Raw genomic sequence first — 60948 nt, forward strand, 5'->3', positions numbered from 1 at the left:
GTCTGCAGCTGAAGCGCCCACCTCGGTCTGGAGGGACAAGGTACACAGAGGGGAGAGGCTGGCGGGTTGGGAGCGAAGCAGAGGGAAGGCTGGACGGAAGGTGCCGCCCGAGGGGCCGGAGGAGGTGGCGGGCAGGCTGGGCAGCGCGGGGCCCGGACTCCAGCCACGGCCCCGCGGGAAAGCAGCGCGGGGCCCAGCTGTGCTGCCACTAGCGCTGGTCCCCTTCCCAAAGCCCCCAGGTCACTGGTCAGGGGGTGGGCACCGGGCTCCCAAAGTTCCAGAGGATTCTCGTGGGCGCCAGGCTGAGGCCGCTGCTCTGGATGCCACCCGGGGTTGGTCCCAGGGTCCTCACGTTTCGTTCTCACGTGACCTGGGCAGCTTCAGGCCACCGCGCTGGTTTATGTGCAGTGGAAGGGAGCGGGCCAGGCCCGGGGTGCAGCCCGGAGCGCATGGGAGGCGACTCTAACGCCAGCAGAGCACCGCCACCCACCGCCCACAGGCACGGAGCAGACACAAGGTTCTCAGGGAACAGCGGCGATGCTTACTGCACGCAGCACGCTGATGGCTTCTGCTGGACACCGTCCCATGTCCCGACCCCGGGCTGTCGCACAGGCACCGCGCATCGCCAGGGCCCGAGTGAGAGGCCGGGCAGCGGAACCCGGGTGTGCAGCTCCACACCTGCCGGAGGCCCGTGCCGCCCCCGCCACCCAGAGGCCACAAGGCGCTTGTTGGCCCTTAAGGCCACTTCTCAGACGCGGGGCCAAGAACACAGGGGCCAGTTTGAGAAACGTCTTTTCTTTGTCAAGATGGGGAAAGGCTGAGAAGCGGCAGCTTCATGGGGCAGTGAGGCTGGGTCCCATGGACTCATTAACACCCTAAGGAGAGTGAGTGTGTGTGTGTGTGTGTGTGTGTGTGTATGTGTGTGTGAGAGAGACAGACAGACAGGCACTGGGGGAAGGTAGGACTGGGACAGTGGCCAAGAACAGGAAAGAAAGGGGGAAGGAGACGGGTCAATAATAAATAAAAGCACCCACCTCTGCGTTATGTGACCGACCATGAACAGGTGCCCTCCGACAGGTGCGTCGGTCTGAGGCCAGTCTGTCTCCGGCCAGGCCGGGCCTGGGGAGGCCCAGTGACCGGGGAAGGCGGGTGGCGCAGGTCCGCGAGCAGGTGGCAGGGAGTGCGCCCAGCTGACACCTTGTGTTGCCCTGTTGGGCGATGTTGGCTGCCAGGCACAGAGCTCAGACGTCCCCGCACTTACCTTCTGTGATGTCGGTGGCCAAGGCCAGGCAGGTTCACACCGGACTCCGGCAGACGGCAGAGAAACTGCGGAGCCGGAAAAGGCTGGGCCATTCCGTTTAATACAGTCTCACAGGGCAAGCACACAGGCAGGGGAAACCGCCCCCCAGGCAAACAAACAGCAAAACGCCTCTCACAGTGCCGGGCAGGCAATCCGCAATTACCACTCTCTCGTCTCTCTTGAGTACAACCACCCACAGCCTTATGGAGGCCACATACACACACACACACACACACACACACACACACACACACGGCGCTGCCACGTGCTCACGCACTAATCGGTCAGTGCTTGCAGCTGGTAATCCCGTGAGCAAGCCTCACACGGCTGCCCCACACCTTCCTTGCGGCAGTGACATGAGCCCCATGTCGTTTCCTGGCCATGGTACCTGGCCCCTGGGAGCCTGGGCTGGGTGGGATGACCCGTCTGCACCCCATCTCGGGTCACAGCTGAAGGGGAGGCTGCAGGGCACACAGCCTCCCCGCCGGGCCCAGAGCTTTCTGCTCCTGAGCATGGGGCATGGGGGTCTGCAGCTGGAATATCCTGGTCACAGATGCTCAGGGCTTCCGGTTGCCTCCCCGTGCCCTTAAGCTGCCATTTTAATACTGAAAAAGCAACTGGGGGAGACGGTCACTAATGTGTTCTGCCCTAAAGTTCATCTAAACCCCCTGCAAAAAGCTGGCTCCCCAGGCCTCGTAATCTTTAAAGTAGCTGCTTCTACCGTTTGAAAGACAGGTGGTTGTGCTTGACTATTCGCTGGCTGTAATTAGCCCAACAACTCGGGCCACCTGCTCTCCTGAGAACAGTGCAGAAAAAGTGGAACAAAATCGCTGGAAGCCCCACAAGGGAAAGAGCTGGATGGGACCACATGGAGGGTGCTATGCAGCCTGACTGACAGGCGCTGCTTGCTGGGAGCTCTCCTCCCCCTCCCAAGTGGCCGCCAGAATGACCTTTCCAGGGTGCAGGTCGGGCTCTGTGGAACCCCACCCTCCCCTTTACAACTCTTTCATGGCTTCCCACAGCCTCTGGGACCCGCCCAAAGCCCAGCCCAGGGCTGCCTGCTCCGGGCCTGCTCAGCTCTCCAAGTTCATAATGAGTGCCCAGCCCCTGCCCCTGTTTCAGTCCTTCTCAGCACTTTGGTTTCCCAGATGACTCCAGAGTACAGACCTGGCAGAGACCGGCACTGCAGGGACTGTGCCGTCTTTATATGTGGCCCCGAGTGCTCCACCGGTCAGCTGAGCATGACGTAGGGCAAGGAGGGAAGATCTGAACCTGAGCCCAGGTGGCCTCGAGGGAATGCTCACAGGCAGCGCCGAGATAACTCTTAGACACTGGGGGTGAGCTCCAGCCCCCAGAGAAATGGAGGGCCATCCCAGACCCGCATTCTCAGGCCAAGGAGCTGAGACCTTAGGCGGGCAGCACATAGGTCAAATGAGGCCTGCGAGCACGCCGTGTGTGGCTTATGCTTCCATATACTGAAGCCTACATTTTAAAATTGGGAGATTATACGTTAAAGTCCGCATTTATACTTACTTCCGACAAATTGGAAGAGCAGTAACATAAGACTCAAAATCACATGGGGCAGCAAATACAAGGATTACAACCATCCTTAGGGGAAATAGGTGGGCTCCAGCCAGACATAGCTTCCTCCAGTCACCTATGCACACCTGTGCACTACACACAGCCAGCTTCTTACAGCTTAGTCACCCACATGGCCCAGCCCCAAAGACTGTCTGCAACCATTTCCCTTGAAAATAATGTTGAAAGCCTTGTGGTCAAAACAATGGTATGTGTTCACCAAATCTTCCATTTCCTCCTCCTCTTCCTGGGAAAACCACTCTACCTAACTCTTCTGCACTTAAGCAGGGCCACACGACTAGTTCTACCAGTGGGCTCTGAGTGGAAGTGCCACAGGTCACCTCTGGGCTGAGGCAACAAAAAGAGTGTTGGAGGCCATGTGTTACATGTACAGGAACACACAAAAGCAGCAGCAGCTATGGAGAATCAGATCTTGCCTGGGAGAAAAGCAAAGCCCTTGACATTTCAGGGTGTGTTTGTTATGCAGCATAGCACAGTTTACCCTGACCAATACAAGCACAGTGACCGAAGCCACATCCTAGTCGGGCAGCTTACTTATTATTACAGAATAATATAGCTTAAAATCCTTTCAATAACTATCATGAAAATACACATTTAGCAGGTAATACAAACATTTGACAATGTCTGGAGTGGAACTCAGAACTGACTGCTACCATCCCCCGTGCCAATCAGAGCTTCTCTACAGTGCCCTGATGGAGGGAGGCTCGTGTGTCACCTACTAACTGAGACATTTCAGGAAGGGACTCTGTCAGGGCACTGTTTTCTGACCACAGTCATTTCTTGTGTACCTACAATTTTTCTAACAGAAGCATTGCTATTGGTTTTGCTAACATCCATGCTAACTTTTGGAAAACGATACCTAAATTAATAAGCAAGATGTAATGTTAGAAACCAGTAACCCACACTCAGTGAACATTTCTAAATGGGGTCACTCATATGCTGGTTATACATTACAGATATATTTCCATATAGATACCAAAGTTACACTCATGTTTAAGAAATCCAAACAACAAAGTATTTTTTAGATAATAAAAAAGAAGAAAAAATCAATCTCCATGTACATACAGAACTTCTCCATAAAGATTATGCAGGAACTCCTATTCTTCCTGGGAGCTGACCTCATTCAGTCATACACAAGCATTGAAAAAGGTGAAAACAAGACCCAGGCACTCCATCAGAGGGAAGATCTAAAAATAACCAGCAGAGCCTGACCTGTGGTGGCACAGTGGAGAAAGCTTTCAAACCCCTGGAGCTGGTTGGTCAAGGCACATGTGGGAGTTGATGTTTCCTGCTCCTCTCATTCCCCCTTCTCTCTCTCTCTCCTCTCTAAAATGAATAAAGAAATTCTTTTAAAAAATAACCAGCAGAGCAGGTTGCACATATCAAATATTTCACGCACCAAGAAGAAACTTTGCGTATTTTCCTTTTCACAGAACAGTCTTCACTCCTTCAAAATCTCACTGGGACTTTGGGCAAGATTTTCACAGGTCAGGTTGGAGATGTCAGGACTTTAAACAGAAGACAGATAACGAGCATTTCCCATGGTAACTAACAGACAGTTTTTCACCATATTCTGTGATTGTTGTCAGTGGAGGGAGGAGATTAGGACGAGAACAGCTTGGCAGTGAGATTGGGAAATTAAATAATAACCAAGCAGAAACTATTGCCTTTAACGAAAAGCAGAGCAGAAACCATTGTTTTAGTTACAAATTGCTGTCTATCCACAAGCATTTGTTATCCCACATTGCTGTGGGTCAGGAACTGGGGGTGACTTGGCCGGTTGACTCATTCTCAAGGTCTCTCATGAGGTTGCAGTCAGGCTGTCAGGTGGGGCTGTGATCTAAACTGAAGGCTCGATGGGTGGGGGAGCGGGAACTCACGTCCTGGGTCACTCACAAAGTTGTTGGCAGCCCTCGGTCCTCCCAGGTGAGACCTTCCAAGGGCTGCCATATGACGTGGCAGCTGGCTTCCTGAGAGGGTGCCCAACACAGAAGCCTCCGTTTGTTCACCTGAGCTCAGAAGGGACAGCTCACCACTGCTCTGTTTGCTATTCATTCGAAGGCAGTTAGTAAGGGCAGCCCACACTCAATGGAAGGGGATGACACGGGGTGTGGGAACCAGGGAAAAGAGATCATGGGGACGCCTCCACTAGTGAGGAGAAAAGAGCTGCTAATGAGGATTATGACTTTAATGAGGCGAGAGGAAGGCCTGAGTATAGAAAATGGAAGCAGTGTAAGGATGACTTGGCTGGTATGAGGGGTGTGGGCCAGGACATAGCAGGACATGAGGTTAGCCAGGTAGGGGAGAATTGTACGGGTGTTCTGAGGGCCACACTTTTGAATATGAATTCCATTGACATAAAAATTTATTTTAGATTCATGGCGCATAATATCCTGGAGAAGATAGGAATTATTGACAATGAGCAAAGGTAATTAATGTCTATAAAATGATGTAGCAAGGGATGATCCCAAGAGGGATTGGTAAAATCAGCTGTGTGATGAAGGAAGCAACAGAACCTGAAAACTATGTCGCCCTGGCCAGATAACTCGGTTGGTTAGAGCATTGTCCTGAAGTGCAGAGGTTGCTGGTTCGATCCCCAGTCAGGGCACAGACAGGAACAGATCAATGTACCTGTCTCTCTCTCTCTCCCCTTCCTCTCTCTAAAGTCAATAAATTACCATTAAGAAAAAAATTTAAATGTGTGTATTTGTGTGTGTGCATAGAAAGAGAAAAGGGGCAGAGAGGATCTGATACCTACTTTCTGCTGCGTGATAAGATGTTCAAAGGGACTCTAGTAAATAGCACCCCTCTTTCCCGCTCCCAGGTTCTGAAATGTTGAGAAATAAGAGAATACAGAGGGAGGTTAGAATAGCGTCTTTCTCAACTAGAGCCAAGTTGGAAGACACAGCTCAGTGTGACAGACCAAGGAGCCTGCAGGTGGTTCCAGCATTCGCGGGACTCATCCCCCCAGACATCCCACCCTGCCAACAGTCTTCCTCCCAAGAGGAAAAAGAGCTGAGAGAATGTAGCCAGGTATTCTTCCCACAATTACTGATTAGAAAAGTCCCCCACTTCCCCAGGTGGAGTGGACAATACGGGGACAGAGGCCCATAATGAAGATGCCTTCAGTGTAAGGAAGAAGTGTGACGTCCCCGAGGACCACGTGCGAGGCTGCCAGAGGGATGGCTGCCATCCTTCACAGACAGGGCAGCAGGGAACAAGACCACACAGCTCGGGACTGGCCAGTGACTCCAGGCCCCACGGCTGCCATCCTTCACAGACAGGGCAGCAGGGAACAAGACCACACAGCTCGGGACTGGCCAGTGACTCCAGGCCCCCCGGCTGCCATCCTCCACAGACAGGGCAGCAGGGAACAAGACCACACAGCTCAGGACTGGCCAGTGACTCCAGGCCCCACAGCTGCCATCCTCGACAGACAGGGCAGCAGGGAACAAGACCACACAGCTCGGGACTGGCCAGTGACTCCAGGCCCCACAGCTGCCATCCTCCACAGACAGGGCAGCAGGGAACAAGGCCACACAGCTCGGGACTGGCCAGTGACTCCAGACCCCACGGCTGCCATCCTCCACAGACAGGGCAACAGGGAACAAGGCCACACAGCTCGGGACTGGCCAGTGACTCCAGGCCCCACGGCTGCCATCCTTCACAGACAGGGCAGCAGGGAACAAGACCACACAGCTCGGGACTGGCCAGTGACTCCAGGCCCCACAGCTGCCATCCTCCACAGACAGGGCAGCAGGGAACAAGGCCACACAGCTCGGGACTGGCCAGTGACTCCAGGCCCCACGGCTGCAATCCTCCACAGACAGGGCAGCAGGGAACAAGGCCACACAGCTCGGGACTGGCCAGTGACTCCAGGCCCCACGGCTGCAATCCTCCACAGACAGGGCAGCAGGGAACAAGGCCACACAGCTCGGGACTGGCCAGTGACTCCAGGCCCCACCCTGAAATTTTTTTTGAACAACAAACTGAAAGTCCTCTGTTCGGAAAACAGCTGTTAGGCTTGCTTGCTTGTACCCTGCATGATTAGTGCGTGAGCACATGGCGGAGAGCCACGGGTGTATATCCCGTGTAAAGCTACAGGTGCGTTCCCTCAGGGCGGGTTTTGTGGGTGGCCGGCCTGCCCACCACTGAGAGGGCCCGCTTTGCGGTTCGTCCCATGAGGAGTGGTTTCCCTGCTGTGTGCTCACGAGGCCACGAGAGAATCTAATACACCGGAAAGGCCCACCCCTTTCCGGCTCTGCAGTTCTCCTACCATCTACCTGAAGCCAACGCGGACCTGCCTGGCCTCGGCCACCACCATTACACCCTCTTTAGTACCAAGCCACAAGGCTGTTTTCCAGGGCTCCCGGACAGCAGAGCGAGCGGGGAACAAGCCAGCCATGCGGAGGGAGCGGCGGGGACTGAGGGGACGGGCAGGAATGAAGGCGAGCAGGCTGTCTGCCCCTGCCGGGCAGGCCACTTCCTCAGCTGCGTCTCCCTGAAGTCTCGCACCGCAGGGAAGCGGGGGAGCCTCGGCTCTGAGAGCTCGAGCAGTGGGACCAAAGTCACAGAGAGGGAGGCTGCCCATGGGGTATGTGTGTCCAAGCCCAGGTGCCTTGGGCACAACTTCCTATCTCAGACCTCTTCGGAACATACCTGGGAAGACTCCAGCGCTCTTGCGCTCAAGAGATGGTCCAAAAAGAGGACAGTGGCCAGGGTGGCTCCAGAGGCACCTGGCCTGGGAACACGGGCCCCAGCACAGCCAGTGTCCCTGCCATGGAGCTCAGGGAAACCCTGTACAAGTTCCCCTTCTATTGAATGTCCCCTCTCCCATTAAATCCGGGTTTTGTAGCGGTTTTAAGACCGTGTACTGACCTTCCATCCGGAGCTCCTCCTCCTGGGCTTCCCAGGGCTGAGCCCACTGGCTGTGGCCCGGTCCAGCCCGTATCCAGGATGCCTCCAGAAGCCACGGAACCATCCCACCCGGCTCCAGGACCCATCCCGTCGCGGAGAGAGGCTGCCAACCACTGGGCCCTCGCCTTGACTGGCCCAAGAGCTCCCCCCAGAGCAGAGCAAGCCTCCTCCTCCCCCTGAGCCTGAGCCGGCACAAGGGAAGTCCAGGGCAGCCAGTCCTGCTCTGGTGTCCCTCAGGGCGATCTGTCCTCCAAACGCCTCCACCCCAGCCGGCACCTCTTCACTCCTGTCGGTGTGGAGCAGCGATTTGCAACCAGTGTCAGGGCAGGCGCACTCGGGGACCGCAACAGCTTTTAAAACAGGGGGTACCTGACTATTGAGACAGGGGTGACCTCTTTGCCCTTAGACTGTCCAACAAATAAAATAATAAAATGACCACTGCCAACAATACAATAACTGTCCAGTGGGAAGGAATCAAAATTACAGCCAGTTTTTGGTGCTGCAGAATTTTAGTAATTAGCTTATGCGCGCCAGATGTGAAAAAGGTGGAAAGTCACTGCTGACAAGAAACTGGCTCCCTGAGCCTGAGGTTCCGCCCTCTGTCTGGGCACCGGGAGCCCCCCGGCCACCCGGACCGGACTGAACTGGAACGGAACTCGGGAGAGGGCGCAGCCACCCCACAGTGGAAGGGACCCCCTGGCCAGGCTCACTGCGCTCCTTTGGGTCCCGCTGCTCCTGGGCCACCCAGAAACTCCCATTGCGGGAGCACAGCTGGGACAGTGCCTCTCCTGCGCCTCGCAGCCCTCCCCCCACTCCCACCTCGCCTAGGGACTCTGCTGGAATATCCAACCCCGGCCAGATTTTCTGTCCCTGTGCATTCGCATTCCAATGCGAAACACAGTTATGTCCCATCTCCCCTGAAGAGGCTTTCAAAGAAACCAGTCATGGGCCATGACTTTCAGTCCCTGCAGCGCGCCTGCTCTGGGGAGAGGGGCTGGGCGGGGTGTCGCGGGGGCAGCAGGGGGGCCAAAGCAGGTGGGGGCTGGGGGCAGCCCAGTGGGGATGGGGGAGCGGGTGTGGGGGGGGCTGGGGGGCAGCCCAGTGGGGAGGGGGGAGCGGGTGTGGGGGGGGCTGGGGGGCAGCTCAGTGGGGAGGGGGGGGGCGGGTGTGGGGGGGGCTGGGGGGCAGCCCAGTGGGGAGGGGGGAGCGGGTGTGGGGGGGGCTGGGGGGCAGCCCAGTGGGGAGGGGGGGCGGGTGTGGTGGGGGCTGGGGGCAGCCCAGTGGGGAGGGGGGGCGGGTGTGGTGGGGGCTGGGGGGCAGCCCAGTGGGGAGGGGGGAGCGGGTGTGGTGGGGGCTGGGGGGCAGCCCAGTGGGGAGGGGGGAGCGGGTGTGGGGGGGGCTGGGGGCAGCCCAGTGGGGAGGGGGGGGCGGGTGTGGTGGGGGCTGGGGGGCAGCCCAGTGGGGAGGGGGGAGCGGGTGTGGTGGGGGCTGGGGGGCAGCCCAGTGGGGAGGGGGGAGCGGGTGTGGGGGGGGCTGGGGGGCAGCCCAGTGGGGAGGGGGGGGCGGGTGTGGGGGGGGCTGGGAGGCAGCCCAGTGGGGAGGGGGGAGCGGGTGTGGTGAGGGCTGGGAGGCAGCCCAGTGGGGAGGGGGGAGCGGGTGTGGTGGGGGCTGGGAGCACGTCTGTGAATGTGGGCGCAATGGAGGGTGTCTCAGCAACTGTACTGGCCTAGAGATGGAAGCCACTTGCCGAGAAAGGACCAGAGGGAGGAGCTGGATCCCTGATATATGCGGAACACGTTCCACTGTCAACACAACCAGAGAGAAACCAGTTTCTATCTTTGTGAGGCTCCTGAGATTGGGGGTCTGTTTCTTACAGTTCCCAAACCCATATCCTGACTGCTACAAACACCAGTGGAGGACAGAGGAGGAAGGCATTCTACCGCTCTGGGCTTTCCTTCCTTGCTACCCCCGTCCATCTGGGTTTTTCTTTTTTCATCATCCTAGGCCAGCAATGTTCAGCCCCTGTGCCCCAAGAATGTGTTAATGTGCAATAACTAGTCAGGGGCACTGACCTCTTTTCCCTTAGATTGTCAAATTAAAAAATAACCACAGCCAACAAAACAATAGTAGTTCAGGGTGAATGAATCAAAACTATACCTATTTTTTTGTCAGATCGGCACAAAGTAGATTTTCTGGTGTGCCTCGGAATTTCAGTAATTACTCTATGTGCGCCATGAGATGGAAAAGGTTGAAAGTCGCTGTCGGCCACTGAAAAGGTGGGAGGGTAACACAGCAGCCTGGGCTCAAGCAGGCGTCCTGATGATTTGCAGCAGTGGATGGAAAATCCGCAGTCCTCACGAGACTGGGAAGATGGAGACACCTTGGCTTCCATGCTGCCTGTTCTGCAGGCTGCGGGCTCCTCCCCAGCCCCTCCTCAGGCCCCTCCAGCCCCTCTCCCCTCCCCTCCGCTCCCCCACGCTGCAGACACTCTCTAGGCTCCCGCTAACGGGACCAAGACATCATGTTAAAAACCACATGACCAGTTGGGAATTTTACAATTTTTAATTATCTTCAGAACCACACCGTTCTCCAACGTTCCCTCTTTCTTCCTATAGCGCCAAAGCTTGGCAGTGTATGTGTAAAAGCAACCAGAAGATTAGCTAAAGGCCTACTGGATATTTATGGCATTAACTTTCATACTTGAGGAGAGGCTCGAGATGAATTGGGTACAAAAAATCAAGCTAAACTGACTTCCCAGGACTCAGTCAACAAATACTTGGGCCTTGCCTTGTGCTAGGTGTCTATGTGAGACACAGGGCAGCAGGAAGCAAGCTACTGAGACCCACTGCCCTTACGAAGAGTTCAGTCTAGTGTGGAAGACATCCAGTGTACAAATAAACACAATGTCAGGGAGTGCATCAGCTGGATTTCACCATATTTTTGAGCTGTGGGACTAAGTCCCCAAAACCCATTAAGTTACAACCAAAAACCTGGACATCTGTGTGTTGAGCAGCTCACGAGTTCCGTAAGAAGCAATGGGACCACTTGGCCCAGCCCCATGTGCCTTCTTTCTCCGGAATCCAGTGTGAAGGAGCAGCCCGTATTTGGCACACGCTGTGCTCAGGGCAGAGGGGAATGGGTGAGAGGGGTGATCAGGGAGCCACTGTGAAGCTCCTGCTGGTCCTTTCTGCTTCAGGTCCACTTACGTTCCATGGGCCAGAGCAGGGTTCCGCGCCAACAAAGGGGTGGACCCTAGATTTTGTCTTCAGGGAGGAACTGCAAGTCCCATGGCAATGGAGGGCACGTAAGGTCCTTTGACAAGCAAGGGAAGAGTCAAGGACTGGGAACAATAACATAACCAACCCCAAGCTTAAGTGCAGGGAGAGTGGACTAGAGGAACCACGTGCAGGAGCATAATGGGGAGTCAGGAGAATAACAAGGAAATTGACAAATTTCAAAGAGCTATCAATGTGTTATGTTTTATTAGGATCACCACGTATAACCAAGACTGCTACCTATTAACTGAATACCCACTTTCCCATCTTCCTGGGCACACAGATTTTTCTGGCCATCAAAATAGTCTTCTATGGTCACATGATGGCACCCATCAAAGGAACAGGAAGAGAAGTGTACCAAGGCCCCTACCACCTGGAATCAAGGATCCAAAGACCCCAGTGCAAGGTAGAGCCACAGGATGGAAGGGCCTGGGTCCCCAAATCATCACAGACAAGTGGGACATCTGCTTGGGGTTGTGAGGAAGAATACACTTCTGTTGTATTGGAGACATAATACATTTCAGGTCTGTTAGTGCCAACAGCCTCAAGTATCCTAAGACATGGTGTCGCTGCCCCAAACACCTTTATATGCCACAGACTTTATTTGCAGCACTTCTACAAGAAGAAAACTTGGAAGAGGGTGTTGCACAAAACATCCAATTCCAAATCCAGTCTAGCTCCTCATGCAACAGTGATGTCAACAGCTGAAGCAGTGTCAGGGACTATTTAGGATGGCTAAGTACACGCCATGCCCTTAGAAAGTGCGCAGACAAACAAGGTTATAACAGGAAATTATAGAAAGCCACCTCATAGTGCCATCATTCCCAGAAATGTTCATTTAAGTGAACCCTCCGGGGAGGGAGACGCTTTTGAACATGGGAAACAAGGTGTGTTGGCAAAAATGAACCATGGGGGTCTTTTTCAGGTACATGTAAGAGACATGCTTGTATCTGTAGGTCCTCTGGGGCTGACCAGGGAACCAGGGGGCTTTAGGGGTGGGAAGCTGGCCAACTAGGGCCCTCTGTCGGGACGCATGGTGGACAGAGTTCCCTCCACTCCCTCCGACGTTTTCCTCTGGTCCAGCAGCTTGATGGAGTTGAGCCTTGAATGGTCCTCTCGCCAGTTCGCACTGACTCACTCGAGATTGCCCACCCCGCTACACTACAGACAACTCTGCGGTTATGGGACCACTTTCCCTGGATCTAGGGGCACTACCATCCCCAGGGGAGATCCTTAAGACATGGGGGAAGAAGGGAGAAGCAATCCCTTTGTCTGAAAAGCAAACCAAATCAGAAATAATAACTGGAATAACAAAATCAAGGGAGAGTGCTAAGAACTTTGAAACAGCCAGGCCTGGCCCTGGAGGAATTCACCAGAAGGCTCAAGAGGAAAGGGGCAGCTTGGAAGCAGGCCTGCAATGATGCAGCCAGACTCTTCCCTTTCTGGCGATTGATTCTTCCAGAAAAGCACCCTGAGATTATGCCACAGACCAAGGAGATTTAGAAACATCGGTATTTTATTCAACAGAATGGCAGTCCGTCCATACTGTGCAGCTTTTTCTAGTATCTGTTTATTCAGTTATTTTTAAATATACAACATATTTCTATTATTGGAGTAGAAACATTTGATGTTCTCCGTGTCTGTAACACTGTGTAACCACATAGAGGACTTGTTCAATCAAGTCCATGTCAACTTCCAAAACCAGAAAATATTTTGTTAGCTTCATTCTTTGATGTTTCATCAAAATTTTCTACAAAAGCTGGAACATGATCACCTCCTCATCCATGCCATCTGGTTTTGGTGCTTCGCTATCCCACACTTGCTGAGGGAGCTGTTCAGCTAACTTCCTAAGACTCGTTCGCTGTCAGCACCAAGCTGACAATATCCCAGGAGGCATTTCTGGGATTGGTTTGGCTTCTGCAGGCCTGGTCACTGCAAAGCTGTTCGCAGAAAGGGAAGCTTGGACCATGGGATTATTGAAATGAATGACTGTCCCATCATCTTTAATCATGTTTACCTCTTCAAACCCAGCTATATTATTCACAGCCAGTTTGTCGTTGTTGTTTAGAGAACTGTGCGGTATTTTGTCGTCAGCTGTAGCTGTTCTATGGGCCACCTTCTTCTTTCTGCAGGCTGTGCCCTTACCCTGTGTCCAGACCTGAGCCTGAAGTTTGTCTAAGTTCCCTTGATTCATGCTGCAGGTGAACCTGAAGCAGGGAGAGTCCGCCAACTGCAGCACACGGCAAGAGCAAGATGGCTGCCTCCTGTTTCTTCAGTTCATCATACTGTTTTCTACGGGCCTTCCAATAGCATGTGCTAACCAAGGAATGCATTTTATCTTGAAACCATCTTAATTTATATATATATATATTACTTCAACCTTTTCTTTTTTAACTACATCAGGTAGAACAGGTGTTTCTCAGGGATAAGCAGCTTAACTGTTTTCAGCTAATATTGAGAAATCTCAAGGAAGGTGGCCAAATATTTATCATTAACTTAAACTCTGTATAGACAGAATTTGCTTGAATTAAGACATCTCTAAAAGAAACAAAATAGGAAGCTTTGTCTTCAAATTCTCGATGCTACTTTTCTTAAACATTTTATTATGGGAATTTTCAAACATATGTAAGAATGCAGAGATCTGTATAAAACCTCTGACGTATTCACCATCTGGTCTATACAAATAACAACACAGAGCTCATCCCACTCCGTCTACACCCTGTTCCCTGCTGGGTTCTCTCTAAACAGTCCCAGGTATCATCCCATCTGTAGAACTTCAGAATGCATTTCTAAGATATAAGGGGACCCCCCTTTCAAAACAATTATAATACCATGAGCATCATTGTCATAAAGGAGTGACTTTCTAATATTTCCTAATATCCACTGGGTAAATGATCTTTCCTGGATTTCTCACACATGCATTCTTACTATTGGCTTCTATTAGTCAGGATCTAAACAAGGTCCACGCGTGGCACTTGGAAGACATGTCTTTGAGACTGTTCATCTATCAATATAATCACTCTGGCTTGCTCTCTTTTCCCTTACTGCACGCAGGGAATTGTTCATGTCTTGCTCATTGTGATGCCTTCATCCTAGCTAGCATTAGCTAATATAAGAAGGTAAAATGTACATTTGTGGCAAGGCCGTTAGTTTATGGTAGGACATAGACTCCCATTTCAAAGTCTTGCTACTTTTGACTTTGGGGGCAGACCGATTAGATAGCTTTTGTTTTCATTTTACGTTGGTCCTTAAAAAGCTCAGACCAGCTTAGCCTCTCTCTTGCTGTACACTTGGGCTTACCTTGTTAGCCTTTAGTTCTCAGTTCCGTTGTGTTCACCTTTATAAATGACCCGAGTTCAGCTTTTCAGAGTTAACCTTTTACGCATCTTAATCCACCCAGTTTTTCACATCGTACCATCTGTGAAATTGGTTTAATGGGAGGCATTCTTCTTTCCCTTTGGTTCATACAGCAATGGCACATTGCGCAAAGTTTTGCATTTGGTTCAATGTACTAGTTTGTTGAAACGAGGGAAAGTGAAGGCCCCTCCCTGCGGAACTTCCACTCTTCTCTGAGAACAGGAGTCAGGACAACATTCTGAGGGAGGGCTCCAGTCAGGGTTTGAGGGACACATGGTCATTCTAGTCTTCAGAACAGATGTGGTTTAATACAGAACCAGGAGCTTACCCAGCTGCTGGAAGGCTGGGGCCAAGGCAGGGAAGAAGTTTCCAGAGATCCAGGAGGACAAGGGTCGCAGGACATCCCCCTCCCTGGATTTAGCTTCCTGCATGACTCAAGTGGCCGGATCTCAAGATGACATCCAGCCCAGCAAACCCACATCTGCCTTCTGCCGATGCCCAGAGGCCTGTCCTGAGAAGCCAGAGGTGAAAAATTGCTGCTCCTTCCCTTCTTCCTTCCCACTCGGGGTAGAATCGAACCCATCCACTGGGAAGGGAGTGTGGGGAATGTTGCTTCCAGGCTTTGTGCCTTTAAGCACAGGGGACAACTTAGAAGGGCTGGGAGGGTCACAACTGTTACCACCAGCCAGCACTTCAGAACACTTTAGTCAGTCCATACACTAAGTGTCAGAGCTTAACTTCTCTCATCTTACAAAACTCTAACGTGCGGCATGTGCAGCCTGCTCCCATTGGATTGACTGCTGTGCCTCGTGGACTAGGAAGCCCCTCCCCGGACATCAGGGGACTTGAGCAGCCCAGGCAGGCAGAGTGGGGAGGCCAACGGTGGAGCGGGGCCTGCCGAGGCCATAAGCCTGCCCTGGCCGCCCCTTTGCCTCTGAGCGGTTACTGCCCCAAACGAATGAGCTTAACTAAGTGCTCTCGTTCTCCAGCTGAAGACAAGGCACAGAACGCTGACGCACATGCCTGATCACAAGCCCCACGGGCTCTGCTTCCCGGGAGTGTTGTTGAGTCCCATCCATGATGTTCGCAGCTTGAGGGGAGGAGCAGGGCCCTTCCGTAGCGGGTGGGCAAGCTCCAGTGAGTCAGCGCGCACCGGGGAGAGGAGCCTTCAAGGCTCAACTCCATCAAGCTGCTGGACCAGAGGGGACGTCGGGAGGGAGTGGAGGGAGCACTGTCCGCCATGCGTTCCAATGGAGGGCCCTGGTCGGCCGGCTTCCCACCCCTAGAGCCCCCTCGTTCCCTGGTCAGCCCCAGAGGACCTACAGACACAAGCAAGTCCCAGCCTCACACTGTAGAAACCGCCCCTGAAATGTCACTGAAATGCACATTTCCTCAGCCGCTGGGAGTGCAGTCCCGTCTGCAGCTTGAGAAAGCAGGACCTTTCCCCTCTTTCCACTGTTCCCAGTTGTGACGCTGCACAATCAGTTAAATTAGTTTAATTTCTAATAACGCTACAAAAGGGCACGGTTCTTTCATGCTCACAGAGGGCGCTGGCTTTAAACGTTTGGGAAATCCTCCTCTGAAACACGTCCTCTAAGACAGTGGTCTCCAACCTTTTTTGGGCCACGGACCGGTTTAATGTCAGAAAATATTTTCATGGACCGGCGTTTAGGGTGGGACGGATAAATGTACCACGTGACCGAGACAAGCATCAAGAGTGAGTCTTAGACGTATGTAACAGAGGGAATCTGGTCATTTTTTTTTTCCATTTTTCCGAAGCTGGAAACGGGGAAGCAGTCAGACAGACTCCCGCATGCGCCGGACCGGGATCCACCTGGCACGCCCACCAGGGGGCGACGCTCTGCCCACCAGGGGGCGATGCTCTGCCCATCAGGGGTGTCGCTCTGTTGCATCCAGAGCCATTCCAGCACCTGAGGCAGAGGCCACAGAGCCATCCCCAACGCCCGGGCCATCGTTGCTCCAATGGAGCCTCGGCTGCGGGAGGGGAAGAGAGAGACAGAGAGGAAGGAGAGGGGGAGGGGTGGAGAAGCAAATGGGCGCTTCTCCTGTGTGCCCTGGCCGGGAATCGAACTCGGGACTCCTACACGCCAGGCCGACACTCTACCACTGAGCCAACCGGCCAGGGCCGGAATCTGGTCATTTTTTAAAAATAAAACATCATTCACTTAAATATAACGGAAATAATGTAAGTTACTTATTCTCTCTCTGCGGACTGGTACCAAATGGCCCATGGACAGGTACCTGTCCGCAGCCCGGGGGTTGGGGACCACTGCTCTAAGACACACCAGCCATCAGAAATCACACCGCCAAAAGCAAAAGCTTGCTGTGCACACAGGGCCTCAGCGCTCCAGTTGCAGATCTGCTGGCGACAGTGATCGAGGTTGGACTGAGGCAGAACTAGGGGAAAGATGATTTTTAGAGCCTGGCAAGTTCACAGGATAAAATAACATATTCTCTACACTGATAATTCTCAAACCAGACAGTGAAGAGCAAGTCGTTCTGAATCACCCATCTCAGACGGCAAACGGACACCCCAATTCAGTCACCTGAGCATGACCCCTGACCTGTTACAGCCCTGTCCCCTTCAGTCACCTACAAGACAGGCTGCTGAGAAGCAACAGCAGGACGTTTCTGGCTTCCCAGGCACCAAGCACTTCCTCAGACACTCCAACAGCAGCAGCACCAAGCAGCAGCGCCTGGGGTGGGTGGGCCGAGGGGTCAGATCCTGAAGGTGATTCAACCACGACCCTGAGCCTCGGCCTTCCCACCACGCAGGCTGGGACAGCTGGAGGCAGACGGGCGGTATGGCTTCCGAGCCCTACTGGTAAAGCAGCAGCCAGAATTGCCAGCAGGTGCCTGGACTCAAGTTGGACGGCCTCTGGGGGCACCGGCATTGTCTAGTGCACTCACGTCATCAGTGACATTTCAAGAAACTGAGGTTCTGAGCACAGCTAGAGCTCCCTGACTGAACTCCTGACTGTCCCCCGGGTTCCTGTTTAGGCCCCTACAAGAGGCCAGCCCTTTCCTCCCAGGAATCGGTTCACCCATAGAATAAGGTCAAGGATAAAACGCAAGTATTGGGACATATAAAACCACAAACTTACCAGAGTGCTTCTTTTTCAATATAACCAATTCATACATAAACGTAACGAGAGGAAATCAATGAGGCTTTGGCACTAACTTTTGTATTTAACTTTATTATATTTTAAAATCTGAGAACTGTAAAACATAGAATTTGTACAAACACCTGAGGACTGTTCTACGGGACACAGCATCTTCAAACAATCTGAGATTGAGAGTGTAAATGAGAAGCTTGTTTTATAACAAAAGAAATGAAAACCCCTCCTCAAATCATGTATGACCAGTAAACAGTTGCATGTTTATAAATATAAAGAACACTTGGTTTTCTAAACAGAGAATATACATTCTGGCCCCTGGTGAACATTTCTTGGCATTCACAACAAATGGCTAATACAATTAGCACTGATTCTCATAGCTTATATACAATAAATGTATACAATATGACAATGTAATAAATAATAAAATAACAATGAACATGTTTTGCTTGAAAGCTCTAATTTTTAAAGTCTAAAATGACAAATCTGAACTAATGTACCTTCCCATGCTTGGTAGACTAAATGGCTCAGAAAGCAAATTAGCTAGAAACACTGCACAGGACAAAAACTCTCTGGAGGGACACCGAGGAGTGAGCTGAGAGGTACCAGTGATGGAAATGATGTGCACATGTACGGAATAGAAACATCTCACTATATCTAGCTTTATCTTTCTCTCTCAAGAAGTGCAAAGTGCCGTCTTAAATTCTGAACGGTTTACTTGTGTGCATACTTCAGAGATAGAGTAAGATGTAAATATGAAACAGTATTCATAAGAACATGCATCTTTAAAATTTTTGGACATAAGCATTTTCAGAGAGATGTGAACTGTACATGGCTAGTCAAATACTCAAGCTTAGGCAAAATATTTAAAAAGCTTTAAGATAACAAGTATTTTTTATAACACAAAAATTTCTCAGGGCAGCAAAATGATTTACACCAGGTGGTATTGGTCTCCCCCAAATTAACTACAATTTAATTCTACACAAACGTTTCCTTCACAGGTCAATGCATTTTTCTTGTTTAAGCTTTTCAATGTAGTGGCGCAACTTCACAACTGTCCCCAGCTTGAGCCCCATATGGTTTAACATAATATCAGTCTGGAGCATTAGCATAGCTTTCCCATCAATGTCCTACAGAGAGAGAAATAACAATAATTAATAACACTTTCATATTGTGTTAGAATGGTTATTTCTTTATATATAACAACAGGTAACATCAATTAGAAGGCAGGTCATTCCAGATACGTATGTTCTGAGTATGCATCTGCTTGATGAAAACTATCAGAGATATAATTTGTACAGATGAAGCAAAAATTTGATCATTTGTAAATTTACTTCAAATTTTAAGAAAAAGGATATTTAACCTAACATTCTAAAAATGCCCTAAGTGTAAAAGTTCCTTATTTTAAATATTGTATGTTGAATAAATAACTGCATAGCTATGAGAAAAAGAGTAAAAACTATGAATGGTAAAAATGAATTTCAGTTGGTCATTAACTTTCTCAGAAAGGCTGGGAACATGAATATGTCAGCATCAATGCAAACTTTAATGTTCTATATCAGGGGTCAGGAACCTTTTTGGCTGAGAGAGCCATGAATGCCACATATTTTAAAATGTAATTCCATGAGAGCCATACAACGACCCGTGTACGTGACGCATTATCCAATAAAAATTTGGTGTTGGCCCTGGCCGGTTGGCTCAGTGGTAGAGCGTCAGCCTGGTGTGTAGAAGTCCTGGGTTCTATTCCTGGCCAGGGCACAAAGGAGAAGCGCCCATCTGCTTCTCCACCCCTCCCCCTCTCCTTCCTATCTGTCTCTCTCTTCCCCTCCCGCAGCCAAGGCTCCACTGGAGCAAAGATGGCCCGGGCGCTGGGGATGGCTCCTTGGCCTCTGCCCCAGGCGCTAGAGTGGCTCTGGTCGCAACAGAGCGACGCCCCAGAGGGGCAGAGCATCACCCCCTGGTGGGCAGAGCGTCACCCCTGGTGGGCATGCCGGGTGGATCTCGGTCGGGCGCATGCAGGAGTCTGTCTGACTGTCTCTCCCCGTTTCCAGCTTCAGAAAAATACCAAAAAAAAAAAAAAAAATTTGGTGGTTTCCCGGAGGACAGCTGTGATTGGCTCTAGCCACCCGCAACCATGAACATGAACGGTAGGAAATAAATGGACTGTAATACATGAGAATATTTTATATTTTTAACGTTATTTTTTATTAAAGATTTGTCTGCAAGCCAGATGCAGCCATCAAAAGAGCCACATCTGGCTCGCGAGCCATAGGTTCCCAACCCCTGTGCTATACAATACTGTCTTTATGTTGAAAGCTAGTTTGCCATCTGAAGCTAAAAAGATGCTAAAACTACTGATTTCCATACCATCTTTAAAAGGGTATATCAGATATATGCCCACTAATTTTACCCATTAGAAAAAACTATTAAAATATAACTTGATAGACATGGGCATTCTCCCTAAATTATTTTCTGTATTAATTAACTAACTGATGATGCTGTTGGAGCATATTTTAGTTTTCATGAGATCCAGTTTAAAAAGAAAACTTTACTGAATCATATTATCCTGTCTGAAAAGGTCTGAAATCTCATACAGTACTGCCTTTCTTAAGCACCTTTTATATTGTTACTACTAAGTAAAATTAGAAATTAGAACTTATAAAATTTAGTCCATGATGTTTCTTTATCAGTGGCATGAGGCTATCAGCGTCCCAAACTGTCAGTTACCACAAGGTTAACAGAACTGAGCCAAATGGAATCAGTTGCTGGATTCTTCAGGCATCATAACAAGGACGACACCCTTGAGGGGAGTCGTGGCTGTCATTACAGAGGAGAAGACAGCACCTGCCAGTGAGTGACCATGCCGACTCATCTGCTCTTGAGAGCCTGAAGACTTGTAGTGTTTTAGGTGACCGGGTACCCACACAAAGCACAGATCTAACCTTTACCACTTAAGGATCTAACTTTGAGCAAAGTAACCTTTCCCACATAGAGAAAAATCAGTTCATAGGGCTCCCCACCATCCACAATGATCAGTATCCAACTGAAGAGCCTACACAGAGGTCAAAAACATCATGACAGGAAAATCAGATCAAAAGATACATTACACGTTGCCTGAAGACATCCTCGACAGGTGTGATTGTCTGAGGATCTCTTTGTTTCAAAAACAGGATCACTTCCTCTACGGACCAAGTTGAAGGATCATCAGGGATCACTTTTCCTGGTATATCTGAGTGCGTTTCAGCTGCTGAACTTGCACCTTCAATGGGGGAAAAGACAAATCAAACTTGACCTGATCATCATCCCGAAAGATGAGGTGTTAAGGAGTAATGGTCTCACTCCTGGAACCATCTGCTCAGTACCCCTGCAAGGACCCAGGACTCCAAGTGTAATATCCAGTGACAGCTTCGATAAAGATGACGTGATGATGGCTACCCATGAGTGTCCCATCTGACCTCCCCCACACAACAAAAGCAGCTTCAGAAGTTACCATAAAGCTTCGAAGACCATAACTCAGACCGAACCATCTGAGGTCTCTTTGGCCACAGGTACATACTGCAAAAGAGCTGTTACCTGGATTAATTAACTTAATATAAACTAAGCTATTACTCTAAGTGGTTCAATGAATTTTTCTCAATCTCTCTCCACATGAGCTAGAGGTTTATTTTACTAGCTATATACAATGGGAATTCCCCAAACTTACTTTTGTAATTGCTTAAATTTATTCACTTTAATCAATATATTTCAAAAACCCCATTATCTTTGAGAACCAAAGTAGTTCTTTACTGAATCTGTCCCATGTATTCACTATGGATATTTTAAGCATCATTTTACTCTTTAAATTTCTGTCTCTCGAGACTTAAATGCTTATCTGAATTTTGAAGAAAACAAGAGTATGTTCTAGGTCAGAAGTAACTATAACTTTATATTCAAGACTTCTTTCAAGTTCAGTTACACAGTAATAGTAATAGCTATTTTGACTGAAGGTTTAATGTTGAAAAAATAAATAACTGAGACAGGAAACAACTGAAGTGCTCATAACTCAAAGTTTTGGCTGTGATGTTCACTAAGTGCTAAAATTTCTGTGTCTAGACAAGTATTCATTTCTCCACCAGAACATTCAAATCTATAGTGTGTGGTAACAGAAGTGGCTTTTAAAATATTCCTTAAAATTTTTATTTAGAATATTAAATTTAATGGGGTGACATTCATCAATAGGAGTGCACAGGTTTCAGGTAAATATAATTTATTTTTAATAGACTTTAGAGTAAGCGTCCCCAAACTGCAGCCCCCCGAGGCCATTTATCCGGCCCCCACTGCACTTCCGGAAGGGGCACCTCTTTCATTGGTGGTCAGTGAGAGGAGCACTGTATGTGGCAGCCCTCCAATGGTCTGAGGGACAGTGAACTGGCCCCCTGTGTAAAAAGTTTGGGGACCCCTCCTTTAGAGCATTTTAAAAATTCTTTTCCTCTACTTTTTAATACTTAGAAGTGGCTTTTTTAATTTCCTAGGAAGATCAGTTTCTCTAACCAAAGACCATCAACACAATTTTGATCATTCTTGTGTGTGAATTAGCCAAAGGTGACCCTTTCCGTTACTATCATCTGGGCTCTGGTCATTTCACGGACATTTTGAGTATTTACCGAGGAAAAGGGTAAAGAAAAACAAAAGATTAAAAAACCTGATATAGGCCCTGGCCGGTTGGCTCAGCGGTAGAGCATCAACCTGGCGTGCAGGGGACCCGGGTTCGATTCCCGGCCAGGGCACATAGGAGAAGCGCCCATTTGCTTCTCCATCCCCCCCTCCTTCCTCTCTGTCTCTCTCTTCCCCTCCCGCAGCCAAGGCTCCATTGGAGCAAAGATGGCCAGGGCGCTGGGGATGGCTCCTTGGCCTCTGCCCCAGGCGCTGGAGTGGCTCTGATCGCAGCAGAGCAACGCCCCGGAGGGGCAGAGCATCGCCCCCTGGTGGGCAGAGCGTTGCCCCTCGTGGGCGTGCCGGGTGGATCCCGGTGGAGCGCATGCGGGAGTCTGTCTGTCTCTCCCCGTTTCCAGCTTCAGAAAAATACCAAATAAATAAATAAATAAATAAAAATAAAAAACCTGATGTTTGGCACACAACACACACTTAATGAATGTAAGGTCTCAGTATGAGTACCCCTCAAAACAGCCCTCGAAGCAGGAAACAGCTTCCACTAGCTTGCAGCAAGGATACTGAGACATGTGGTGAAACAGCACTACTGTCATACGTATTGTCCCATACTCACCGCAGTCAGCTGCGCTGTCGAGAGCTGAGGCAGCGTGGCCGAGGCTCTCACTCTCCAGCAAAGGCGGGTGAGCTCTCTCCTCAGGGTTGTGTGCTGGAGAGGATGGTCCCTGGTTGAGCATGGCTGCAGGGGCTAATGTGGAAGCCTGGACAGCTGATAAGCCACTGGTGGTGCTGTGCGCCACTGGGCTGGCACAACAGGGCACGGAAGAGGCGGAAGAGGTGCCCTGCTCTGGATCTGCATCTGGACCACTGCATGTGTAACGTGGCAGGCATGAAGGATATGGCACTGTGCAGAATGGACTAAATGTCGGACTCTGGCTAAGACGTGTCTCCTGCTCCTCGAGTGACTCATGATCCCAGAGCTGGGAATCCGGTGACTGATAGTATGCTCCTGCAGCGTTTTCCTGGGAGTAGGGGGTTGGCCTTCTTACTGGTGAAGTTGGGCTATAATTTTCATTGCCAGAGAGTGAAAGAGGAAGAGGTGGATCCTCCTCCTTCCTTTTCTGCAATTTGGTCTTTCTGGACAGCTGGGAACGATAATGTTTGTATGCAGACACTAGTGGCTTCTGAAATGACACAAAGCAAGCATAATAAAACTGTGAATGAGCAAAAAAGGAAACAAAGTAGTAAATACATTAATACTTATTATCCATGCATCACTGCTTTCTATTATTAAAGACTAATATTCTATTTGATTATATGACTTATTCCTTTTAAAGCTACCTTTTAATTGCGTTTTATACTTTATGGTTACAAACATAAAAATGCCCATTGTAAATGCGTTTCTCAATCCCAACTTCAGCATTCTTCTTAGCCTGTTGCTACTTCAAGTATGGATGAGCCCAGCAATCTCATTAGCTCTTGCTCACTTCTAATAAACAGGCTTCTTCAGAAACCAAAGATTTATAACTGTGAAAAAACTTTTAGGACACTTACGCGATTTTGCCATACTAATTTAGTATGATATCGGTAAAGTTTTGAAACCTTTCTATTAAGGCCAGTAAATTTGGTATCCAGGTTTTGAACAGTATCCTGGATGACCTGTAAAAAGACAATTCTATTAGCAAGTTCTACATCAAAATAAAAGTAACATATAAGAACATACCATTAAGCCAAATTTTGACTGCTAGGAACAAAGAAATATCTCCAGCTGTCAGAAATGTCATTTCTACTTGCTGCCTCCTTGCTGGTGACATGGAGCCCAGCGGGCTAGCATAAAGAGCCCCAAACTCCTACATCACTACTCCATGTCCTATAGGAGCTTTAAGAAGTATTAATTCTGAAACATAAACGTATCACAATTCCTTTAAATCAAGTCGTTTAAAATCAAGGAAGGTACTATTTTAAGAACTAAATGTTCAAATCGGTTGAAAAGTCAAAGAACCTCTTTTCATGTGATGATGACATGAACTAACAGGCATTCCACTCCAGAAAGAACAGTGAGCAAGATAGGTCAGATGTGACTCCTGGCTTCAAAGCATTTTAAAGTCATGCAATCAACAATAACCCAGTACACATCCCCTACATGCCAATCAGGGAAGTGACTAGATAGAGCCTGGAGATTCTAGAAACACACAGAAATTTCAGTCAGGCAAAAAATACACTTAAATCACTGGCCAGATCCATTTCCTCACGATCTCATTCCAATACACATTTACTGAGGGCCTACCACCTATCAGAACTACTTTGCTAGGAGCGGGAAGCAGGGACTGAAGGAAAAACAAACCAACCAGCTCCTGTCCTAAGGAACTCCCACTTTAGCTGGAGACAGACAAGTAGAGAGATGATTTCAACGGAGAAAGTAATTAACAGCCTGGAGCAGTGGTTTAATCTCCTTGTAGAGAGAGTCGGGATCAAGATCTCTGAGTTCTCTTGAGGGCAAAGCAAGGTGCTACAGCATGATGCTCATACTAACCTAATAACAGTGCCACACGATAAATGATCCAATAGTGCTCAAACCACTTACTAACATTACTACGATGCCTGGTATGACACGGGGAAGAACAGGAGGCTAGCGTGCACAGAAGACAAGGTCTAACCCAGGCTGGCAGGTCTCTTCAGAAAAGCAAATGTCTACGTTGAGAATTAAAAGATGAGGAGGTGCCACTAGGAAAAGATGCATGGAAGGGCATAGGGCAGAAAGAACAGTGTATTCTAAACTACCCAGAGAGAAAACAGGAAGTCAGATGCTTCCATAGTGAGCATAACTGGTAGCCAAGAGCTGGGTTATCAAGGGAAGGAGGAGGGATGACAGCAAAAGGGGATGGGAGGCTAAAAATGGTATTTTAAGACTGTGGGACAGTATGCTGAGAGTGACAGCACGGAGTCTGAAGGGACGAGAGAGATGGCCCATGACAGGAGGTGTCCGAGCACAGGGAAAGAGGGTCCAATGCAGACACCAGCAGGTGTCAGCCTCACAGAGGAAGGGATCCCAGGCACGTCTGTTGGCTATGGGAGAGGAATCAGGACTTGGGGGGGATTCTGCTCCACACCCCCCATTCCATTAAACAAGAGGCAAGGATGGGGGTGCCTGGAGCACGTGGGCGGTGGCAAAGGGAGCTGACCAGAGAGCTGCTGAAGGATTACCAGGCAGTGGACAGGCCCAGCGATGTCCTCCCCTCGGCTTCCCAGTCTGGGCAGGGCTGCGGTTTTACCAAACAGCATGCTGGGCAAGGGTCAGAAAGAAAAGATGAAAGTGCTGCGCCTTGTGGTCTAGACCAGAAAGGGAAGGAGTTGAAGAAAGGAGAAAGCTAACACACTGGGAGAAACAAAAGGGTCCCTTATGGCCCATGCCAAGGCTGTGACTTTGGGACCTGAGCACTTCTGAGCCTAGAAGCTACATCCCACCACGTCCTGCACAATTGCTCAGAGGCCCTGGTAGAGCAGTGTCCACCGAGGTCCTCGTCATGGATGCTTCTGTAAAACAGGCCAGCACAGCCCTGCTCAACCTCAGAGCCCACTCCCGCCCCCTGTGGCCCACCCACCCTCTGTGTATCTTCCCTAGGAGACTTGCTCAGCATCCCAGTTCTGTTCTCAGGAAGAACAATGAGAGACATAGTCTTTACTTTTCAAAGTATGTCAGCTCATTTTATTCATGACACTTGATAGCTAAGAAACATTTATAAATGTTCATTTACCTCTAGGAATGCAACTCACAAAATCCTTGATAATTACATACTTCTATTAATCTCTAATACCATGCTAATTTTGACAAAATCCACTCAAACCTATGTCAGATATACTCTTTTAAACACTGGTGGGTTGTCACCTTGTTACAATTGAGGTATCTTAAAATGCATTTAGTCAAACACTAAATTTCACCCAAATCAGCCAATTTCCTTGAAAATTTTGTAGGGAATATTAACTCACCACTGAATGATCTACATGAAAGAGACATAACATCTGATCAGTTACAGGCTTTAAAAAAGTTATAGAATCTACACATTACTAGTTTGAAAATTTCATCTGGAGATACTATATATTTAAACTAGAAACTGTTAAAAATGATCGCAATAAGATGATAATTGTAAGTAACTTAAAACAACAAAATTTCAATTAATTGTATACTTTATATGATAGAGCATTTCAGCTTAATATAAATATTTTAAAACACTTTATTGGACAGACAAGAACTTTTGTACCTGGCAACGTCTCACAACATCCCCAATTCCTTTGTGTAGCTTGTCATACGGTGTGTCAGAATGAACACTTTGCTGTTAAGATTTTAAATGTTAAGTATTAATGGTTTCCTTCTGTAATAGCCAAACTGAACACAAGGATAAAAAACACTTTATATTTATTTAAATACTTTTCACCAAATTTCAGTTTCAGAAAGCTTAATCTAAAGTAGAGATGAAATGAAAAAACAAAAACAAAACCCTTTACGCCTGACCAGGCGGTGGCACAGTGGATGGAGCTTCAGACTGGGACACGGAGGACCCAGGTTTGAAACCCTGAGGTCCCTGGCTTGAGTGTGGGCTCGTCTGGTTTGAGCAAGGCTCACCAGCTTGAGCCCAGGTTTGCTGGTTTAAGCAAGGGGTAACTCGGTCTGCTGTAGCCCCCTCACCTCTACCCCTGGTCGGTACATGTGGGAAAGCAATCAGTGAGCAGCTGGCGTGCTGCAACAAAGAGTTGATGCTTCTCTTCTCTTACCCTTTCTATCTGTCCCTGTCTGTCCCTCTCTCTGTTAAAAAAAAAAACAAAAAAAATTTACAATAATATGATAATACACAATTAATGCTACTTAAGAGAAGGAGTAAGAAAATAACTTATTATATCAGAAGGATCTACAGTTAAAGAGCTTTGTACTGAAAATGAGTATTGCTCTAAGTTTCCTACCGTATAAGGAAGACGGAAGTAAAATTCTTAAATGCTCAGTTTACTGAAAGGAGGTAAATAAATTCAGGAGAGTAATCTTTTCTTGAGTATGGTTTAGGGACACTTTACAGTATATAAAGAAGTTAAACCTTTCTCTTTAAAATGGTTAAATGTTACTATATTTGGCAAATGTCAATTTACATTACTTACAAGGGTATATGCTGTTTTTGCTTCATATGCATAAAGAACACCATTATCATCATCACAAGTATATATTCGAGTTCTTGTCTAAGGAAGATGTATTAATAAATGAAAAGGAAATGTAAATGATGGAACCGAAAGAAAAACTGAGGACTTCAATTTCACTTTCAAGAAACTCCAAAAGCCTATCTGTGGTATTAAAGGACTCTGTCCATTGTAAATAACTACTATGGTTACAAGAAAAGACCTACTTGCAAAACAGTTTTCTCATTAACCCAACTACATACACTTAAGAAGTCATTTCCATCAAGCTTAACCTTTTGTGTGCCTCAGGGTAGAAAGACAAGTCTAGTAATCTGGCACCAGAACTGCTGTAACAGCAAATATTTCTCATCACAAAGAACCATGTCACATGACTTTTGATTTTTAAATCACCCAACAGTGCCACTCTGTGGACAAAATATGACACACTTAAGTACCTATTTCTTTTTTTATTTTTACTAAACTTTTATTTTCCTGATTAACAAAGCTTTGTTTTAATTAATAGCACATAAGTTAATTATTGCTAGCAAAACAATAATCATAAAACTTCTTCAATTCTAGGTATTTCTACACAACTTTTTTTGGAAGGAGAGTCAGGCAGGCAGGGAGAAAGATAAAAAGCATCAACTTGCAGTTATGGCAGTTTTTTAGTTGTTCAATGATTGCTTCTCATTCGTGCCTTGACCGCAAGCCTCCAGCTGAGCCAGTGACCTTGGGATTCAAGCCAGCGATCTTGGGGCTCAAGTCAACGACCATGGTCATGTCTATGATCTCACGCTCAAGCCGACAAGCCAGATGAGCCTGTGCTTAATTAAGCCAGTGACCTCGGGGTTTTGAACCCGGGCTCCCAGGGTCCCAGGTCTACCCACTGTGCTACTCCCTGGTCACACTACATAATTCCTTTTTTTTAGCCAAGGCTTTTATTTTCTTTTTCCACCTAGGAGCACTTTTTTTTTATTTAATTTTTTAATTCCAGTTTACATTCAATAATGTTTGATATTAGTTTCAGGTGCACACCACAGTGGTTAGACAATGATATACTTTTACAAAGTGGCCCCTTGATACTTCCAGAACCCACCTGGCAGCATACATACTTATTGCAGTACTCTTGACTATATTCCCTAGGCTGTATTTTACATTCCCATGACTACTTTGTAACTACCAATCTGTATTTCTCAATCCCTTAATTTTTTTTCTGATAAATTAATCTCTAAATCACCTTAAAATGTTTTTGAAATGTTTTATATAAGTAGATAATAAATAACTATTAATTTCATTTAATAATTCTTTATCTAAGAATAAATTATAAACTATAAGAGGAATTTTAAAATGGACATACTATGAAGCTATGCATGTCTGTATCAAAAGACATATCAAAATAATATGGAACTGCTGATGATTATTTATAAAATATACAAACTAACCCTTGTATATACTACCTTACGTCTTTCCAAGTACTTTCAAATAATTATGTCAGAAAAATATCTCTTTGTAAGGGGTTAACATTATCTCCAAGGATGAAAAACGTTAAGATGGAAGAAGTTAAAGAAAATCGCCTATACCACTTAGGTGGCAGGAATATCCACATCTTTACGTAAGTAATGTGTTTTCTGTTAAGCCAAATTACATCTAGTTTAAAAATGTGTTTTTATTCCACTTCAGAGATCAAGAAACACAGAATGGGACAGAATGTAAAAGACCACAACCACTTTGAAAAACTGGCAGATTCTCATAAAGTTATAATCACATCAACCCTGTGACCTAGCAATTCAGCTCCTGAGCATTTACCGAAAAGGAGTGTCAGGATCTGGTCACAAAGGAACTTGTGCGTGAATGTTCACACAGCTTTAGAGATCACTGTCAAACTCATGAACTGTACGCTTACGATCTCTGCATTTCACTGTGAAATGAAATTCAATTTAGAAAAGAAATACAGCTCGAGAAAAAGACAAGAACAGATTTTTTTTAATGTGAAATACAAACCACGTCGTCTTCACTGGAGCAGCTAGACATCTTGGTGCAACAGGAGCAACTCCACTTCTCTGAGGTGGGCCTAAGTGTTTGAAACTCACTGGAGGGCTTACTTGTGACAGTGCTTGGTCACCTAGGACTGGTAAACCTACTCCTGAAAAGAACGCATACAAGTTACTCTAACAGCTGCATTAATAAACTTAGGATGCACGTTCTCACAATGTCAACTCAAACTGAACTGGAATACAGGGTGAATTTTAGAAATTTTCCTTTCATGATTTAGAATAAACCTTTAAAATCTGAAGGGCTGTATTCCCCACATAGAGGAATAAAAATCAGGATCAAACACACTCCCAAGAGTGAAGTGAATGTTTCACAATTTAAAGGCTACAGAGTAAATGCTGAAAAGGAGAGAACAGGATCCTCACTGCTTTTGTACAGGAACCCCTGCAGGGGATCAATTCACAGTGGAAGAAGGCTTCCAAAACCAGTATTTTTACATACACCACTGTCATTTTAACTACTGCTTCGTTTCCTACCATGCAGATATCCGTGATTTGTTTAACCAGTCCCTACTCATGGGTGTTCAAGTCACTTCTAAAGTTCTGCTCTTACAAAATCAGCTCCACTTGAATCACGCACCTCTACTTGAACTCTCCCAGAATGAGAATAGCAAGTGCAAGTTTCCCAACTCTAATAGTATTTCATATTCTCACTGTATTTTTTAACAGTTTTGCTTTATAGATTTATATATGTAATTTTCATTAAATATGGATTCTCTATAGAAAACCTGGAATATACCACAAGGTACAGATAACAATACCTAAGAGATATTTTACTGCTTACTCTGCCAGGCAGTGTTTTCTAAGCCCTACTAGATGTGTTATTCCCAACAACCCTACAGGGAAGGCTGTATCATTATTGCCATTTTCCTTAAGAGAAATCTGAGGCAAAGAAAGTTTAGCTAATTTCCCCAAGTCTCACTGCTAGTAAGTGTGGTGCAGTCTGGCTCCAGAGTCTGTGTGCCTTACATATTATTTATTATTCAAATCACAAAGAATTTCTTTATAACGGTGACAATATAAAATTCAAACTCCTATTAAGGTCCTTACAAAGCATACTCAGAAGCCTCCACAACTCTCAGAGGTCACATCTTACCACTTCTCCCCCGAATCTAAGCATAAAATACTGACTATCTGGCCTTTTATAGACAAAGTTTGCCAAGCACTGTTATATACTTACAATCAGACAATTAATTCTCTACTGGATAGTTATAATGCTGCAAATCCTGGCTGTAGCTAGACACAGAAGCAGCAAGCATTTAGTCTACCAACTCAATTTCTACCTCTGTGGCCCATTCACACAAATCAACCGATCTCGCATTCTGAACCTCTCCCTCCTTTCAAACCCTCTGCCCTGAGACAGCCTGTCATTACTCCACCTGGGAGAACCTATTCAATTCCCCGACTTCATTCAAGTTCCACCTTCACAAAGCAAAGGTGCGCTGTCACCCTGTCTGGAAGTGCCACTGCTCTCCCTAGTGCCAGAACACTCACACCTGACTGCTTTTACGGTAACTTTCACACACCGGCTAGTTACACAGGGACAACTTCACAAATGTTTAAGACCTTAGGCTTGGGCTCAGAATACCTGGGTTTGGGTCCAAGCTTCTCCACTTACTAGCTGTGTAATTTCAGACAATTTACTTAATTTCTCTGTGGATTTTTTTTAAAAAATTCTATAAATCAGATATAACACCACCAACTTGATGGAGTTATGAGGATTAAATTAACATATGTTAAGTGCTTAGAACAGTGACTGGCAGAGCAAGGACACCCATGGTTAGCTAGTATTACTTTATTATTTGGATATTCACAACGTTCTCCCAACAGAACGATTCATCATGGAGCACAGGGACATGTCCTCAAAGTCATAGCATGTAAATCTGACTCATGTACCTGGACACGCAGATACAACAACCATCTCTTGTAAACAAATCTCAAGTACCAAGCCATCATACAAATACTGGGCTTTAAGAAATACTGAAATCGAAGATCAAATTGCAAATTTTGCTATTTTGCTTTAGGCAGGGACTTAATCTCTCTGTCCCTCAATTTGTGAACCTGTCAAGTTCAGATAATATCTACTTCACAGGGATGTGAAGACCAAATGACATAGTATGCACTCAGCATCATGTCTGGTCCATAACAGGCACAGCATAAGTTTTATTTCCCTTTTGCTTCTTCCCAAAGATAAAGTTCATGCAACATTTTCTTAGCCCAACCATGACTAGATTTTGCAAAATTCATTAATATAATTTGGTAAATTCAAAATCCTGCAAAATGAATTTACTGAAAATGAACCCTATTTATATTTTACGATAGAAAATTTTTGATAATATAAGAAAAAGCCACCTAGTGTTTATAAGACATTTTTTAGACATTAAGACATTTCCCAAAAGTCACTTGCAGATTCTGCTCCCAAGGTAAATGCGTTCACTTGCCTTCCACTTACCGCAATGGTGAAGGATGAACACGGCCTCTCACCCGAAAACCAACTGCAAGAAACACACAGCAAAAGAAGGCAGGTTACAATGAGGCAATTCCAAAATTTTTTAAATTGCTTGATATGTGAAAGTCTTGGGTTCGACCCCTGGTCAGCGCACACAGGAGAAGCTTCCTTCTGCTTCTCCACTCCTCCCTCTCGCTTCTCTCTCTCTCTCCCTCCTGCAGCCATGGCGCTACTGGATCCCGCTGACCGAGGCACTGAGGATGGCTCCCTGGCCTCTGCCTCAGGTGCTAAAATGACTTCACTGCTGAGCAGCAGAGCAACACCCCCCACCTCCTTTTCCCCTCTACCCCCTCCACCGCTCCCCCCCATGGGCATCGTCCCCAGTTGGCTTGCAGGACGGATCCCAGATCCCAGGCGCATGCGGGAGTCTGTCTGTGCCTTCCTCCCTCACTGAATAAACAGACACACCAAAACCCCCGTGAGGTCTCCAAAGCAGCACCTCCACCACCTGTGGGGTACGTCAGAGACCTCAGAATCGGCCAGACGGGGGACAGCGCTGCCTAAACTGTATGCCGTCCCTCCGCCCTGAACTGCGCCATCGCCCTGCTGTAGAAAACATGGTGCGAACGCTTGCAGAAGTCACGATGTAGAAACATGAAGCCAGGTTAATACCCGGAACAGTCGGATTCCCGGAGAGCCCGGGAGGGAGGCAGGGAGCGACCCCCACAGAACAGACGGACTTCTCAACCACACGGGCAACAGCATCATTTTCTTTCCCTCTTATGTATCTGCGTCATCTCAACCTCGGAAGACGTTATAACGAAACAATTCGCTATTTTATCAATTCCTTTTCACAGTTATTTCCCATATTTCTACAGAAGGTTGTGTCACTGCTGTTCAGAGCCAGGAGAGGAGGAGGAGGGGAGCGGGCAGCAGCCGCTCAGGAGCGCGGGCAGGGGGCTCACGGCGCCCGCCGCCGCCCGAGGCGTGGGGCCCGCAGGGCCGGCCGGGAGTCCGAGCCCGAGTCACCCCGCCTGGGCGTCCCGGCCCGTCAGACCCGCCGCCGGAGCGCTGCCACAGGGAAGGGGGCCGTGTCCCCCAGGAAAGCGGTGCTTTCTCTCCCTCTCCTCAGACCCCCCCCCCCCCGCCCCGGAGCCCCGCAGCCGTTAAAAGGCTCAGTGGGTTCTCGCCCACACCCGACAGGAAAGTTCCACGGGCGGGAAAAACGCCGCCGGACAAACCTCTTCTGCTAACAAGCCCCGCCACACCGGCCTCTGGAGGACGCGGGAACCGCTGGCGACGACGGTTACCTCAGCGGCAATGGCGACGACAGTCCCGACCGCTCGAGGTCTCACGGGATGTCCAGCGGGATCACGTGACGCGCCGGCCGGGCCCCCCACGCACGGTGGGACCACGCACGCACAGGTTCCCTACGCAAGCGGCCAGTTACCAAGCAATGCCGAGGGCGCATGCGCAGTCCTTGGGCCGCGGGATGTTGCTAGGGGCAGAGCCGGGAAAGGGGCTGTCCTTCCCATTGCGCAAGCGCACTGCCGACCTCCCAGGGTTCGCTGCCAGGAGGCTGGTGCGTTTGGAACCCCGCGCTGTACCGCGTGACCGCTGGCGCGAGTCCCCGCCATTTCCCGCGGCTGGGAGGGTTCGTGGAGGCGGCTCGCGGGGATGGGGCACTAAGGCCTCCCCGCTGTCACTAGTTGGTTCTTTGAAGCTTTCTTTTTAATGTCATTCCCCTTTCCTCTATGACGCACTACAGACAGGCAGCACACATGGGTCCTGGGTGGGCTCTTCAGTACCGGAATTTGAAAGGGGAGGGGCGGGATCAGAGTTGGGTACAAACACCGACCTTGGACCAGATTTTCTGAGTTGGAACCGCAGCCCCAGCGCTCTATGGCTTTGGGCAAGTGAAGTAACACTCTGTCCGTTAGTTTCTCCATCTGCAAAATGGGCACAACGTTGGGAGTACATGAGTTAGAGTAAGCAAGGTGCATAGAACAATATCGGGCACATGAATTTGCTCTGTAATAAAGGGTACCTGACATTATTTAACGGCATATTGTGTGTGTGTGTGTGTGTGTGTGTGTGTGTGCGCGCGCGCGTGTGTAGGCTGCCCATCTTGGGAAGGAGGCACAGTCTGAGTACTTACCAGAAGCAAAGCTGAATATTTCAAAGTAAAGCCAGAAATCTTTTCCTGGCCCAGAGAGGAGCTACAGGAAAGCATATCCAACATTGGAAATGTGATTTTTTCCTCTCAAATACAAAGCTGGATTGGAACCCATTACAGAGACAGTATTATTATTGTTATTATTTTGCTCATATTTTTGCCATAGCAGTTCCTCTTTATGTCCAGTTCCCTATAAAACGCTCGTGTCTGTGAAACCCCAACAATACAATTATATAACAATGAAGAGAGAAACCAGTTAATTGCAGTCACGTTTATTTGCAGTTTCTATACACACTTTCTAGGTAATTTAACTTTTCTGGTACATTTTTTGAGAGGGGTTCACAATGAAACTGTCACCATTTTTACTAAAAAAAATACAAGATTTAAAGTGTTGCTCAGCTCTAAAATATACAAAGGCTTGAATTGAATCTAAACGTTGAAAATACCTTACAAAAGAAACCATTTTTGCACCAATTTAAAAAGTTCATATTTACAAATAGTACAAAAATACAAAATGGATGCAAGTCCATAAACCATTGTCTTTTGGGCCAGCATGAATTGGTTCTAGTACCAGAATAGTTACACTGTAACCTTCTTCCGAGTTTGAAATCTTTGTCCTGATCTCATTATCTAAGTCAGCCACCACTGCAGCAAATATACTCACTCACTGACCTTTGGCAAAAGCAAACAGTGTGTTTTGTTTACTATAACTAGTCCACGTCCTCTACTTAGCCAAAACATTTTTTAAAAAATCCAAAAGGAAAAAAATTCCCCGCACACAACATAGACATGTTGTATAAACACAAAAGAACAAAAAATTAGCATCAGTGCAAACAACAGAAGAAAAGTTTGATGTTTTTGCAATACCTAATGTGTGTACCCTGCTTCAAGATGGCAGTGATGTTGAAGACAGCCCTCTAAATCTTGGACTTACATGCTGTGTAATAAAACCATGTAGAATAGTCCAGAAAACTATGTAGAATATTCCAGAAAACCATGTAGAATATTCCAGATTACTAAGGAATTCCTTGCTTTTTAAATTGTTTGTTACTCAATACTCTTTTTCACAGTGAATTAAAATCCATCTTTATTTTTTTTTAAATCTATAAAATAGAAAAACTCTGCTATAGACTTTTAGAGTAAACAAAATAAGTAAAACTATATTATAAGGGTTAGTTCTGTGATCATTACATACAGAAGGTATCTTATTGCCTCACAATTCAAGTCAATATGTATTTTAAAATATGCATGTACCATTACTTAAATTAATGTCAATAATAAAAAGGTGACATTTATTAAAGCCAATTCATGTTTTCTATTCAAGATTTAGAATCAGCCTGACCGGGCAGTGGCGCAGTGGATAGAGCGTCGGACTTGGATGTGGAAGACCCAGGTTCGAGACCCCGAGGTCACCAGCGTGACCCAGGCCTCATCTGGTTTGAGCAAAAGCTCACCAACTTGAGTCCAAGGTCGCTGACTTGAGCAAGGGGTTACTCAGTCTGCTGAAGGCCCGCGGTCAAGGCACATATGAGAAAGCAATCAATGAACAATTAAGGTGTTGCAATACGCAACGAAAAACTAATGATTGATGCTTCTCATCGCTCCGTTCCTGTCTGTCTGCCCCTGTCTATCCCTTTTTCTGACTCTCTCTCTGTCTCTGTAAAAAAAAAAAAAAAAATTTAGAATCACTTTTAAAGCCCACATACCTTTCTTTACACTTAAAAATCCCCTATAAAAAGCTATACTGCAAACAAACTGCTTTTATGAAAATTACAAAAGACCTCCTATTGTGGTTGGAAATGACTGTTTCTTACCACATTTGTCTAAAAACTTTATTTTTAAAATTTTGCCTACTGTACTTTTCAAAGCATGAGAAAAAGATATTCATGTTCCCAAGTGGTGTCAAACCATGCTGGTTTTCTTAGCCAATGGGTTCCAATGAGAAATAATGGTCCATTTTTTTAAAACACCAAACCTTTTTCTTTTAATAAAAGTATAAAACTTTGTAAATGTTCAAATGTACCCTTTACCAGGTAGTTTATCAATCCCAGACAAGAGCGTGCATATGCACACACGTGAGCACACACACACACATTCTCCCTCCTCTACCCCACCACCCCCAGCACCCATTTACATATAAGGATGACAAGAAATTGAGAAACACAATTTGATAGTGAAAACAAATAGTAGAAGCCAGACTTGTTTTTTTCTTTCCACAAAAACAAACAAAAATCCCAACAGCAATCAGATTCTCTAATTCTCAAACTGTAACATCTTAGAAAGTGTTTCTTTTGAAAGACAGCATCTTCTCAGACCAGGCTTTCTCCTTCATCTTGCATGAATTAAATCAAAACCACACCCCCTTTCACACATCCTGCTTTCCCAAATACCACGTGCATAAGCTAAAGCCCGCTGGCTGCATATCAATTGCTTGGTGACTCTGGTATGTACTAGCGTTCTGATTGCAGTCTCTTCTCTTATAGTTCTTAGTTCTTGCCACTTCCTACCTTCTCCCATTCAAAACATAGTCTAAGTACATAACTGCTTATATTTATGACATATTTCAGACATTAGCGTCAGTTCATGTTAAAATCAGAGGTGTAAAAATTACTTGCAGATTTCAACTTGTAGCTACATTTTTTTTTCAGTTTTAAGACAAGAAAATTCAAGTAATTTCAAGTAATTCAGCTTGTTTCCCTGCCTTCATTTGATCAGAGCACTTGCCCTGACATTTCCTTTCCCACCCTCCACCCCTCCCATTTTGCCATCAAGCAGATATAGTAAAATCAGACAAAAACTCAATTGTATGTAGCCTTGTGAACCAGAGCTGTTCCCATTCCCAGCTTAACAGCGAATATAAATAACGCACATACACACACCTACTTCCCAACTACATTGTTCACAGTGTCATTTCTGTTCATCTTTAGGTAGCACAAGTCTCATCAGCACAGAGAGAAGCTTCACTGAAAAGTCACTGCAGGTATTTATGGATAAATCAACAGCTCTGTGGCATGCTTGTGTTTTATCTTTGTCAGTTAAAGAACCTGGAGCTAACTGCCAGACTGTTTAAGGAGTTTAAAGATTATAGTCATTAGATTTTGACTGTTTATGTCCCAGTAGCCTAATACAAAACATAACCTAAAATTAACGAGTTTTCCCTACTCCTCCTCTTTAAAGCAATCCATTGAAAACTTCAAGTTTAAAGGACACTGTCAAATACTGTTGTTCAGGGCTTTGCGTTGAGAATGAGGATTTCTCTTACTGATTTAAAAAATCAAACGCATGCTTTTCATTCTGTCCAAATTACCACATGGCAAATCATAGCCATGTGAGTATTACTATTAGCTTTTTTGGTGCTGCAATTTGCTACAAAAATGGTTAGGTCTGAATTCATTATTTTAAATTAATCATATTTCAGTATATGACATCAAGATTTCCTTTACTTCACCAGTTTACAATTCACATATGAGGTTTATCACTCAGAAATCATATTGGTGGACATTTAAATGTGGTATTTGATATGAAAATGGTATTCACAGAATACAGTTATACACTTTTCCTGTTGTGTTCTATAAACAGTTGGTGTGTGGTAGATAATTGGCTTATGTCCACTCGTCATTGATAAATCTATTTACACATTTTTATAAAAATATGGTATTTATATTTACATGTGTGTAGTTCTTCTAAATTTCGCTTTAGTTCAGTTTAATGTAAAAAAATACCAAACCTCCAGAGTAATTTCATCTTCTAAAGAATTATGACAGTAAGAGTTTTGTTTTCTGAACAGGCAGCTCTGGGAAAACTTTTTTCTAGATTTCATGAAAAGCAGACATTTTGAGTTCTATATTATCAAAAGAAATGACATTGGATGAATCAAAATAAGCTAAAGAAAAGTATGAAAGACATACTTTTCCCTAGTCTTCTGTTCCCCGTCCTCATATGACTAAAGGTTTTGGCTCTTGACATCCAGCCTGGCACAGGCCATCTAAGTTGAGCTCTGGGAGGATCGGTCATCATGCGGGCTCCCATCGGAATTTTCCGTCTCGCCCTCAGAGATGGCCTGCATGGGCGCATTGTACAGCCTGCAGCGGACACTGTAGCGGCTGCTGCTGGCTGCAGGGGGGACCTGGGAACGTCCAACCCTTGCTGATGCTGAGGTGGCAAAGTTCTTTGAGGAAAAGCCTTCTGCATTAACTCGTGGGGAGCAGGGCGAGAGTGGGGACAATGCTTCAGCGCCAGGTACCCCCTGGTGTGCCTCATGGGTGCTTTGCAGGGACTCAGCTGTGAGCTCTCCAGGAGGTTTAGGCAGGATGGGACTCTTCAGGATCTCAGTAGCAGACATGCGGTAACTGGAATCTGAACGACTGCCTTTCTTGAGGAGTAGCAGCTTAAACTCTTCGTTGGATGTGTTGGACTTTTTAGCATTTCTGTAGATGAGGCCAGGAGACCTCTGGCTGTTTGGGGTGGTCACATTGCTATTGGGTGAAGTAACAGAACCAGTGCTGTTACTGCTGCTGCTGCCAAGAGAAGCTCTTGATTTGCTTCGAACAGACATATCCCCAGAATCTTTTCTTCCAAGTACTTTCCTCTTGGACCTTTTAAGAAAAGGAAGAATCTCAGTCCAGATACATTTAAAAATTTTTCCACTGATTTTACGGGGAGGGGAGAAGAGATAGATAGAAGGGCATCAGCTCACCATTCCATTAGTTGTTGCATTTAGTTGTGCATTCGTTGTTTGCTTCTCGTATGAGCCCTGACCTGGGATGGAGCCCACAACCTTGGCACACCAGGATGATGCTTTATTTACTTAGCTTCTTGGCCAAGTCCAGATACAATTTTATGAAACAGAAAGTGTTACGTTACATTCACACATTTTATTTTAAGTGAGAGGAGGGAAGGTGGTGAGACAGACTCCCATATGCACCCTGGCCAGGATCCACCCAGCAACCCCTGTCTGGGGCCGATGCTTGAATCAACTGAGTTATTCTTAGCAACTGAGGCTGACACTTGGACCAACTGAGCTATCCTCAGTTCCCAGGGTGACTCTTGAATTAGTCGAGCTACTGGCTGCAACAGGGGAAGAGGGAGAGGAGGGGGAGAGGGAGGGGAAGAGAAGCAGATGGTTGCATCTCTTGTGTGCCCTGACTGGGAATTGGAACTGGGACATCCATATGCCAGGCTGACACTCTGTCCACTGAGCCAGCCAACCAAGACCAAACATCTCTTTAAAGACTATTTTGGTACACTCTATCTGATTTAATACTAAGTATTAGGGCTGTGGAGATGAGGAGTAAAATACAGTCCTTACTCTTTTAACACACACAGCCTGAGAGAAATTGTCTCATACCCATTAGACATAAATTAGGTTCTGGAAATGACCATCAAGCTTAACCTTTTGTGTGCCTCAGGGCAGAAAGACAAGTCTAGTAATCTGGCACCAGAACTGCTGTAACAGCAAATATTTCTCATCACAAAGAACCATGTTACATGACTTTTGATTTTTAAATCACCCAACAGTGCCACTCTGTGGACAAAATATGATACACTTAAGAACCTATTTCTTTTTTTATTTTTATTAAACTTCTATTTTCCTGATTAACAAAGCTTTTTTTAAAATAAATAGTACATAAGTTAATTATTGCTAGCAAAACAATAATCATAAAACTTCTTCAATTCTAGGTATTTCTACACAATTTTTTTGAAAGAGAGAGACAGGCAGACAGGGAGAGAGATGAAAAGTATCAACTTGTAGTTACGGCAGTTTTTTAGTTGTTCAATGATTGCTTCTCATTCGTTCCTTGATCGCAAGCCTCCAGCTGAGCCAGTGACCTTGGGATTCAAGCCAGAGATCTTGGGGCTCAAGTCAACGACCATCGGGTCATGTCTATGATCTCACACTCAAGCCGACAAGCCAGATGAGCATGAGCTTAAGCCAGTGACCTTGGGGTTTCGAACCTGGGCTCCCAGGGTCCCAGGTCTACCCACTGTGCTACTACTCCCTGGTCAGACTACATAATTTTTTTTAACCAAGGCTTTTACTTTCTTTTTCCACCCAGGAGCACTTTTTTTATTTAATTTTTTAATTCCAGTTTACATTCAATATTGTTTGATATTAGTTTCAGGTGCACACTACGGTGGTTAGACAATGATATACTTTTACAAAGTGGCCCCTTGATACTTCCAGAACCCACCTGGCAGCATACATACTTATTACAATACTATTGACTATATTCCCTAGGCTGTATTTTACATTCCCATGACTACTTTGTAACTACCAATCTGTATTTCTCAATCCCTTACCTGCACTGGACCTGCACCTGGATCATTGGATAAGCAAGTTGGGCTATAACTTTCACTGCCAGAGAGTGAAGCGGGAAGAGGCGGAACCTGCAACATTTTCAGCATTTCGGCCCTCGTGTAATCATATTGTCTGTATACATCGCGACATAGCCTCTGAAAGGGCACAAAGCCAGCATACTAAAACTGAGTGAGCAAAAAAGGAAATACAGGGGAGTGACGTCAGAGAAATGGCACTGTGAGGAGCGCTCCCGATACCTCTTCCCAAAATTTCAACAAGTTCTACAACCAGAGACAGAAAAATCTATCCCTGGAGTGTCTGGAAGTCCCACACACTGAACAAGAAAGTATGATTGGGCGAAAGTTGGCTAAATATGTAATCAACCCTGAGGAAATAAGATGGAGAAAGGAACACTCTGCCTTCCTCACTAACCTGAGCAAGGGCTGCTTTCACTTGGAACTGAGAGAGAGAGGGGGCTGGGGGCATGGAGGGAGCCAGGCTGAGACGTTCAAGCCAAGGAAAGAGTGTGCCCCCGGCAACTCAGCCCACGTGAGCCAATGCCGGCACTGGACCCCAGCAGAGGCAGGTGAGCAGCTGCCGCCATTACCCCTGATATCCTGGTCAGCGAGCGCAGATAATGTGCACGAGGTTCCTCCTAGTGCCCCTGGCCTGGACACCCATGTTCCTGGACAGAGGGGCAGAGCGAGAGACTTCTGCGTGGGCTGCAACCAGAGTCTCGGTGTGGTCCCTGCTCCCCCAGCAACAGCAAGCAGGGAGTATGTGAAAGCGAACTTCCCTGCACCCGGACTTCTCCAGGTGGGTGGGGCGCCTCACCCAGCTATACAAGCTAACAGACCCGGGAAGAAAAAATACAGAAGCACTAGGGGGAGGGGCATGCAGGCAGCTTGCAGACAGTCTTTGGAGCAGATCTGCGGGTCCAATCGCTGAAATTAGCTTAACCCACAGTATGCTCACCACCCAACTGGCTTACGCAGCTCTAGTTGACAAGGTCTCTCTCAGATCAGTGATCTAAGACAAGAGACGTGATAGTTTTTAGTGCCTCTTGCTATGCACGTAGGGGCGGGGGCAACTTTCTGTCAGCCGATACAGGGTGAAAAACACATTCCTACGGACCTCAGAGAACACTGAAGAAGTTAGACAGGATAGGCTGTAGGCTTTTTAATAAGAAAGAAGCCTGCAGAAAGCAATCCTACAGACTGCTAAGGCAAATTTAATTAGATATACCTGGGGAACTGAACAGAAGTCAACATGCCCCCCTACCTGCTTAAGCTGGTGGCTCTGATTGGCAGAGCTTTCATACTCAGGGATGTACACTAAAAAGAGGGACTTGGCAGCTTTTAAAACCTCCTGTTCTGCAGGCAGTGTCTAGGGCATCTTCTTACCAGCCAATACAGGTTACAAAGTGCAAAAAGCCTGGGGAGAGTGGTCCCACAGAGTGCTGAGGCATACTGGACATGCCTGGAAGCTCATAGAAAGACACCTTGAGGGCAACTGACTCCCAGCTCTGCCTGATTACACTGGCTGCTCTGACTCACCAGAGCCTTACCCAGAGCTCTGCGCTAAGTGGGGATAGAGTGGGGATCTGCCAGCTCTTTGAGCCTCTTACTCTCCAGGCAGTAGCAGCGGCAACCCCATAGCTGGATCATCAGGCTGCTAATTCAGGAAGGAGAGACTAGGAGAGAGGCTCTGAAAAAATACTCTCCCATTGTTGAAGCCTGCAAATGCTAACAAGCCCCGATTACCAACAAGACTGAGGCCTAGTATATGACATCGCCATAGAGACACATCAACAGCAAATTTCTACCTAAACATGCCACAGGGGCAAAGCCTGGGGTACAGAGCCACTGACTAGGAGGAGGAAGAGGAAAGAAAAAGGAAGAAGAAAACCTCTCAAAATCAAGAAAAATCCACAGTCTTTATAATTTTTCCACTTTTTTTTGTTTCTTTCATATTCTTATCTTTATTTTTTTTTTCTTCTTCCACCTTGGTCCTTTTATTCTCTGCTCGTCTTATTCTTTTCTCTTCATCTTGAACAACATTACCCAAAAGTGTTACATTTCCCATTTTTTTTCTTTTTTCTTTCTCTCTATGAGGGTTACACTTCAAAAGCCTTAACTCTCTCCTTTTTATTCTTTTTTCCCTTTTTCTTTTTTCTCCCTCTCTCTTAGTTTCTCCTTTTCTCCTTTACTTTTCCTCTTATTTGATCCTCACTCACGAACAAATTATTTTATTTTGGATTCAAATTTTTTCTTTGTGGCATTTTGTGTGCTTTTTACTTCACTTTTTAACTCATCAGCATCCCCCCCAACCCTGGCTCTCCATTCTATGTAGTTTTTGTTCCACTTAATACAATAGTATTTTTTTCTTTTTTCTGTTTCTCTCTTATCCCTTTCACTATATCTCTCAATCAACCATCATTTACAAGCAAATTATTTTATTCTTAATCCAGATTTTTTCCTTTTTTGCATTTTGTGGGTCCCTACCTCCTTTTTTCCCCTTTATCACTTCTCCCTAACTCAGGCCCTCCATTATAGGTAGTTTTTGTTCCATTTACCACAATATAATTCTCAGTTTTTCATGGTATTTTCTCAAAGAGGGAAAGAAAAAAGGAAAAAAAGAAATAATAATAATTTTTTAATTATATTTTATTGTTGTCTTTTTTTTATTTTTTAATTCTCATTAGTGGTATTAACAAAACCATCCTCAGATGCCATTAAGGAAAAGGAAATCGAATATCATGGATACAAAAGACAGAGATGTAGCACAGATAGATGAGAAAAATCTATAGAAAAATAATTTAACAGATTGGAAACCTTAGAGTTAAATGACAGATAATTTAAAATAGAAATCCTAAAAATACTCAGAGATATACAAGAAAATACAAAAAGACAATTTAGGGAGCTCAAAAAACAACTCAATGAACACAAAGAATATATTACCAAGGAAATTAAAACTATGAAAACAAATCAAACAGAGATGAAAAACTCAATTCATGAACTGAAAAAATGAGGTAACAAGCTTAGCTAATAGAACAGGCCAGATAGAGGAGAGAATCAGTGACATAGAAGACAAGCAACTTGAGGCACAACAGAGAGAAGAAGAGAGAGACTCAAGAATTTTAAAAAAATGAGAAAGCCCTACAGGAATTGTCTGACTCCATCAAAAAGAGTACCATAAGAATAATAGGTATGTCAGAAGGAGAAGAGAAAGAAAATGGAATGGAGAACATATTCAGACAAATAATAGAGGAGAACTTCCCAAGCCTGTGGAAAGAACTAAAGCCTCAAATTCAAGAAGCAAACAGAACACCGAGTTATCTTAATCCCAACAAACCTACTCCAAGGCAAATCATAATGAAATTGGCACAAACCAATGACAAAGAAAAAATTCTCAAGGCAGCCAGGGAAAAGAAGAATACAACATATAAAGGAAGGCCTATTAGATTATCATCAGATTTCTCAGCAGAAACTCTACAAGCTAGAAGAGAGTGGACCCCAATATTTAAAGTTCTGAAACAGAGGAACTTCCACCAAAGAATACTATACCCATCAAAGCTATCCTTCAAATATGAAGGAGAAATAAAAACATTCACAGATACAGAAAAAATGAGGGAATTTATCATCAGAAAACCCCCACTTCAGGAAATACTAAAGAGGCTTTTCCACCCAGATACAAAGGAAAAAACAAAACAAAATCACAAGTAAAAGCTCCACCAAGAAAACAATAAAACCAAATTTAAACTGTAACAACAAAAACAGAAAAAAGAGAGAGTATGAAGATTAACAGTAGCAAAGGATGATGGAGTGCAGAAGCACTCATAAGATAGTGTACTATAATGAACATGGTAGGTACCCTTTACATTACTTAATGGTAACCACACTGGAAAAAAACACCAAAGAAGCACATGACTTAAAAAAGGGAGTAACAGGCCCTGGCTGGTTGGCTCAGCGGTAGAGCGTCGGCCTGGTGTGCGGGGAACCCTGGCTCGATTCCCGGCCAGGCCACATAGGAGAAGCGCCCATTTGCATCTCCACCCCCCCCCTTCCTCTCTGTTTCTCTGTTCCCCTCCCGCAGCCGAGGCTCCATTGGAGCAAGGGTGGCCCGGGCGCTGGGGATGGCTCCTTGGCCTCTGCCTCAGGCACTAGAGTGGCTCTGGTCACGGCAGAGCGACGCCCCGGAGGGGCAGAGCATCGCCCCCTGGTGGGCAGAGCGTCGCCCCTGGTGGGCATGCCAGGTGGATCCCAGTTGGGTGCATGCGGGAGTCTGTCTGTCTCTCCCTGTTTCCAGCTTCAGAAAAAAAAAAAGGGAGTAACAGAGGAAAGAAGTATGGATTACAACCAAACAAAAACAAATGATAGAAAAACAAGAGAGAAGAATCAAACAAGATAAAAAACTAACAGAAAGCAATATATAAAATGGCAATAGGGAACCCTCAAGTGTCAATAATTACACTAAATGTAAATGGATTAAACTCACCAATAAAAAGACACAGAGTAGCAGAATGGATTAAAAAAGAAAATCCAACTGTATGCTGCCTACAAGAAACACATCTAAGCAACAAGGATAAAAACAAATTCAAAGTGAAAGGCTGGAAAACAATACTCCAAGCAAATAACATCCAAAAAAAAAACAGGTATAGCAATACTCATATCTAACAATGCTGACCACAAGACAACAAAAGTAATCAGAGACAAAAATGGTCATGTCATAATGATTAAGGGGACACTGAATCAAGAAGACATAACATTTCTTAATATATATGCACCAAAGCAAGGAGCACCAAAATATATGACAGCTACTGACTGACCTAAAAACAAAAACTGATAAAAATACAATCATACTTGGGAGACCTCAATATGCCGCTGATAGCTCTAGATCATTCATCCAAACAGAAAATCAATAAAGAAATATTGGCCTTAAACAAAACACAAGAACAATTGGATATGATAGGCATTTACAGGACATTTCATCCCAAAGTGACAGAGTAAACATTTTTCTCTAGTGTACATGGAACATTCTCAAGAATTGACCATATGTTGAGTCACAAAAATAACATCAGCAAATTCAGAAAATTGAAATTGTACCAAGCATATTTTCTGATCATAAAGCCTTGAAACTAGAACTCAACTGCAAAAAAGAGGTTAAAAAACCCACAAAAATATGAAAACTAAATGACATACTTTTAAAAAATGAGTGGGTCAAAGAAGAAATAAGCACAGAGATCAAAAGATATATACAGACAAATGAAAATGACAATACAACATATCAGAAAAAGAGATGCAGCAAAAGCAGTAATAAGAGGGAAGTTCGTATCACTTCAGGCCTATATGAACAAACAAGAGAGAGCCCAAGTAAACCACTTAACTTCACACCTTAAGGAACTAGAAAAAGAAGAACAAAGACAACCCAAAACCAGCCGAAAAAAGGAAATAATAAAAATCAGAGCAGAAATAAATGAAAGAGAACAGAAAAATTAATAAAACAAGGAGCTGGTTCTTTGAAAAAAATCAACAAAATTGACAAACCCTTGGCAAGACTCAACAAGGAAAAAAGAAAAAGGACTCATACAAACAAAATACAAAATGAAAGAGGAAAAATCACCACAGATATCAAAGATATACAAAGAATTATTGTAGAATACTATGAAAAACTATATGCCACCAAATTCAACAATCTAGAACAATACAACCTTCCTAGACTGAGTCATGAAGAAGCAGAAAGCCTAAACAGACCAATAAGCAGGGAGGAAATAGAAAAAAACTATTAAAAACCTCCCCCAAAATAAAAGTCCAGGCCCAGACGGCTATACTAGTGAATTCTATCAAACATTCAAAGAAGACTTGGTTCCTATTTACTCAAAGTCTTCCAAAAAATTGAAGAAGAAGCAATACTTCCAAACACATTTTATGAGGCCAACATAACCCTCATACCGAAACCTGGCAAGGATGGCACAAAAAAAGAAAAATACAGACCAATATCTCTAATGAATACAGATGCTAAAATACTAAACAAAATACTGGCAAATCAAATACAACAACATATTAAAAAAATAATACATTATGTTCTAGTGGGATTCATCCCAGAATCTCAAGGATGGTTCAACATACGTAAAACGGTTAACGTAATACACCATATCAACAAAACAAAGAACAAAAACCACATGATCTTATCAATAGATGCAGAAAAGGCATTCGATAAAATACAACACAATTTTGTTTAAAACAGTCAACAAAATGGGTTTTAGAAGGGAAATATCTCAACATGATAAAGGCCATATATGATAAACCATCAGCTAACATCATATTAAATGGCATAAAACTGAGGACTTTCCCCCTTAAATCAGGAAATAGATAGGGTTGTCCACTCTCTCCACTCTTATTTAATGTGGCGCTAGAAGTTCTAGCCTGAGCAATCAGACAAGATAAAGAAATAAAAGGCATCCATGTCAGAAAAGAAGAAGTAAAGGTTTCACTTTTTGCAGATAATATGATCCTATACATCGAAAACCCCAAACACTCCACAAAAAGATTACTAGAAACAATAAACCAATACAGTAAGGTTGCAGGATACAAAATTAATATACAAAAGTCCATAGCCTTTCTATATGCCAACAAGGAAACATTAGAATAAGAACTCAAAAAATAATCCCCTTCACGGTTGCAACAACAACAAAAAAAATAGCTAGGAATAAACATAACAAAGAATGTAAAGGACCTATATAACGAAAACTACAAAGCACTGGTAAGGGAAATCAAAAAAGATACAATGAAATGGAAAAATATTCCCTGTTCTTGGATAGGAAGAATAAATATAATCAAAATAACCATTATTACCCAAAACAATATACAAATTTAATGCAATTCCCATCAGAATTCCAATGACATTTTTTAAAGAAATGGAACAAAAAATCATCAGATTTATGAGGAACTATAAAAAACCCCAAATAGCCAAATCAATCCTAAGGAAAAAGAATGAAGCTGGGGGCATTACAATACCTGACTTCAAATTATATTATAGAGCCACCACAATCAAAACAACATGGTATTGGCAGAAAAATAGACACTCAGACCAATGGAACAGAATAGAAAGTCCAGAAATAAAAACACACACATATATATATAGTCGATAAAGGGGCCAACAACACAATGGAGAAAAGAAAGCCTCTTGAACAAATGGTGCTGAGAAAACTGGAAAACCACATGCAAAAGAATGAAACTCAGCTACAGTTTGTCCCCTTGTAGTAAAATTAATTCAAAATGGATCAAAGACCTAAATATAAGACCTGAAAAAATAAAGTACATAGAAGAAAACATAGGTACTAAACTCATGGACCTTGGTTTTAAAGAGCATTTTATGAATTTGACTCCAAAGGCAAGGGAAGTGAAGGCAAAGATAAATGAATGGGACCACATCAGACTAAGAAGTTTTTGTACAGGAAGAGAAACTGGCAACAAAATAAACAGACATCCAACAAAATGGGAGATGATATTTCCAAACAACAGCTCAGATAAGGGCCTAATATCCAAAATATACAAAGAACTCATAAAACTCAACAACAAACAAACAATCCAATAAAAAAAATGGGAAGAGGACATGAACAGACACTTCTCCCAGGAAGAAATACAAATGGCCAACAGATATATGAAAAGATGCTCATCCTCATTAGTTATTAGAAAAATGCAAATCAAAACTATAATGAGATACCACCTCACACCTGTTTTATTGGCTATTATCAACAAGACAGGTAATAGCAAGTGTTGGAGAGGCTGTGGAGAAAAAGGAACCCTCATCCACTGTTGGTAGAAATGTAAAGTAATACAACCATTATGGAAGAAAGTATGGTGGTTCCCCAAAAAACTAAAAATAGAACTACCATATGACCCAGCAATCCCTCTACTGGGTATATACCCCCAAAACTCAGAAACATTGGTACATAAAGACACATGCAGCCCCATGTTCAATGCAGCATTGTTCACAGTGGCCAAGACATGGAAACAACCAAAAAGCCCTTCAATAGATAACTGGATAAAGAAGATGTGGCACATATACACTATGGAATACTACTCAGCCATAAGAAATGATGACATTGGATCATTTAAAACAACATGGATGGACCTTGATAACATTATACGGAGTGAAAAAAGTAAATCAGAAAAAACTAAGAACTGCATGATTCCATACATAGGTGGGACATAAAAATGAGACTGTGGGACATAAAAATGAGTCTAAGGGACATGGAAAAGAGTGTAGTGGTTATGGGGGGGAGAGGGGGGAGGGGAGAAGGAGGGGCACAAAGAAAACCAGATAGAAGGTGACAGAGGACAATTTGACTTTGGGTGACAGGTATGCAACATAGTTGAATGACAAGATAACCTGGAGATGTTTTCTTTGAACATATGTACAATGATTTATTAATGTCACCCCATTAAAATTAATAAAAATTTATAATAAAAAAGGAAATAAAGTAGTAAATGCATTAATACTTATTATTCATGCATCATTGCTTTCTATTGTTAAAGACTAATGTTCTTTTTGATTATATGATTTTTATTCCTTTTTAACCCTACCTTTTAATTGCATTTTATACATAATGGTTACAAACATAAAAATGCCCATTGTGAACACATTTCTCAAACCTAAACTTCAGCATTATTCTTAGAAGTTTAGTCTCCCATCTGTTGCTACATCAAGTATGAATCAGCCCAACAATCTCACATACTTATTAGCTCTTGCTCACGTCTAATAAATAAGCTTCTTCAGAAACCAGAGAATTACAATTGTGAAAAAGATTTTAGGACACTTACCTGATTTTCCTCTATTAATTTACCATGCAAACGGGAAGTTTTTAGAAACTCTGTATTAATGGCAGTCAACTTCTTCTTCAGGGTACCAACTGTACGGTGGTTGACCTGTAATAATACAATCTATTGTAGTAACAAGTTCTACGTCAAAATAAAAGTAACATATAAGAACAGACCATTAAGCTACATTTTGCCTGCTAGGAACAAAGAAAGTTCACCAGCCATCAGAAATGTCGTATTCCACTTGACAACTCCTTGCTGGTGACATGGAGCCCAATGGGCTGGCATAAGGAGCCCCAAACTCCTACGTCACTACTCCACATCCTATAGGAGCTTTAAGAACTATTAATCTGAAACATAAATGTGCCATAATTCCTTTAACACATCACATTTACAAATGTGACGTGAGTCGTTTTAAATCAAGGAAGGTACTATTTCAAGAACTAAATGTTCAAATCGGTTGAAAAGTCAAAGAACCTCTTTTCATGTGATGATGACATGAACTAACAGGCATTCCACTCCAGAAAGAACAGTGAGCAAGATAGGTCAGATGTGACTCCTGGCTTCAAAGCATTTTAAAGTCATGCAATCAACAATAACCCAGTACACATCCCCTACATGCCAATCAGGGAAGTGACTAGATAGAGCCTGGAGATTCTAGAAACACACAGAAATTTCAGTCAGGCAAAAAATACACTTAAATCACTGGCCAGATCCATTTCCTCACGATCTCATTCCAATACACATTTACTGAGGGCCTACCACCTATCAGAACTACTTTGCTAGGAGCGGGAAGCAGGGACTGAAGGAAAAACAAACCAACCAGCTCCTGTCCTAAGGAACTCCCACTTTAGCTGGAGACAGACAAGTAGAGAGATGATTTCAACGGAGAAAGTAATTAACAGCCTGGAGCAGTGGTTTAATCTCCTTGTAGAGAGAGTCGGGATCAAGATCTCTGAGTTCTCTTGAGGGCAAAGCAAGGTGCTACAGCATGATGCTCATACTAACCTAATAACAGTGCCACACGATAAATGATCCAATAGTGCTCAAACCACTTACTAACATTACTACGATGCCTGGTATGACACGGGGAAGAACAGGAGGCTAGCGTGCACAGAAGACAAGGTCTAACCCAGGCTGGCAGGTCTCTTCAGAAAAGCAAATGTCTACGTTGAGAATTAAAAGATGAGGAGGTGCCACTAGGAAAAGATGCATGGAAGGGCATAGGGCAGAAAGAACAGTGTATTCTAAACTACCCAGAGAGAAAACAGGAAGTCAGATGCTTCCATAGTGAGCATAACTGGTAGCCAAGAGCTGGGTTATCAAGGGAAGGAGGAGGGATGACAGCAAAAGGGGATGGGAGGCTAAAAATGGTATTTTAAGACTGTGGGACAGTATGCTGAGTGACAGCACGGAGTCTGAAGGGACGAGAGAGATGGCCCATGACAGGAGGTGTCCGAGCATAGGGAAAGAGGGTCCAATGCAGACACCAGCAGGTGTCAGCCTCACAGAGGAAGGGATCCCAGGCACGTCTGTTGGCTATGGGAGAGGAATCAGGACTTGGGGGGGATTCTGCTCCACACCTCCCATTCCATTAAACAAGAGGCAAGGATGGGGGTGCCTGGAGCACGTGGGCGGTGGCAAAGGGAGCTGACCAGAGAGCTGCTGAAGGATTACCAGGCAGTGGACAGGCCCACTGATGTCCTCCCCTCGGCTTTTCACTCTGGGCAGGGCTGCGGTTTTACCAAACAGCATGCTGGGCAAGGGTCAGAAAGAAAAGATGGAAGTGCTGCGCCTTGTGGTCTAGACCAGAAAGGGAAGGAGTTGAAGAAAGGAGAGAGCTAACACACTAGGAGAAACAGAGGGGTCCCTCGTGGCCCATGCCAGGGCTGTGACTTTGGGACCTCAGCACTTCTGAGCCTAGAAGCTACATCCCACCACGTCCTGCACAATTGCTCAGAGGCCCTGGCAGAGCAGTGTCCACTGAGGTCCTCGTCATGGATGCTTCTGTAAAACAGGCCAGCACAGCCCTGCTCAACCTCAGAGCCCACTCCCGCCCCCTGTGGCCCACCCACTCTCTGTGCATCTTCCCCAGAAGACTTGCTCAGCATCCCAGTTCTGTTCTCAGGAAGACCAATGATAGACATAGTCTTTACTTTTCAAAGTATGTCAGCTCATTTTATTCATGACACTTGATAGCTAAGAAACATTTATAAATGTTCATTTACCTCTAGGAATGCAACTCATAAAATCCTTGATAATTATATACTTCTATCAATCTCTACCAGCATGCTAATTTTGACAAAATCCTCTTAAACCTATGTCAGATATACTCTTTTAAAAACACTGGTGGGTTGTCACTTTGTTTCAATTAAGGTATCTTTTTTTTTTTTTTTTTTTTTTTGTATTTTTCTGAGGTTGGAAACGGGGAGGCAGTCAGACTCCCGCATGTGCCTGACCGGGATCCACCCGGCATGCCCACCAAGGAGCGATGCTCTACCCATCTGGGGTGTCGCTCTGACACAATCAGAGCCATTCTAGCGCCTGAGGCAGAGGCCACAGAGCCATCCTCTGCGCCTGGGCAAACTTTGCTCCAATGGACCCCTGGCTGTGGGAGGGGAAGGGAGAGACTGCGAGGAAGGAGAGGGGGAGGGGTGGAGAAGCACATGGGCGCTTCTCCTGTGTGCCCTGGCCAGGAATCGAACCTGGGACTCCTGCACGCCAGGCCAACGCTCTACCAGTGAGCCAACTGGCCAGGGCCCAATTAAGGTATCTTAAAATGCATTTAGTTAAACACCAAATTTCACCCAAATCAGCCAATTTCCTTTGAAAATTTTGTAGGGAAAATTAACTCACTACTGAATGATCTAGATCAGTGGTAGTCAACCTGGTCCCTACGCCTACTAGTGGGTGTTCCAGCTTTCATGGTGGGTGGTAGCAGAGCAACCAAAGTATAAATAAAAAGATAGATTTAACTATAGTAAGTTGTTTTATAAAGATTTATTCTGCCAAACAGCAAAAATCTGACAAAAAGTACTTGGTAAGTAATTATTATTATATGCTTTAACTTGCTGTAACTCTGCTTTATAAATTTTATAAAGTAAAGTGACTTCCCTACTTTATAAATCACAATGACTGTGGAACCGGTGGGCAGTTAGAAAATTTTACTACTAACAGAGATACAAAAGTGGGTGGTAGGTATAAAAAGGTTGACTACCCCTGATCTAGATGAAAAAGACGTAACAGTTGATCAGTTAAGGACTTTTAAAAAAGTTATAAAATCTACATATTACTATTTTGAAATTTTCACCTGGAGATACTATATAATTAAACTAGAAATTTTTAAAAAATGATCACAATAGTGTGATAATCATAAGTAATTTAACACAATAAAATTTCAATTAATTGTATACTTTATATGATAGAGCATTTCAGCTTAATATAAATATTTTAGAACACTATATTTGACAGACAGAACTTTTGAACCTGGCAACATTTTAGCATATCTTCAATTAGTTTTTCTTGATCTTCATACAATGTGGAAGGCTGAACGCTTTGCTGTTAAGATTTTAAATGTTAAGTGTTAATGGTTTACTTCTGAAATAGCCAAACTGAAAACAAGTATAAAAAATACTTTATATTTATTTAAATATTTTTTCACTAAATTTGTTTCAGTAGTCTTAATCTAACGCAGAGACAAAATGAAAAAAAACAAAAACAAAACCCTTTACGCCTGACCAGGCGGTGGCACAGTGGGTGAAGCATCAGACTGGGACACGGAGGACCCAGGTTTGAAACCCGGAGGTCCCCGGCTTGAGTATGGGCTCATCTGGTTTAAGCAAGGCTCACCAGCTTGAGCCCAGGTTTGCTGGCTTGAGTAAGGGGTCACTCGGTCTGCTGTAGCCTCCCACCCCCACCCCCTGGTCGGGGCACATGTGGGAAAGCAATTAGTGAGCAGCTGGGGTGCTGCAACAAAGAGTTGATGCTTCTCTTCTCTCTCCCTTCCTGTCTATCTGTCCTATCCGCCCCTCTCTCTGTCTCTGTAGAAAAACAAAATAGGTGGGACATAAAAACGAGACTAAGAGACATGGACAAGAATGTGGTGGTTGGGAGGGAGGGGGAGGGGAGGGGCACAAAGAAAACTAGATAGAAGGTGACGGAGGACAATCTGACTTTGGGTGATGGGTATGCAACATAATTGAATGACAACATAACCTGGACATGTTTTCTTTGAACATATTACCCTGATTTATTGATGTCACCTGATTAAAATTAATAAAAAAGTTATTTAAAAAACCTTTACATTAATATGATAATAGACATGATTAATATTACTTAATAGAAGGATTAAAAAATAACTTATTATATCAGAAGGATCAACAGTTAAAGAGCTTTGCACTGAATATGAGTATTGCTCTCAATTTCCTACCATATAAGGAAAAGAGGGCAGTAAAATTCTTAAATGTTTATTGTTTACTGAAAGGAGGTAAAGAAATTCAGGAGAGTAATCCTTTCTTGGGTATGGTTTAGGCACTCTACAGGATATAAAGAACTTAAACTTTTCTCTTTAAAATGGGTAAATGTTACTATATTTGGCAAATGTCAATTTACATTACCTACAGGGGTATTTGCAGTATTTGCTTCAAATGCATAAAGAACGCCATTATCATCATCACAAGTAGATATTCGAGTTATAATCGAAGGAAGATTAATAAATTAAAAGGAAATGTGAAAGATGGAACCAAAAGAAAAATTGAGGACTTCAATTTCACTCTCAAGAAACTCCAAAAGTCTATCTGTAGTATTAAAGGACTCTGTCCATTGTAAGTAACTGCTATGGTTACAAGAAAAGAAGTACTTGCAGAACTTTTTCTCATTAACCCAACTACACTTAAGAATTCATTTCCATCAAGCTTAACCTTTTGTGTGCCTCAGGGTAGAAAGACAAGTCTAGTAATCTGGCACCAGAACTGCTGTAACAGCAAATATTTCTCATCACAAAGAACATGTCACATGACTTTTGATTTTTAAATCACCCAACAGTGCCACTCTGTGGACAAAATATGATACACTTAAGTACCTCCTTTCTTTTAATTTTTATTAAACTTCTATTTTCCTGATTAACAAAGCTTTAATTAATAGCACATAAGTTAATTATTGCTAGCAAACAATAATCATAAAACTTCTTCAATTCTAGGTATTTCTACACAATTTTTTTGAAAGAGAGAGAGACAGGCAGGCAGGGAGAGAGATAAAAAGTATCAGCTTGCAGTTATGGCAGTTTTTTAGTTGTTCAATGATTGCTTCTCATTCGTGCCTTGACCGCAGGCCTCCAGCTGAGCCAGTGACCTTGGGATTCAAGCCAGATATCTTGGGGCTCAAGTCAGCGACCATGGGGTCATGTCTATGATCTCACGCTCAAGCCGACAAGCCAAATGAGCCTGAGCTTAAGCCAGTGACCTCGGGGTTTCAAACCCGGGCTCCCAGGGTCCCAGGTCTACCCACTGTGCTACTCCCTGGTCACACTACATAATTCCTTTTTTTTAGCCAAGGCTTTCATTTTCTTTTTTTCCCCCAAGAGCACTTAAAATTTTTTTTTCAATTCCAGTTTACATTCAATAATGTTTGATATTAGTTTCAGGTGCACACCACAGTGGTTAGACAATGATATACTTTTACAAAGTGGCCCCTTGATACTTCCAGAACCCACCTGGCAGCATACATACTTATTGCAATACTCTTGACTATATTCCCTAGGCTGTATTTTACATTCCCATGACTACTTTGTAACTACCAATCTGTATTTCTCAATCCCTTACCTTTTTTTCTTGATAAATTAATCCCTAAATTACTTTAAATATTTTTGGAATGTTTTAAATGAGTGCATAGTAAATAACTAATTTCATTTAATAACTCTTTATTCAAAGAATAAATTATGAACTGTAAGGATAATTTTAAAATAAACATACTTTGAAGCCATGCATGTCTGTTTCAAAGATATAATCAAAATAATATGGAACTGCTATAGATGATTACAAACCTACCCTTCCATATACTGCTTTATGCTTTTCCAAGTACTTTCAAATAATTATGTCAGAAAAATAACTCTTTGTAAATGGTTAACATTATCTCCAAGTGTGAAAAACATTAAGACTAAGGAAGTTAAAAAGAAAATTGCCTATACCACTTAGGTGGCAGGAATATCCACATCTTTACGTAAGTAATGTGTTTTCTGTTAAGTCAAATTACATATAGCTTAAAAATGTGTGTTTTTATTCCACTTCAGAGGTCAAGAAACACAGAATGGGACAGAATGTAAAAGATCACAACCACTTTGAAAAACTGGCAGATTCTCATAAAGTTATAATCACATCAACCCTGTGACCTAGCAATTCAGCTCCTGAGCATTTACCGAAAAGGAGTGTCAGGATCTGGTCACAAAGGAAATTGTGCGTGAATGTTCACACAGCTTTAGAGATCACTGTCAAACTCATGAACTGTATGCTTACGATCTCTGCATTTCACTGTGAAATGCAATTCAATTTAGAAAAGAAATACGGCTCGAGAAAAAGACAAGAACAGATTTTTTTTTAATCTGAAATACAAACCACGTCGTCTTCGCTGGAGCAGCTAGACATCTTGGTGCAACAGGAGCAACTCCACTTCTCTGAGGTGGGCCTAAGTGTTTGAAACTCACTGGAGGCTTACTTGTGACAGTGCTTGGTCACCTAGGACTGGTAAACCTACTCCTGAAAAGAACGCATACAAGTTACTCTAACAGCTGCATTAATAAACTTAGGATGCATGTTCTCACAATGCCAACTCAAACTGAACTGGAGTACAGGGTGAATTTTAGAAATTTTCCATTCATGATTTAGAATAAACCTTTAAAATCTGAAGGGCTGTATTCCCCACATAGAGGAATAAAAATCAGGATCAAACACACTCCCAAGAGTGAAGTGAATGTTTCACAATTTAAAGGCTACAGAGTAAATGCTGAAAAGGAGAGAACAGGATCCTCACTGCTTTTGTACAGGAACCCCTGCAGGGGATCAGTTCACAGTGGAAGAAGGCTTCCAAAACCAGTATTTTTACATACACCGCTGTCATTTTAACTACTGCTTCGTTTCCTACCATGCAGATACCCGTGATTTGTTTAACCAGTCCCTACTCATGGGTGTTCAAGTCACTTCTAAAGTTCTGCTCTTACAAAATCAGCTGTACTTGAATCATGCACCTCTACTTGAACTCTCCCAGAATGAGAATAGCAAGTGCAAGTTTCCCAACTCTAATAGTATTTTATACTCTCACTGTATTTTTTAACAGTTTTGCTTTATAGATTTATATATGTAATTTTCATTAAATATGGATTCTCTATAGAAAATCTGGAATACACCACAAGGTAACATTGCCTGCTTACTCTGCCAGGCAATGTTCTAAGCCCTACTAGATGTGTTATTCCCAACAACCCTACAGGGAAGGCTGTATCATTATTGCCATTTTCCTTAAGAGAAATCTGAGGCAAAGAAAGTTTAGCTAATTTTCCAAGTCTCACTGCTAGTAAGTGTGGTGCAGTCTGGCTCCAGAGTCTGTGTGCCTTACATATTATTTATTATTCAAATCACAAAGAATTTCTTTATAACGGTGACAATATAAAATCCAAACTCGTATTAAGGTCCTTACAAGCATACTCAGAAGCCTCCATAACTCTCAGAGGTCACATCTTACCACTTCTCCCCTGAATCTAAGCATAAAATACTGACTATCTGGCCTTTTATAGACAAAGTTTGCCAAGCACTGTTATATACTTACAATCAGACAATTAATTCTCTACTGGATAGTTATAATGCTGCAAATCCTGGCTGTAGCTAGACACAGAAGCAGCAAGCATTTAGTCTACCAACTCAATTTCTACCTCTGTGGCCCATTCACACAAATCAACCTATCTCGCATTCTGAACCTCTCCCTCCTTTCAAACCCTCTGCCCTGAGACAGCCTGTCATTACTCCACCTGGGAGAACCTATTCAATTCCCCGACTTCATTCAAGTTCCACCTTCACAAAGCAAAGGTGCGCTGTCACCCTGTCTGGAAGTGCCACTGCTCTCCCTAGTGCCAGAACACTCACACCTGACTGCTTTTACGGTAACTTTCACACACCGGCTAGTTACACAGGGACAACTTCGGAAACGTTTAAGACCTTAGGCTTGGGCTCAGAATACCTGGGTTTGGGTCCAAGCTCCTCCACTTACTAGCTGTGTAATTTCAGACAATTTACTTAATTTCTCTGTGGCTTTTTTAAAAAAAAATTCTATAAATCAGATATAACACTACCAACTTGATGGAGTTATGAGGATTAAATTAACATATGTTAAGTGCTTAGAACAGGAGTCCCCAAACTTTTTACACAGGGGGCCAGTTCACTGTCCCTCAGACCGTTGGAGGGCTGGACTATAAAAAAAACTATGAACAAATCCCTATACATACTGTATACAGTACTGGAGGCGGTGCTGGGCCTATGACACTGTATACCGCTGTCTGGGATAACAGAGGCTGCAGCGCTGGCTATGATGGGCCTGTCACACCTTGCACAGGCCCATCACCACCACCACTATACCTGGCAGCAGTATACACAGTGCGAAATCCCCTGCCCCAGATCACTGCTCACCATGCTGACTTCTTCCATTGTGCAGCCGCATAATCCTCTGCACAGCACCTGTTCTTGTTTAGTTACTCTCAGAACACTGGCGACCAATGAAAGAGGTGCCCCTCCCAGAAGTGTGGAAGGGGCCGAATAAATGGCCTCAGGGGGCCGCATGTCACCCTCATGCTGTAGTTTGGGGACCCCTGGCTTAGAACAATGACTGGCAGAGCAAGGACACCCATTGTTAGCTAGTATTACTTTATTATTTGGATATTCACAACGTTCTCCCAACAGAACAATTCATCATGGAGCACAGGGACATGTCTTCAAAGTCATAGCATGTAAATCTGACTCACTATGTACCTGGACACGCAGATACAACAACCATCTCTTGTAAACAAATCTCAAGTACCAAGCCATCATACAAATACTGGGCTTTAAGAAATACTGAAATCGAAGACCAAATTGCAAATTTTGCTATTTTGCTTTAGGCAGGGACTTAATCTCTCTGTCCCTCAATTTGTGAACCTGTCAAGTTCAGATAATATCTACTTCACAGGGATGTGAAGACCAAATGACATAGTATGCACTCAACATCATGTCTGGTCCATAACAGGCACAGCATAAGTTTTATTTCCCTTTTGCTTCTTCCCAAAGATAAAGTTCATGCAACATTTTCTTAGCCCAACCATGACTAGATTTTGCAAAATTTGTTAATATAGTTTAGTAAATTCAAAAACCTTGCAAAATAAATTTACTGAAAATGAACCCTATTTATATTTTATGATAGAAAATTCTTGATAACGTAAGAACAAAGAGCCACCTGGTGTTTATAAGACATTTTTTAGACATTAAGACATTTCCCAAAAGTCACTTGCAGATTCTGCTCCCAAGGTAAATGCGTTCACTTGCCTTCCACTTACCGCAATGGTGAAGGATGAACACGCCTCTCACCCAAAAACCAACTGCAAGAAACACACAGCAAAAGAAGGCAGGTTACAATGAGGCGATTCCAAATTTTTAAAAAAAACAAAACTGTGTGTCAGTACACTGAACAATCAGTTTGTAAAACCCCTATGGGGCCCTGGCCGGTGGCTCAGTGGTACAGCTTCTGCCTGATACGTGCGAGTCCTGTGTTTGACCCCTGGTCAGGGCACACAGGAGAAGCGTCCATCTGCTTCTCCACTCTTCCCTCTCGCTTCTCTCTCTCAATCCGTCCTGCAGCCATGGCGCTACTAGATCCAGCTGGCCCCAGGCACTGAGAATGGCTCCCTGGCCTCTGCCTCAGGTGCTAAAATAGCTTGGTTGCCGAGCAGCAGAGCAAACCTTCCCCCCCCCCCAAGTAACCACCGTTCTCCACTGCCCACCTCTCCTCCTCCCACCCCCGCATCCACCCTTCTCCACTCCCCACACCTCTTACCCCCTTGCATGGGCACTGCCCCCCAGTTGGCTTGCAAGATGGATCCTAGATCCCAGATCCCAGATCCCAGGCCCATGCAGGAGTCTGTCTGCGCCTTCCCCCCTCACTGAATAAACAGACAAACCAAAACCCCCGTGAGGTCTCCAAAGCAGCACTTCCACCACCTGTGGGATATGTCAGAGACCTCAGAATCGGCCAGACGGGGGACAGCGCTGCCTAAACTGTATGCCGTCCCTCCGCCCTGAACTGCGCCATCGCCCTGCTGTAGAAAACATGGTGCGAACGCTTGCAGAAGTCACGATGTAGAAACATGAAGCCAGGTTAATACCCGGAACAGTCGGATTCCCGGAGAGCCCGGGAGGGAGGCAGGGAGCGACCCCCACAGAACAGACGGACTTCTCAACCACACGGGCAACAGCGTCATTTTCTTTCCCTCTTATGTATCTGCGTCATCTCAACCTCGGAAGACGTTATAACGAAACAATTCGCTATTTTATCAATTCCTTTTCACAGTTATTTCCCGTATTTCTACAGAAGGTTGTGTCACTGCTGTTCAGAGCCAGGAGAGGAGGAGGAGGGGAGCGGGCAGCAGCCGCTCAGGAGCGCGGGCAGGGGGCTCAGGGCGCCCGCCGCCCGAGGCGTGGGGCCCGCAGGGCCGGCCGGGAGTCCGAGCCCGAGTCACCCCGCCTGGGCGTCAGGCCGGCCCGCCCCTCCGCCAGGAAGAAAAAGGACGAGAAATGGTCCCCTCGTCCGCCCGCAAGTCAGCACCGCGTCCTCCACGGGCGGCGGGAGCGCACAGCTCCCCCGCGGGGCCTCCCGGGAGAGGCCGAACCGTCAGACCCGCCCCAAGGAGCGCTGCCCACGGGTAAGCGGACCGTGTCCCCAGGAAAGCGCGTGCTTTCTCTCCCTCACCTCGGACCCCCCAGGTTCCACTACCCCCTCAGATTCCCTACCCCTCTCGCCTCAGATTGTCCCCGAGGGCCCTCCGCCGAGTCTCAGCCGGACGCACACACTCAGCCCCGCGCCCACCGCGCCCGGGACCCAGCCCGGCCCCACCCACCGCTAGAAGCTGCTCGGGAGGCTGCTGGCCGAGCTTCGAACCGGGACACGGCCGGACAGGATCGGCCCGGCGCCGGACCCGGGGGAGCGTGCGGGGGGCAGGGGACCCCTGGACTGAGGGGTCCGCCGAGGGTGAGCGGCAGGACCGCGGGGCCGGCTAAGGTCGCCGGGAACAAGTCCTTTGACCTCAGCAGTCTGCTGATTACAATGATAAATATTACCAATTTAGTTGCAAAGAAGAGACCGGTGGAGGTGCGAGCCCGTGGCTTAGGGCTGTACCTCCATTCTGTTCCCGGACAGTGCAATGCCTTGTTTGCAACCCTGCCAACTCCCCCTCCAGTCTCCTACCTGCATACAGGGACATCCACTTCCAGCCTGCGAGAGTTTCTGAAAAGGGCTTTAATGCGACTTTGCCCCAGCATCTCGTTCTGCAAAAAGGGAGCAATCCTTGCAAAGCCTGCTGTACTTGTCTGGCGAGGATGCCAGTCTCAGCGCCGAGGCCGGTCAGCAGAGCCTTCCTCTCCTCTCCGTCCACCGGCAGGGAGCCAGTCCAGTGGCCCCAGCCCAGGGAGGTCAAGCTTTTTCGTGTTAAGCCAGGCCTTAACCGTAGCAATGACCTGGGGGCGCCACACTCCCCAT

General features: G+C 45.1%; 2 protein-coding genes and 1 pseudogene across 3 annotated transcripts; all 3 read right to left on the reverse strand.

The window, feature by feature from the left end:
* Positions 1–12207: 12207 nt before the first annotated feature.
* LOC136385885 (transcription factor BTF3 homolog 4 pseudogene) lies at positions 12208–16043 on the reverse strand (annotated as a pseudogene).
* Positions 16044–17646: 1603 nt separating this feature from the next.
* On the reverse strand, positions 17647–33309 carry SCML1 (Scm polycomb group protein like 1). Of its 2 annotated transcripts, XM_066357392.1 has the most exons (9): positions 33134–33309; positions 31896–31938; positions 29394–29535; positions 27378–27455; positions 26492–26563; positions 23787–23891; positions 22849–23416; positions 20693–20844; positions 17647–18715 (listed from the first exon to the last, which is right to left on the reverse strand). In XM_066357392.1, the coding sequence occupies exons 3-9, from the start codon at positions 29421–29423 to the stop codon at positions 18581–18583; spliced, it is 1140 nt and encodes a 379-aa protein (XP_066213489.1). In that variant the 5' UTR covers positions 29424–29535; positions 31896–31938; positions 33134–33309; the 3' UTR covers positions 17647–18580. The 2 variants fall into 2 exon arrangements, with proteins under 2 accessions (XP_066213489.1, XP_066213490.1); XM_066357393.1 differs by lacking the exon at positions 27378–27455 and having other exon boundaries at positions 33134–33305.
* Positions 33310–38053: 4744 nt separating this feature from the next.
* On the reverse strand, positions 38054–58786 carry LOC136386049 (actin remodeling regulator NHS-like). Its single transcript, XM_066357367.1, has 2 exons — positions 58754–58786; positions 38054–38663 (listed from the first exon to the last, which is right to left on the reverse strand). The coding sequence occupies exon 2, from the start codon at positions 38621–38623 to the stop codon at positions 38054–38056; it is 570 nt and encodes a 189-aa protein (XP_066213464.1). The 5' UTR covers positions 38624–38663; positions 58754–58786.
* Between the last annotated feature and the right edge of the window lie 2162 nt (positions 58787–60948).

Source organism: Saccopteryx leptura, chromosome X (genome assembly GCF_036850995.1).
Source record: "Saccopteryx leptura isolate mSacLep1 chromosome X, mSacLep1_pri_phased_curated, whole genome shotgun sequence".
Lineage (NCBI taxonomy): Eukaryota > Metazoa > Chordata > Mammalia > Chiroptera > Emballonuridae > Saccopteryx > Saccopteryx leptura.

Excerpts from the sequence above, each read along its gene's own strand:
- SCML1 (XM_066357392.1), bottom strand. The coding sequence starts at position 29,423 with ATGTCTAGCTGCTCCAGTGAAGACGACGTG. Across the intron at positions 27,456-29,393 it reads GCTCCAGTGAAGACGACGTG|ACAAGAACTCGAATATATAC; the intron begins GTTTGTATTTCA and ends CATCTTCCTTAG. Across the intron at positions 23,417-23,786 it reads AATTAGTATGGCAAAATCGC|AAGCCACTAGTGTCTGCATA; the intron begins GTAAGTGTCCTA and ends GTGTCATTTCAG.
- LOC136386049 (XM_066357367.1), bottom strand. The coding sequence starts at position 38,623 with ATGTCTGTTCGAAGCAAATCAAGAGCTTCTCTTGGCAGCAGCAGCAGT.